The 72,089-nt window shown below is 43.3% G+C and overlaps 2 protein-coding genes and 1 pseudogene across 2 annotated transcripts; all 3 read right to left on the reverse strand.

Moving 5' to 3' along the window:
* Window positions 1-6,502: 6,502 nt before the first annotated feature.
* Window positions 6,503-26,889, reverse strand: CIBAR1 (CBY1 interacting BAR domain containing 1). Its single transcript, XM_073550494.1, has 9 exons — window positions 26,712-26,889; window positions 22,493-22,727; window positions 21,216-21,284; window positions 20,108-20,209; window positions 17,119-17,124; window positions 16,265-16,369; window positions 15,065-15,178; window positions 14,741-14,845; window positions 6,503-10,307 (listed from the first exon to the last, which is right to left on the reverse strand). Exons 1-9 carry the CDS (start codon window positions 26,738-26,740, stop codon window positions 10,203-10,205), a joined length of 870 nt encoding a protein of 289 aa, XP_073406595.1. The 5' UTR covers window positions 26,741-26,889; the 3' UTR covers window positions 6,503-10,202.
* Window positions 26,890-56,622: 29,733 nt separating this feature from the next.
* Window positions 56,623-58,101, reverse strand: LOC141053060 (uncharacterized). Its single transcript, XM_073550384.1, has 2 exons — window positions 57,936-58,101; window positions 56,623-57,824 (listed from the first exon to the last, which is right to left on the reverse strand). The coding sequence occupies exons 1-2, from the start codon at window positions 58,025-58,027 to the stop codon at window positions 56,759-56,761; spliced, it is 1,158 nt and encodes a 385-aa protein (XP_073406485.1). The 5' UTR covers window positions 58,028-58,101; the 3' UTR covers window positions 56,623-56,758.
* Window positions 58,102-66,866: 8,765 nt separating this feature from the next.
* LOC141053146 (atlastin-3 pseudogene) lies at window positions 66,867-68,632 on the reverse strand (annotated as a pseudogene).
* Window positions 68,633-72,089: the final 3,457 nt, after the last annotated feature.

Consider the following 72,089-nt stretch of genomic DNA (forward strand, 5'->3'; position numbering starts at 1 on the left):
AACTAGACATAGCATCCACACAGCTGGCATTTGGGAGAAAGGTACTCCATGCAGTAGTCCCGCCCTAGGACCAATATTCTTTGGTACTACTCCAATGTGCTGTCAGGTGGTGACCTGTAAAACGGTAATTAGACCTACCGGTAATTGTGTTTCCAGGAATCCATCCTGACAGCACTGTTAGATCCCTCCCGATAATACTTTTCATACAACTGTGATGTAACATGTGTATGGAGAAAGTTGGATTAAATAAAATCTGTTTGCATCCATCCAGAGGTGTTACTTTGTGAAATCACTGAGGGATGGGAAGGGGAGGATCCTTTTAAACTCTCGTGGTTTCCTGTCCCACTACGGATGAGAAGGACGTCCTCCAATGTGCTGTCAGGATGGATTCCTGGAAACACAATTACCGGTAGGTCTAATTACCGTTTTTCGCTACCTCATATTCCACATTACCTTCAACCAATACAGGGTCAGGAAGTACAACCATAGGAACTACTGGCTCATCATATCTCTTCAACAGCGACTTATGAAACACGTTATGGATCTTAAACATAACAGGAAGAGACAATCGAAAAGAAACCGGATTAAGAATCTCCAAAATCTTGTAAGGTCCAATAAATCTTGGCTTGAACTTTGGAGAAGCCACCTTCATAGAGATATTCTTTGATGACAACAAAACCATATCCCCCACTTTAAACCGGGGACCATTGGTCCTATGCCGGTTAGAAAACCACTGGGCCTTTTCCTGGGAGAGAGACAACTTATCCACTACTTGGTCCCAAATCTGCTGCATTCTCTCAACCACAGTGTCAACACCTGGGCAGGCTGAAGATTCCATTTGCCCTGAAGAAAATCGAGAATGAAACCCAAAGTTACAGAAAAAGGGCGACATCAAGGTGGCAGAACTAGCTCTATTATTTAAAGAGAATTCGGCCAAGGGCAAAAATGAAACCCAATCATCCTGATCAGCAGATATAAAACATCTCAAATAGGACTCCAAAGTCTGGTGTTCTCTCCGTCTGCCCATTGGTCTGAGGGTGAAACGCAGAGGAGAAGGACAACTGAATTCCCAGCTTTGAACAAAAGGCTTTCCAGAATCTGGAAACAAACTGAACTCCTCTGTCCGATACAATGTTCTCAGGAATCCCATGCAACCGAACCACCTGTTGTAAAAACAGGGGTACCAATTCTGAGGAAGATGGCAACTTTGGGAGTTGGTACAAGATGGACCATCTTAGAGAATCTATCACAAATCACCCAGATAAGTCATTCTCTGAGAGACAGGAAGATCAGAAATAAAATCCATTGAAATATGGGTCCATGGCTTCTTAGGCACCGGCAAGGGCATCAACAACCCACTAGAGCAAGAACAGGGTTTAGACCGGGAACAAGTCCCACAGGACTGCACAAAATTCCTGACATCACGAGATAAAAAGGCCACCAAAAAGACCGACTCACCAAATCTCTGGTACCAAAAATACCTGGATGACCAGCCAATGCGGAGCAATGAACTTCAGACATCACTCTCTTCCTCCACTGGTCAGGAACATACAATTTTCCCATAGGACAACGCTCAGATTTGTCCTCCTGGAATTCTTCCAGAGCACGTCTCAAATCTGGCGAGAAGGCAGAAAGAACTACCCCCTCACCTAGGATGGTAGTAGGCTTGGTCACAATAGGAGAATCAGCAAAGAAACTCCTAGAAACGGCGACTGCCTTAAAATTCTTAATGCCTGGAAGAAAGGAGACCACAAAATCAAAACGCGTAAAAAACAAGGCCCACCTAGCCTGTCTAGGATTCAAGCGTTTGGCCGACTCAAGGTAAATCAAATTCTTGTGGTCAGTGAGGACCACAACTTGATGTCTAGCTCCCTCCAACCAATGTCTCCACTCCTCAAATGCCCATTTCATGGCTAACAATTCCCGATTCCCCACATCATAGTTGCCTTCAGATGGGGAGAAATTTTGGGAAAAGAAGGCACAGGGATTCATTTTAGACGTCATCGGATCTTTTTGGGACAAAACAGCTCCTGCACCAATCTCTGAAGCGTCTACCTCCACCTGAAAAGGAAGTGAGACATCAGGTTACCGCAAAACCGGAGCAGAAGTGAACCTCCGCTTCAGCTCCTGAAAGGCCGAAACAGCCTCAGAAGACCAATTCAGCACATCAGCACCCTTCTTAGTTAAATCAGTCAGTGGTTTAGCAATACCAGAAAAATTAGCTATAAATTTACGATAAAAATTAGCAAAACCCAAAAACTTCTGGAGAGCCTTCAAAGAAGTGGGCTGAACCCAATCATAAATGGCCTGTACCTTGGCCGGGTCCATTTCAATAATTGACGGAGACAAAATAAATCCCAAAAATGAAATCCTCTGTACACCAAAAAGGCACTTCGATCCCTTAACATACAAGGAATTCTCCCTCAAAATCCGGAACACAGTCCGAACATGTTCCACATGAGAATCCCAATCCCTGGAAAAGATCAAAATTTCATCCAGATAGATGATCAAAAACTTATCCACAAAGTCCGGGAAAATATCATTCATGAAGGATTGGAAGACAGAAGGGGCATTAGTGAGCCCAAAAGGCATCACCAGGTACTCAAAATGTCCCTCCGGAGTATTAAACACCGTCTTCCATTTATCCCCATGCTTGATGCGAATAAGGTTATACGCGCCCCTGAGGTCAAGCTTAGTAAACCAGCAAGCACCTTTAACTCTGAAGAATAAATCAGAAATCAGGGGTAACGGATACTGAAATTTAACCGTAATTTTGTTGAGGGAACGATAGTCAATACAAGGCCTTAATGAACCATCTTTCTTGGACACGAAAAAAACCCCAGCACCTAAGGGCGAAGAGGATGGTCTAATATGACCCTTCTCCAACGACTCCTTAATATGAGATCGCATAGCCTCGTGTTCGGGTACAGATAAATTGAAAAGTCGACCCTTGGGAAATTTACACCCAGGTCTCAACTCAATTGCACAGTCATAACTCCTATGAGGAGGCAAAGACACAGTCTTGCTCTCACTAAATGTATCATAAATGATCAGAGTAACTAACTAAATAAGCCTAAAGAAAGAAAGGGAAAATCTAAACTGCCCAAGAGCAGACCCCAAAGCAATAGACAGCCCCCAACATGTATTGTCGGTGAAACAAGATGAAAACACACACACAGATAGAAAGATAGGCTGAGCAAACGATGGGGCCCTTGCTAACTAGAAAGGACAGGAAAGAAAAGCTGCTGTCTGCAATCACGCAAAAAACCCTGCCAAAAAAAATGTCCAACACGTCTGATAGAAAAAGGCCCTGAAGTCGCTAGACTTCAAATTGCTATATCAGCACTCAGGTATATTCTGAAGACAGAGCAAAAGAGATCAACTGATCAGAGACAAAAAGGGGATTCAGCCCAGTCCCAGCCAGGGCTGGCTGTACACAAAAACTAAGTAAACCAGACAAAAACTCATATGAACAATAGCAGAGAAAACTTAGCTTTAGGAAGGCAGGAACCAAACTGAAAACCAGGAGCCACAGTCAGGAAAAATCACCAGCAAGAAACTAGGGAGTTGGCTGCCTTAAATCCAATCAGAAAAAACAAAGATGAAAGCGCACATAGATCAGCTTCATTACCTCCCTTCACCAACAGAGGGAGTTCAGATAGAGAACTCACTACTCCTCTGTCAGCACAGCCAGCTCCATGACCCTCGCCAGAAGCAAACCCGAAAATGAGCTCACAACAGGGGTGCATTAAAAGAGGTCTGGATACACATGATGAGAGCATTATACTGCCTCTGTACAAATCTCTGGTTAGACCGTACATGGAGTACTGTGTACAGTTTTGGGCACCGGTGCTCAGGAAGGATATAATGGAACTAGAGCAGGTACAAAGGAGGGCAACAAAATTAATAAAGGATGGGGCAACTACAATACCCAGAGATATTAGCAAAATTAGGATTATTTAGTCTAGAAAAAAAGATGACTGAGGGGCGATCTAATAACCATGTATAAGTATAAAAGGGGAAAATACAAATATCGCTCCGAGGATCTGTTTATACCAAGGAAGGTGACGGTCACAAGGGGGCATTCTCTGCGTCTGGAGGAGAGAAGGTTTTTCCACCAACATAGAAGAGGATTCTTTACTGATAGGGCAGTGAGAATATGGAATTCCTTGCCTGAGGAGGTGGTGATTGCAAACTCAGTGGAGGGGTTTAAGGGAGGCCTGGATGTCTTCCTGGAGTTTACAATATTGTATCTTACAGTGATTAGGTTCTTTAGAAGAACATAGAGCTGTGGATTTATTCTGATGGAATATAGGCTTAACTGGATGGGCAAATATCTTTTTTCGGCCTTGCTAACTATGTTACTATGATCCCAAGCACACCGCCAGGGCAACGAAGGAGTGGCTTTGTAAGAAGCATATGAAGGTCTAGCCAGACCCAGATCTCAACCCCATAGAAAACCTTTGGAGGGATTTGAAAGTCTGTGTTGCCCAGCGACAGGCCCAAAACATCACTGCTCTAGAGGAGATCTGCATGGAGAAATGGGCCAACATACCACCAACAGTGTGTGCCAACCTTGTGAAGACTTACAGAAAACATTTGACCTCTGTCATTGCAAACAAAGGATATATAACAAAATATTGAGATGAACGTTTGTTAATGACCAAATACTTATTTTCCACCATAATTTGCAAAATAAACCTTGCCAAATCAGACAAGGTGATTCTCTGGATGTTTTCTCATTTTGACTCTCATAGATGTGGTCTACCTATGACGTCAATTACAGGCCTCTCTCATCTTTTTAAGTGGGAGAACTTGCACAATTGGTGGCCGACTAAATATTTTTTTCTCCACTGTATACCGCTATTCTCAGATACTGCTGGTCTCTGATTGATGGGGACATGGTAGTATGCGTCCTTCAAATCTAAGACACTCATAGCAGCCTGGGAACAAGATATTTATTGCCAATTTTATTGGCTCCATCTTGAACTGTCTGTAGACCTTCAGAAACTTGTTGAGACTTTGCAAGTTGATAATAGTCCTGAAGGACTGGCCATGTTTCCTTATCAGAAACCGGGGGAATAATATCCCTTCCCCTGCTGCTGAACTGGCCTAACACTTCGGCTTCTAGGGCCTGTTGCTCTTTCAGAACCCTGGGGGATGAGATTTTGAAGCTGTGCCTGGGAGTGGACCTGAACTCCAGTTTTAGTCCTGTTTTTATTATATTCAGGATCCAGGTATTGGCCGAGATTTCTTCCCAGGCAGGTTGGAAGTGGGACAACCTTCCTCCTACCTGGGGAAACCTGTCACTTAGAAGGTTTTCAGCTCTCTGCCGAGGGCCCCCCAAACATGAAACCTGTTTCTTGATTTCTTCTTCCAATTGCCTTGTTGCCTAAGGGGTTTGTTCCTGTTATACTTCCTCCTACAAAAGGAACTCTTGTATTAAGGAAGAGACACATTAGCTTTCCCAATCTTATTCGCCGATTTATTTAGAATATCATCCAGAACCTGGCTGAAAAGATATTTCCCTTCACATGGGACTAAACATAGTCTGGCCTAGGACTGAGCATCCCCTGGCCAGCTTTTCAGCCACAGAGCCCTGCAGGCCGCATTTGATAGATTTGCTGACCTAGCTGCCTACCTGATGGAATCTCCCATGACATCAGCCAGGAAGGTAGCTGCTCCTTGCATCAGTGTAAGGTCTGCCAAGATCTTCTCCCAAGGGGTGTTGTTCTTAAGTTGGTCCTCAAGCTGCTGTAGCCACACCATCATAGGCGTGGCAGTGCAGGTTGCCACTATTGTCGGTTTTAACAACCCTGCTGATGACTCCCATGTGTTTCAGAAAAACCTCTGCCTTCTTGTCCATGAGGTCCTTAAGAGTCCCTAGGTCTTCAAAGGGCAATGTAGATTTATTTACTAACTTTGCTACCGCCACATCAATTTTAGGAGTTTTCTCCCATATACTCTTTCAGGTTCCCACAAGGACAGGAAACCAAACTGATGCGAAGGAGAGGTACTGCCTTTTTATTCAGTAGGTTTCCTGTCCTTGATGGGCAGATACCCTCTCTCAGGTGGTGCCGTCATCGGAGAAGGGGAAAATCTGAACTTTTTTTTCCACGGTGACGGGTACAAGCCTTTAGGGGTTATGCAGCAGTGATAGGAAGACACTGGCTCTATAACACAGCCAGCGCCTGAGCCTACTCCATTAAACCAAACTTGCACCATGATGGATATGTATTCGTCATAGAATATGAAGATGCTAAAATCTGCAACTTGTCAATTTATGTTGCGGATTTCACAATTTATGGCGTATTTAATTTCCCAAGGCATGGCTTTTAAGTTCTCTCACTCTAACATGCCAGGCTTGTCACTCTCCACAAGGAGAAATGTTACCCCCTTAAAGCTCAAAGGACAAAAACAAATGTCTGCAGATCTCTAAACAGCAATAAATAATGCACAGTAACATTATAACCTTCTAATATAGAAACAGACATCTTCTGAGTGATTGTATAAAATATTTTAATTTTATTTTCCAATACATATTCACAAAAAATAAAAACAAACCACAGAACATACATTAAATCCATAGATATTACGGCTGGGCTCTGTGCGGCTCGCCAATATTAACACTTATAACAATACACCTTGGAAATAGAATTGAGGATTACAAAGCAAGGTGTTGTCTTATTATAGAGATATAAAAGCGTAGTAAGTGTGTACAGTAAATCTTACAAAACACTGTTCTGTTCAATATGTCCTCATGGACTATACAAGTGCAATGGCTGGATGAAAGAGTCATTAGTGAGTGAAGGTTAAAGGACTGTAGGCATCCCACGTCTGAGATTATGGAGATTAGCGTTCAGTCCGCTCACAGCCACAATCCTCGGGTCAGTGGCCCTTCTTACCATGTAGAAAATGTGACCCAATACTGGCCCTACAGCCGGGAACATTCACTAGTCATGACTTGGCTCTTGATAGAATTTTCTTTCTTACAGGAAACCGTTTCCAACGGAGGGATGACTGGATTCTCTGTCACTTCCTCAGCATATCCTCAGCATAAGTAGATCACTAAATGTTAATTCCGGATGTGCCGACATGTAATTGTTAAAGGTTTTTTCCATGGTCTTATGTCTAGGATACGTATACCTTTATGATCGGTGGTTGGCCGACATCCAGTAGAATGCACAATTTAATTCCATTTACTAAAATAGGCTCTGTACTTTTTGCCAGTGCAAAAAGTTACAATATTGTGCAGAAAACAGTCAGACCGGCTACATAGATGAGCGAGCGTTAGCAGAATCGGCAGTGCCTGCTAACGGTTTCTGATGCCTCTTAAGATTGTAAAATATATATATATATATATATATATACACACACACACACTAACAAGTCCCTTTGCATTGGTCCGGAGCCCTTAAAAAGGGACCTGGCAGCAAAAAAAAAAAAAAAATTTATTTATGGTATTCATTTTTATTCCCTGATATGTTCTCATCTGTGGGGGGGGTGACAGGTTCCCTTTAAAAGAATTTACCACTCTATGTGGATCTCATCTCAGAATTTTTCCTTTTGGCAACAATTAGAAATTCATAATGAGAATACTCAGTTGCACAGTCTGTTCCTACTTACACGGTGACACTTACTGAACGGTTGAGGTAATAGATTTAAGGCACAAGAGGACACCTGACTAAGCAGATAAGTCATACCGAGGTTTGATGGAGGTCACCGATTTATCATATGGTGGAATTCTTTTTTTAGTTAGGCCTGTGACTAGCAGCTACCTTGATAAATCAGTGCACAGTCCTATGCAAATAATGGGTTAAAGGTTTTTTTTTTAGGCTGGGGCTACATGGCGACTGCGACACGTCATGTGGCCAAACTTTGCTCCGCAATATAAGTCGCATTGTGATTAGTGATGATTGCAAGTGCTCGTTACTCCAGTTTGCCTAGGGTGCTTGGGTGTGCACCGATCATCATGGGTGCTCGAGTACCCGTGGTTGCATGTTTCACGACACGTAGCCACAAAACATGCAGGGGTTGCCTGACATACACTGGCAATCTCCACATGTTGTGTCCAACCTACAGCCGTAGGGACTCAAACATGTCACTCGAGCACCCGTGATGCTCGGTGCAAACCTGAGTAACGAGCACTGGCGCTCATCACTAGTTTTAATCCCAAAAGTGCTCCAAATGCAGCCAGCAAGTCGCTGTAAATACAACAGGCTTATCGCAGTCCCCACGGGGGTCGCAATGTGACCCCTTCACTTGAGTAGCTATGAAGCAGTGACACGCAGAAAACGTTGCCTGTGTGATGGGATGCGGCTAAAGTCGCCGTGCAGCCCCTGCCTTATGCAGATAATTATAGAGAACTTCTAGTCTGAAGCAATCCAGCTTAAATCAATAGTCAAACGTTCAGACGTCCGTGGGTCATGCATGTGGTCTGTATGGGGCTAGATCATGTACCCATTATAGTCTATGGGGCTGTTCACATGTCCGTGTTTTACAGACCAAACAGCTCACAAAAAGTAACGGAGACACGTCTGCTCCGTCTGTTTTATCCGAATATTGGTTCAAAAATTACCCATACAAGTCAGAGTCTGTGAAAATCACAGACTGCACACGGATGACATCCACATACTGACTGTGATTAGTAAAGGAAAAGCTTTGTATTCCCCCCCCTCGCCATCAGTGAATACTAACCAAACACTGATGAAACTCATTGCTAAAAAACTGATGACCATGTTTTTAAGTACGAGAAAAATCACAAAGGGCTGATTGAGGCCTCACTTGGTGGAAACTGATGGAGATGAAAAACCCCTTGAAGCATCTTTGTAATATATTTTGGACCACATTTTTAAAGATCTCGGCTGGTTCTGAGTGCATCGAAACGCGGTTATAGCTCACAAACGTGGGAGCAAGTCCAGCAGCTGTGTGACCAGGACTGGGTTAGTAGTGGTTGTCCATCTCTTAGGATATGGTCACATCATGTGGAGGCACCTATTTAACATATATTCTGAGACCTACGCATCAAATAGAAGCCATTAAATGGCGCTAATAAACATAGGATCCAACTGTAAAAAAAGTTATACATATAGCATAATATTCAATAGAACAGACCAAAAAAAATAAAGTCTGTTGCGTGATGCTTGACCATGCCCTCTCCAACTAACCCTTGTCCACTTTTTTAGGAAAGAGCTGAAGGCAGAAGGAAAAATATTTGCAACATTTGTACTCCAGAAAAGCACAGGCATTAAAGGGGTTATCTGGGACTATTTAATCTTAATTCTTATGGGAATAAGAACTAACAGGCAAATAGTTGCTAATTGGCTGCCTGTTCTGCACAGAGATGATCACTGCCGACTCACAGACCACTCCTGCCAGCGATACTGCTGCTTGTCACCTAGACAGAGACGTTGCTTCTCTTCTGCTCTGTTGATGGGACGTGACGGCCAGTGTCATGCTGACTGACAGCAGACTCCCCGCTGCTTAAATGAGGGATGCCGGCAGTCAATTAGCATGACGTCAGCAGTCATGTCCTGTCGACAGCAGTCCAGAAGAGCTGCCCTGTTATCGTGAGGCAGCAGAATTGCTGGCAAAAGAGATTTGTGATTGCTCCGAGCTGGCACCAGGCAGCACAGTCAGGTAGTTAGCAATTACCTGCCTGTCAGTTCTTTAATAAATTCGCCAGCAAGCAGAGATCTTCAAAACTGTTCGGGATTAAATCACAAAGTACATTAGAAAGTTGCATGCATACTGGACATTCGAGATAAGAAAATAGATTAGCAGGACCCTGGACCAGCGGTCATATTGATAGTGCTGTACCAGAGCATTGTGTCCGGCCTCCTACCTGCCCGAATCCCTTGCACCTCTTCTGAAAAGTAGGCCTGGTGTGACATCATGTATGAAAGCTGTACAAAGTTTGTGTAAAAAAATTAATAAAAAAATATATATATTTTATTACACAAATCTCGCACAGCTTTTTTAGATAAGGGAACCACACATTTAAATATAAGGCAGTATTTGACAAATCCCCTGAGCATCCAATCACAATTCCATAAGTAAAACGCCCAGAAGACATCAGTGCCGACGATGGAATTTATCCAAAAATCAAATCACATCTCGATAGGTTGCTCTTCTATCTATAGATGATGCCGTACTCTGGAAAGGCTCGTGTTCCCCAAGAGATCAATGCAGAATGTGAGAAGTTAGTTGTAGCCTTCTGTTGATTCATCGTCATCCTCATCATCAAGGTCATTCTCGTCTTCTTCCTCCTCTTCCGGCTTCTTTATTTGTCGGCTCCCGGCAGTTTGCTGAGAATGTAAGAAACATCAGGCTCAATACATAAATAATAATAATTCATTATTTTTTCCACCGGCAATTGTAGTAAAGCACCACAGTAATCAGGCAGACACATATATATACCAGGATGACAGTATATAATATACCAGAGAATAAATAAAGATAGACGATGATGAAAACTACGGGCATATCAGCAGGACTTAAAAGTTCCCTTTCCCAGGGACGGTCTGGTTTCTGCGTTTCACGCATAGTGATTGGGCAGAGCGTTCCTGAAATGCACCGCCTGATCGCTAGGACTTTGCTCTCTTTATTCTATTGCATTCGTCCTTAGATAAGTGCGGAGAGGAAACTAATCATCAGTGTTCCCTGGATCCTACGCAGGTGAGAAGCCAATTGGACGCTAGTTTTGATCTATTAACCCTTCAGTGCACGTGCCAGGAAATCTTAAAATTAATACTTTCAATGTCTGACATTAATCTTTTCCGTGTCCTACACCAACCTATTTCAGCCATAAGCTTAGGCTCATTTTTATTAAGCTTTTATCTGAGGTATATGACATTTGGGGTATATTTCTAGATGTGAACTGAGTAGATTGAGCAAGGCCACGTATGTCTGGTCGGCGGGTGTCATTTCCTGAAACAACGGGAAGTAGGAGTTTAAAATTGACCCAAAGGCCAGTGGCAAAATGTCAAGGGATCTAATTTATATTTTTAGGGCTCGTTCACACTTGCTTATAAAATCAGATAAGGGCAAAACGATAAGAAAAAAAAACCTGAGTGCCTCTGGACCAATGATATTTAATGAGGCAGTGCAGATCTGCGTAAACTGTTGTTTAGTAAAAAAAAAAAAAAAAAAACAAAACAAAAAAAAACAAAAACAAAAAAACAACGGATTGTACACGGATGATAAGTGAGAAAAAAAAAATTAGTCCTACTCTCCTGGATGATATAGATTGTAAAATGGGAAAAATATTGTCAAAAAAAAAAAAAAAAAAACAAACAACCTTTAACCCCTTAGTGACAGAGCCAATTTAGTACTTAATGACCGGGCCAATTTTTACAATTCTGACCAGTTTCACTATGAAGTTATAACTCTGGAACGCTTCAGCGTATCCCACTGATTCTGAGAATGTTTTTTCGTGACATATTGTACTTCATGGTAGTGGTAAAATTTCTTCAATATGACTTGCGTTTATTTATGAAAAAAAAAAAAAAAAAAAAAAAATGAAAATTTGGCAACAATTTAGAAGATTTTTGCAATTTTCAAACTTATTTTTTTGTATCCTTAAATCAGAGATATGTCACACAAAATAGTTAATAAATAACATTTCCCACATGTCTACTTTAAATCTGCACAATTTTGGAAACATTTTTTGTTAGGGAGTTATAAGGGTTAAAAGTTGACCAGCGATTTCTCTTTTTTCCAACAAAATTTACAAAACCATTTTTTTTTAGGGACCACCTCACATTTGAAGTGAGTTTGGGGGGGGCAATTCAATATAAACAGAAAATACCCAAAAGGGACACCATTCTAAAAACTGCACCCCTCAATGTGCTTAAAACCACATTCAAGAAGTGCATTAACCTTTCAGGTGCTTCACGAGAACTAAAGCAATGTGGAAGGAGAAAATGAACATTTTACTTTTTTCACAAAAAATTTACTTTGGAACCAATTTTTTAATTTCACAAAAGGTATCAGGATAAAATGGACCAAAATTTGTTGTACAATTTCTCCTGAGTACGCCAATACCCCGTATGTGGGGAAAAGCCACTGTTTAAGTGCCTGGGAGGGCTCAGAAGGGAGGGAGCACCATTTGACTTTTTGAATGCAAAATTGGCTGGAATCAATGGTGGCCCCATGTCACATTTGGGGAGCCCCTGATGTACCTAAACAGTGGAACCCCCCCCCCCAATTCTAACTCCAACCCCAACACACCCCTACCCCTAATCCCAACCCAAACCATAACCCTAACCACAACCCTAACCCCAACACACCCCTAACGCTTGCCCAACCCTAACTTTAGCCCTAACTCCAACCCAAACTTTAGCCCAAGTCTAACACTAATGGAAAAATGGAAATAAATACTGGGTACGGAAAGTATTCAGACCCCTTTAATTTTTCACTCTGTTTCATTGCAGCCATTTGGTGAATTCAAAAAAGTTCATTTTTTCTCATTAATGTACACTCTGCACCCCATCTTGGCTGAAAAAAAACAAATGTAGAAATTTTTGCAACTTTATTAAAAAAGAAAAACTGAAATATCACATGGTCGTAAGTATTCAGACCCTTTGCTCAGACACTCATATTTAAGTCAGATGCTGTCCCTTTCCTTGTGGTCCTCCTTGAGATGGTTCTACTCCTTCATTGGAGTCCAGCTGTGTTTAATTAAACTGATAGGACTTGATTTGGAAACCCACACACCTGTCTATATAAGACCTCACAGCTCACAGTGCTTGTCAGACCAAATGAGAATCATGAGGTCAAAGGAACTGGCCAAGGAGCTCAGAGACAGAATTGTGGCAAGGCACACATCTGGCCAAGGTACAAAAGAATTTCTGCAGTACTCAAGGTTCCTAAGAACACAGTGGCCTCCATAATCCTTAAGTGGAAGAAGTTTGGGACCACCAGAAGTCTTCCTAGACCTGGCCATCCAGCCAAGCTGAGCAATCGTGGGAGAAGAGCCTTGGTGAGAGAGGTAAAGAAGAACCCCAAGATCACTGTGGCTGAGCTCCACAGATGCAGTAGGGAGAAGGAAGAAAGTTCCACAAAGTCAACTATCATTGCAGCCTTCCACCAGTCAGGCCTTTATGGCAGAGTGGCCCAATGTAAGCCTCTCCTCAGTCCAAGACATATGAAAACCTGCAGAGAGTATGCTAAATAACACATGAAGGACTCCCAGACTATGAGAAATAAGAATCTCTGGTTTGATGAGACGAAGATAGAACTTTTTTGGTGATAATTCTAAGCGGTATGTGTGGAAAAAACCAGGCACTGCTCATCACCTGCTCAATACAATCCCAATAGTGAAACATGGTGGTGGCAGCATCATGCTACGGGGGTGTTTTTCAGCCACAGGGACAGGATGACTGGTTGAAATTGAAGGAAACATGAATGCGGCCAAGTACAGAGATATCCTGGATGAAAACCTCTTCCAGAGTGCTCTGGATCTCAGACTTGGCCGTAGGTTCACCTTCCAACAAGACAATGACCCTAAGTACACAGCTAAAGTAGGAAAGGAGTGGCTTCAGAACAACTCTGTGACCATTCTTGACTGGCCCAGCCAGAGCCCTGACCTAAACCCAATTGAGCATCTCTGGAGAGACCTGAAAATGGCTGTCCACCAACGATCACCTTCCAACCTGACGGAACTGGAGAGGATCTGCAAGGAAGATTGGCAGAGGATCCCCAAATCCAGGTGTGAAAAACTTGTTGCATCATTCCCAAGAAGACTCATGGCTGTACTAGCGCAAAAGGTGCTTCTACTCACTACTGAGCAAAGGGTCTGAATACTTATGACCATGTGATATTTCAGTTTTTCTTTTTGCAAAAATTTCTACAATTCTGTTTTTCTTCAGCCAAGATGGGGTGCAGAGTGTACATTAATGAAAAAAAATGAACTTTTTTGAATTTACCAAATGACTGCAATGAAACAAAGTGAAAAATTTAAAGGGGTCTGAATACTTTCCATACTCACTGTATATCTTTTTTATTTTATTATTTTTACCTAACTAGAGGGGTGATAAGGGACGTTTGATTTATTATTTTTTCTTTATCACTGTGACAGGGTCTATCACAGTGATCAAAATGAACCAATAGGAATTAATGTCCTATTGTTGCTGGCCAGCAGATCTCGGCGGGCGCTCTGCACATGTGCCCGCCTTTTTCTCCTGGAAGAAGATGCTGGCGGCCCGGAAGACTTCATGGGGTGTTGCAGGGACGCCAGAGGTCCCGGGGGGGGGGGGGGGGAGGATATCGGGGACTCTATTCTTCTCTCCTCTGCTGTGCGATCACATCAGAGGAGAGAAGTTAAATGGGGGAAAAATAAAATAAAATAAAAAAAAATAAAAATATCGGACTTTTTTTTGCGGTCGCCGTTATAACAGCGATCGCAACACTTGGGTCGGTAAAAAAAAAAAAAAAAAAAAAAAAAAATACTATTCATGTTCTCTGGGGTCTCAACTACCCCTGGTAGCAGAGATCCCGGAGAAATTCCTACTCTGGAGGGGCTATACCTTTATTCCTCAGCGCCGTTAAAAGGCGTATCGTCGGTCATTAAGGGGTTAAACTGAAGAACCGGATTTAAACAATAGATCATTTCCAGATGACATTTCCTCTAAAAAGTATGTCCACCTTCACAACCCCATTTTCCATTAATCCTTGCCTACTTTCTTGTTCACCTACATTCAGTAAAGGACAGATGGAAGCAATAACATGGAAATCTTACTGATAAAGACAACGACGTCCTCTTTGATGTTCCCGTCCTGGAATTGGCACGCACTATGTCTAAGCGAGACTGCAAATCTGATGGATGAAGGGAACTTCTGAAGACCTAATGAATAGTGGGAATAAAAAAAAAAAAAAAGTACAAATTTTGGCCACTTTTGACCTGGGGACAGGTCCTCTTTAAAGCTATTCAAGAAATAAAAGGGTCTTTGTGGATGATACAGGAGTCTATTAGATATTTAAAGAAAATATATATACAAAATATGTTGCAAATTTTATGCCAGAATACAACCGCCCCCCGCGTGTCCCGATCCCTGCTCCTTACCTCTAGATCTTCCTCCTCATCAATATGCTGGATATGCTGGAAGGCAGCCGACAATACCTCTACAGCCTTCCCGTGAAACAACATCTCGATTGTTACAAAGTCACTGAAAATTTTCTAAGTGGAGAATATATATATATATATATATATAAAAAAAAAAAAAAGAATTGGTTAACGCTCGGGGGTTCATATAACAAGTACTTTATGCTTCGCACCATTTGCAGTACCGCTATAGACGACACATGGGAGAGGATCGTTTCACTTGGAGCAGCTTAGTTTACGAATAAGCACCCACAACAGGCATCTATCTACACCGTCAGAGGCACTATTACTAATGGCATATCTCAGTGGAACATGAAGAGTTTAAGGGGTAGTCCCATCTCCAAGATCCTATCCCAATATGTAGTGGGTGTAATAATATTAGAAAATACCTCCAATTAGAAATTTAGTATAGTTCTTCTGATTAGCTATGTCGCTTACCCCATGCACAGGACATTGCACTAGCTTAGTGGTTGTAACCATGGATATCTAACAACTAGCTGTCACTACATGAGTGGTCATAAGCTACTGCAATGCCCTGCACATGGGGTAAGAGACATCGCTAATAAGAATTATACTACATTTATAATTGGTGGAATTTGCTAATATTATTACTATTACATCTACTACATATTGGGATAGGATCTTGGAGATGGGGATTCCCATTTAAACTACGGTTGCTAAGATCTCTCACTCTCCGGCCTCCAGAGAATGGGGATGTATACTGTCACCACTACATAATTACATGTGGGAAGAGTGTTTTGAGCCTCTGGCCATCAGTCAGCTGCTCTCGTGCAATCAGCACTGTTGGGAGGGTAGCTCACGAGTCATGAGTTGCTGCAAAAGTAGGAGGAGTGATCAGTTGGGTCAAGTGCTGAAGAGGGTGATGACTCATGCAGGGACAAGAGACTTCCTGTTTCTACATAGAGCAGAGAAAAGAGGAAATTTACAGGGTAGAAAGGCAAAATGAGCAATTGTAAGCACACAGTGATGTATAATATGATGACTGCAGTATATTAAGAGGGAAAAGCTTTGATGGGAGGAAGAAGGCGTCTTTCAGTGGGGGCGTCATCCAGAGCCTCATTTTCCAGATGGGTGGGGAGCAGCTCTTAATGCTGTGGCATTACACATGAGACCACCTTGAGGATTTGACACTTGACTTACTTTTATATCTTTGATCTTCTGTTTTTCAAAATTGTCAATGGTTTCCTCCAGCTGGCGACTTATTCTAGCTGCATCCATCGTCGCTCGCTGTAGTTCCGTTTCAGCCTTAAACACAGACATTCGAGCGGTTCATAATCCTCCATCGCTATAGAACGGCCCCCTGATATTACACTGCTGTGGGTACAAGCGTGGTACCCCAGATATGGCCCCTTTAGAAAGCAGATTGACAGGGGTGCGAATAACTGGACCCTCAATGATCTGAGGAAAAGCCCTGTAAATCTCATGGAGTCCTTGTCCTCCGATACCCTAAAAGGGTAAACTCTTACTGACTACTATCACTCTCTCCATAAGCAGGAATGACGGGCGTGAGACTTCCCTGCACCCTGTGAGGACCAGCGCTATGCCTTACACACAGCAGTAAGGGTCGTCTGTTAATAATATTCTCTGCAATATGAAACGCGAGTGATCTGAAGCCCAGGCGTACTAGACAACCTAAAGGGGACGTCCAGTTAAAAAAAAAAAAAAAGACTTCTACTATCCAGTGCTCCGATCTCCAGGCATCAGCACAGTCCTGGGTCCCAGTACTTTCCTGACCCAAGTTTGACGTCGGCCCATGATTCACGCTGTGTGTAGGGGGCTGACTGCTCTTTATCAATAGCTAAGCCAGACCCCTTCTCTGTCTGTGCATCGGCTGTGACGAGGGGGAGGGGGGGGGGAGGGGGGGGGGGGGGGAACGACTCGGATATTGGAATGGGCAGTCAGATTTTAGGGTAAAACTGTGGTTGTTCACGCGCAAGATCTGAAAAGCTGTCCGTCCTGTCCCAGAGATTTCACGACGTTGATGCAGTTTATACCTGGGACTTGGATCTGGTCAAGGAAAAAGCAAATTACTTTCATGCCTAGATTTTGTCACACTACGAATCAATGGGGCGGATGTTCTGCACTAGGGTGTCTGCCACCTTTTAAGCTGCCACTGTTATAGCCTTAACCCCTTACTGTTACAGCCAAATCTTTATTTTAGCTTTTTGTTTTCGTCATTATCTTCCAACTTTTTATTTTTGTGTGAAAATAGTTGACTGAGGCCTTCACTACTCCGCACCCAGCATGAGACATACATGTACGTCACATCTGGAAGCGTTAGAGGTTTTCCCATCTCCAAAATCTTTTCCAGATATGTTGTAGGTATAATAAAAATACTAGCAAATTTAGTACAGTTCTTCTGATTCGCTATTTTGATCACCCCAAGTGCAGGGCATTGCAGGAGATTAGGTATCCATGGTTAGGTATCCATGGTTACGACCACTCATATAGAGACAGTTCGTGGTCGTAACCATAGATTTCTAAGCTACTGCATTGCCCTGCACATGGGGTGATCGACATAGCGAATCAGAAGAACTATACTACATTACTAATTTAAGGTATTTAGTAATATGATTAATTATTATTAACCTACTACATATTGGGATAGCATCTTGGAGATGGAAATATCCCTTTAAAACCAACTGGAGGTAAATATCACAAAAGTTATATGGCTGGGTTGGAAATTGTGAGTGAAGTGCAGCTAAATGTAAGCATTAGCCTGCTTTTTGACGCAGTTGCGTCACACGATGCCAGAAAGGCCATACGGCTGGATTTCATTCTGCTGATGTGACACTATTTATGGCAACCTGACCATAGCCTTTAGTAAACCTATGGGAACATAGAGGTAGACCAGGCCAAAAAGCCCACCATATTAAGGAATTGCTATTTGTGGTACGTGGACATGATGGATTTTTCAGATGGATTCAGCCCAGAATCCTCCTGAAAAAGCAACGCAAAACCACCTCATAAAATGACCATAGTGCACCATGTTCACAGAAAGCTGCCAGTCAGATGTGGGCGGGGTTATACACAGCTCAGCATTCAGAGCTCTGCTACATCTACAGCAGAGAAAACAGGGATTCTATCAAAACTGCACCAAGCAGCCCAGTAAGTTATGCATCGCTGGAATCAGGCTCTTTTGCCCCTACATCATGCTCCTCTCGGATTACATAGCAAAAACCTGTTGACCGATTCCCTTTAATCCGCTAAGTGTATCAATTCCTTCATCGCAGTTTTAACGTGATCAGGCACTGGAAAATCCGGCCCTGATCATGTTCCTTGGAATCTCAGTTACCAGCCAACTCTGACTCTGGAAAATCTCCGGGGTCTCGGCTACCGGGGTTAGCCGAGACCCCCGAGAACATGATCAGGGTCGGATTTTCCTGTGCCTGATCACATGTTGGCCGTTATTCACTGATCACAAAAATGATTTCTTCCTCTTCTGACATGTCAGAGGAAAGAAAAAAAAAAAAAAAGATGCCCCCGGAGACCCCCTGACACCTCCGCCATGCCAGGGCCCTCCTGATCGTCCCGAGGTCATCTTCCTGAAGGAGAAAAAAAATAAATAAATAATTGGCGGGCGTGCCGGCCGGCCCCAATAGGAAGTTTTTCCTAATGGTTTCTTTTGATCACTATGATAGGGTCTATCACAGTGATCAAAAGAAAAAAATAGTAAATCAAATCCCCCTTTGTCACCCCCTTAGTTAAAAAATATAAAACCTTTTTTTATTCTCTCTATTCTTTGCAGTTAGGGTTAGATTTGTTTTTTTTTAAATTTTTTTCAAAAGTAAAAAAAACAAAAAAAACCCCACAACATGACGGCTAGAGTTGAACGCAAGTGCTCGCTACTCATGTTTGCATCGGTGCTCAGGTATGCACAGAGTATTGCGGATCCCGCATGTCTCTTTTTGGGTGTCTAACAGCTGCAAAACATGTCACTAGAGGTCCCGCGATATTCAGTGCATCCCAGAGCATGCGATGCAAACAGGAGCAGCTGAACGTCTTTGTGCTCAACACTAACGACGACATACTCAACATGACGACCTAATGTTATTGAATTCTTTGTGATACCTGTGGGTTCAAATTGCTCACTATACCCTGGGATAAAATCCTTGGGGGGGGTGTTAAGTTTCCAAAATGGGGTCAATTGTGGGGGGTTTCCACAGTTTAGGCACGTCAGGGGCTCTCCAAACGCAAAATGGCGTCTGCTCTCGATTCAAGACAATTTTGCGTTCAAAAAGTCTCCTTCCTTTCTGAGCCCTGCCGTGCGCCCAAACAGTAGATTTCCCCCACAAATAAGGTATTGTTGTATTCAGCAGAATTTGCACAACAAATTTTGGGGTCCATTTTCGCCTGTTACCTTTGTGATATTAAAGTTTGGGTCAAAAGTAAATTTTTGGTGAAAAAAAATGTTTTTTTTTTTCCACATTGTTTCAGTTCCTGTGAAGCACCTGAAGGGTTAATAAACTTCTTGACTGAGGTTTTGAGCACCTTGAGGGGTGCAGTTTTTTTTTTGGTGTCACATTTGGGTATTTTCTGCCATACAGACCTCTCAAACTCCCTTCAAATGTGAGGTGGTCCCTAAAAAAAATGGTTTTGTAAATGTTGTTGTAAAAAATGAGAAATTGCTGGGCAACTTTTAACCCTTATAAGGTCCTAATAAATAAAAATTATGCTTAAAAAATTGTGCGGATGTAAATATAGACATGTGGGAAATGTTATTTATGAACTTTTTTTTGGGCGATATGACTCTCTAGTTTAGGCTCTTAAGAATTAAAAGTTTGAAAATTGTGACATTTTTCAAAATTTTTCGCCAAATTTCCGTTTTCTTCACAAATAAACGCAAGTTATGTAGAAGAAATGTTACCACTATCGTGAAGTAGGAAAAAACTATTTCAGAATCACTGAGATACGTTGAAGCGTTCCAGAGCTGTAAACTCATGCAGTTTATATCATGAAATACATAAATGGAAAGAAGGATACGATGATTTGCCGATCTGATGGGTTTCTCTGACGAGTTCTCTCTAGCTGCGCCATCTGCTTCGCTTCTCTGTTCCTGGCACTTAAAGTTACTTTCAGATCTTCCTTTAAAAAAAAAAAAAAAAAAGTTTTCTTAACACAAGCTCACCTAAGCATCTCTCACTATGGACATGAAGCTTTGATTGTACCAAGGGGGCCGATTTGAATCTTTGCTTGTTTTCCTTGTCTAGAATTTTTTTTTTCCATTGTATTTTTTAGTCCCCCTATGGAACGTGAACCTGCAATTTCCTGATCACCTGTATCGTAGACTGCAATATATGGTGAAAATCATAGCCTCCTATGAAGCCCAACCTATGCCTCGGCTTCACAGATGTACCAGATAGCTGAATGAGGACTTTCAGAAGTCGGGTAGTGTGAGAGGTTAGCAGCACCCGAACAGACGGCTCAGTTTAAATACAGTCAGAGATGGATAGCGGCATTAAAGGTTTGTCCATTACCTGGACAACCTCTTCTCAATCCCCATATTCTCCCCCAGTAAAATATTAACACCTATACTCCCTTATGCTGCCGTTCCTGGTTTGTTGGTGGTTCTCCCGGGGCTCACATGACTTTGTTACGTCATGCAATCGCTGTGGCCAATCTGCGCTGGCTTCACTCTCCTCTCCTTTAGACAAATCACACCATCCGGAGGACGTGAGAGGACAGCATCAACTTCCACTTCGTCTGGATCTCAATTACAAATGTCAATGTTACAGTTATGTCACGAAAGCCCAGGGAGAGCCAGTGCCAACACCGCTAGAACAGCACCGCCACCATAGAGGAGTATAAGTGTTAGTATTTTACCGAGGTGACACTGATTAAGAAAAGGTTGTCCCGAGTAGTGGGCAATCCCTTTAAGCCAGCGACTGGAGCAGGCTCAGATTGCTGCTGTTAGAGGCTGATGCCGGCTGTATAACACATGCAGCACCTACCCTGCTGTGTGGAGCGTGCTCTGCTGAGCTCATTCCACACACCCACACCGTGACATTATAGTAAACCATGTGGTGGGAAGTTGATGATGTCCACTCATCCACCCACACGTATACACTGAAGATACAATGGACATACTCACCCTTTTGTGCTTGATTATCGCTCCGTAGCTTTTCAGAGGTTCAATTACTTTGGCTTCAAGTCTTTCCACCTGACAAGAGAATTCATATCTTCAGTGAACGAGGACCTTTATTGTCACCACGAGCCCTTGTACTGTATTCGGAGTGCAGATGTTCTGCAGCATCAGTTACCAACCATTCCCGCCATTACACAATCTCCATATACAATCATGAAAGCACGAGCCTATGGGATGTATTCTCTGTATCGCTGAGGTTAAAGCAGTCTCCTCCACCCATGATTTAGGGCCCAGCAACATGTCTATTTTAGGTCAGTGGTGCAGAACCTGGAGCCCAGGTCCCTTGTGGCCCACAGTGCTATTCTGGTCAGAAATGTTCTTCTCTCTGTCTGTTCACATGTATTTCCTTGTTACACAGGAATGACACATAGAAATGGGCAGGAGCAGGCAAGTACCAGCTGTACAGAATGTGGCCATCTCTGGGACCCCCATATATAAGAAGGATGGACCCCCGTGTGGCAGTGGCACTCCAGTTAGCAGTAGAGGAGGTGGAGAGGTGACCACTCGTGTTGCCACCTACATTCTAGTTTTATGGTAGTGAAACAATCGGCTGTTACCAAACTCCTAAACTGCAACGGAGAGAACCGAATCCAGGCATGGTCTTTTGAATCGAGGTAGAAAGGCAAAATTTTTCTGAAAATCTGGAGTCTTGGAAGAAAACAGCACCCATCAGACACAGCATATACTTTCAGTATGACAAAAATGTCTTAAGCCCCCATACAAGTTACACTAGTGTCAGTCGGAGCTGCCGATATCGAAAGGTTCTAATGTGTAAGAATCCAACATGACAGACTTTAGACTCCGAGATAAGCTACCGCCAGAGATCTCTGCTAGCAGCTCTCTAGAGTGCTCCTGTTTATCGAAGAGACGGTCTAGATAGATGCCATCTGAATGACAAGTTGAATCATCAAATGGCTGACAGCCATCTAAGGTGTATAAGGGCCTTTAGATTATGACCCTATAAAAAGTCTATCCTACAAATATTACGTATCATCTATTCATTGGTAGGTGATAAGTGTCTGATCATGAGATCAGAGTTCCTTTGTCACCCATTTCAATGGAAAGGTGCTGCACGTATGCTTTGCTACTCCATTCATTACTAGTAGAGCTGCAGTGTGTAGACCCTACCTGCTGGGGACAATACCAACAGTGGCTAGAAGTGTTACATGATATTGAACACCCTGCGTAAGAAATAGTCACAGTTCTTGACGATACCTCCATACCTCTGCCTGGCGATAATCCTGAAGTTTGGCAAGTTCATCAGCAAAACCCTTCAGTCCATGTTTCAGATTTGGGGTTTCGGTGTCGGCGTATGCATTGACTTCTCTTACCAGCAGATCAGCTTTGTCCCGCAGCCTGGCAGTTTTACGGACATACCCGGCATAGATTTGGCACAGCTCTCCAAAGTGCTTTTCCACATTACCAACGGTTTCTTGGATCTGTCTGGTCTGATTGTCTCTAGAGTAAGAAATAACAGGAAAGTGTCAGGAGTGCTACTGGGGAAATGCTGGATTGTAATAAATATTAAAAAAATTAAATATTGTTATGATAGTCAGAAACTTTCCTTTATGACCGGACAAATCACTTACATTTCTATAAGGCCAATTATCAAGTAAAGGAAAAGTCTGGGAATCAAAAAACAAAGGCCTTCTCCTTTGTGCGATGTCACACTGCTGCAATGCAGGTAAAAGCAAGCTCCACTAGATGGCAATAGAGTGGAGGGAGGACTGCACACAGCAAGAGCAGACCTGCAGCGCAGCAGCGAGGCCACCACCAGGTGGCAGCAGAATAGTCAAACAAGCCAGGTCGATATTAGCAGGACGAATCAGGGTACACAGAGTCAGCTACACATGCCGTAGGCAGAAAGTATAAGTGACACCGCCTGCAGGATGCAGTGGAGAGAAATAGCCAACCTGACGCCAGAACGAGGCAGAGAAAAGTCAACCCTTGACATGATCAGACCGGGAAAGAGAGACAGGATACAAAACCCAGCCTGAATCATGACAAGTGCCACGAGCTGGCGGAACATCAATGTCTTTCAGAAATCTGGAATCATCTCTAACATTCTGCAACATCCTTGACTAGATGCAAAGGGTCTCCATACATATACAAAACCCTAAAGCTGGCCTTACAAATAATACAATCATCTGCCTAACGAGCAGATTTCCAAAGGATCAGCAGTATGGGAAGAAACCAAAGACAAATGGTGGAGAAACTCAAGATTTCAACATGCTAGATTCTATCTTCTCAAGTGATAAAAGCCACTCAAATCAGTCAAAAACACAGGGCAAAAACAGTTTTTCCTGCCAAGAGATGCAGAAAAGTTTGCATCCATTTGCTCAATGTGTGCTATACCTTACTGTTTCTGCCAGCTCTGTTTCTATATACACAGCATTTACGGTAATAAGTCTATATATCATTGTCACAGCAGCCAAGTGAAAGAGCAGCTCGGCCTAATGGCAGAAGACCAAAGGGCTGTTGAGTTGGAGTTGAAGTTGGTTTTGGTAAAGTCAAAACTGGACTGGTCATAGCTTTAGATGATTTGAACCAACCCATTATAGAAGTTTTCACCAATCCAAAGGACAGATGATAACTTGTGGCTCAGAGGGGATCCGGCCCCTATCAAACAAGTACAGTACATTTGTGAAACTGATTATTATTTATGAAAGAGCCGAGTGTGGAAAAGAAGAGATCTCGGGAGTTTGGCTCACTGACTCCAGAGTCGTGGTAGACCCATCATAGCCCAATGTAACCACATCCGTAAGGTGTAATTGAGAAAAGTGGTGGTGCTGCACAAAGCCATTATCGGCCCCCTCCTACAGCTGGTCTAATGACGCCACGCTGTCGTGCTGCCAGCCTCATCACTGAAGAGCAGACAGGGAACCATGCCAAGCGGGGGCCTCTGATAAAAAGGGATTTGCTCTGTTTTATTCAGGAGAAAAATTGGCAGCTTCATTTCCATCCAGTTGACAATGTGGTAGCTGATAATATATATGGTACAAAGGCACATTGGTGGCTTCATTTACATTCAGGGGGCACCGTAGCCAGTTAGATATATTTGGGGGCACAATGTAGGGAAGTCTTTATATAGGAATTATCTAGAGGCATACATGTTTATCTGTGACAGTCATTCTCAGGCGTGCAGTATGTTGGTCTTCTGTAATTATAGATCCAAATATTTCAGGACATCAAACTGTGCATGGACAAGTCGTAGTAGTCATCATGAACGTCTGGGGCAGACCGGGTGAGGGAAGGAGGCGGAAATAACAATAATGAATAAAAGATAAAACAGCAGCTCCCAGTATACTATTGTTAGGATATTATGGGTGGAGTAAAATCACAAACTTATATGGAAGGTCTGTGCCAAACCGGGGGTTGGGGCCACTCCTCTCCTGTATTGAACCCTTAAGTACACCTCTATAGTGCCCATCTTTTATTGTGTTTATCGTCTTCCCTTATTATGTACAGTGGCTTATGAAAGTGTTCACCTCCCCTTGGCTTTTTCTTGTTTTTGCTAACTCACTTTTTTTCTTTTTGAGGTCGTGTGTCAGTTCCGGTAAAGAACATGCCTAAAACTGAACATTTGGTTTTCTTTTTATTGTGCAGTAGTGAAGTAAACAACAAATAGGACAAAATAATGGAAAACTTCAGTGTGCAAAACTATTCACCCCCTAAAGTCAGTACTTTGTAGAGCCTCCTTTTGCTGCAATTACAGCTGCAGGTCGCTTTGGATAAGTCTCTATGAGCTTTCCACATCTTGCCGCTCTGATTTTTGCCCATTCCTCAAGGCAAAACAGCTCCAGCTCCTTCAGGTTAAATGGTTTCCTCTGATGAACAGCAATCTTCAAGTCTGACCACAGATTCCCAATTGGATTTAGGTCTGGGCTTTGACTAGGCCACTCCAAAACATTTACACGTTTCCCCTTAAACCACTCGAGTGTTGCTTTAGCAGTATGGGTCATTGTCTTGTTGGAAGGTGAACGTCCGTCCCAGTCTCAAATCACTGACAGACAAACAGGTTTTACTCAAGAATATCCTTGCGTTTGGCACCATCCATCTTCCCCTTGACTCAGACCATTTTCCTTGTTCCTGCTACCGAAAAACATCCGATGCTTCCACTACCATATTTCACTGTGTTGATGGTTTTCTTGGGGGTGATAAGCTGTGTTTATGTGGCGCCAGACATAGGCGTCTTCCATGGTGGCCAAAAGGTTCAATTTTGAGTTCATCTGTCCACACCAGCTTCCACCATACATGTCTTTTAGCAAACGCAAGATGAGCCTTACAATTTGTGTAAGTAAAGGGTTTTTTCTTCCAACTCTTCCATAAAGGCCACCTTTATGGACAGATACTTCAGGGTTACCTTTGGTCTCTGTGCTGCCTCTCTGATTAATGCCCTCCTTGCCTGGGCTGAGGGTTTTGGTGGGTGGTCCTCTCTTGGCAGGTTTGTTAGGGTACCATGTTCTTTCCATTTGAGGATAATGGGTTTTATGGTGCTCCATAGCATCGTCAGAGATTGGGATTTTTTTCCCCATAACCCAACCCTGACTTGTACTTCTCAACAACTTTGTCACTGACATGTTTGGAGATCTCTTTGGTCTTCATGGTCTTGTTTGGCTAGCGGTGCCCCTTTCTGGACTCCTTAACAATGACCATAGGACGTCATGAGCGGGTGTCAGTTCCCACACCATGACGTGCTATGTCCGTCATGCATTTAAACTGTCACTGCATGTAAACCGGCAGTGACAGTTTGGTGCGACAGCTCAGTGACAGCTGAGTGGAATGGGAAGAGGTACGGGGACCCATGCCATAGGTGCCCGCACTCAGGACGCTGCGAGCATGATCATGCAGGAGGTGCTGAAATATCACTGCTGCTAGTGGTGGCGCTCCTGCTGTGACAGCCAGGGACGATGGATACCCTGCCCCCTGACTGTTTAACCCCCTAAATGCTGCGGTCGAGACCACAGCATCTAGGTGACAGGGAGAAGCGCCCGATTGTTGCCATGGTGATCAGAGGTTGTCGTGACGATGATTAATTTGTGCCAGAGCTGTATGACGTCACCATGATGACGTCAGTGGGTCCCTGTTACACATGATGTCACCATGCTGCTGCTGAGTCCTGGCCCCATGACGTCCCCGCAGTTTTCTGTCGGCAGCCCCCATGGGGCGGGGATGCGTCACCCACTAGGGTCAGGTATACCCCCCAGGACAGGCTGGGGCAGAGCGCACTGCTCAGGCCCCATCATTAGTGGGTGACTTTTGGCTCAGCAGCAGACACCTCCCCCCATTACCTACAGGCACCCACCCTCTGATAGAGATGCACACCGTACACTCGCCCCCTCTCCATCCTCATACACACCTTGGCTGCAGGAACATGGCGGCGGGTGCCGGTCTCCAGAAGCGTTCCTTCTCCCCCTGCCCCCAGCCCCGCACACTCCTCACCTAGCCCTGGCCTCTGGAGTCTGGCTCATGATGACGATGATGCAGGCGCGTCCTCCAGGATGGCAGCTCTAGCTCCGCCTTTACTCCTCTCGGTCACCAGGGGGCGCCGTCGTCATGGTTTCTGCTTGACGCTTCCAGAGGTACACGATCACGTGACGGAGACGCAGTCCGCGCGCTGTCGCTGGCTGAGGGGCGTGGCGAGCGCTGAGTGACGTGCGCAGCTGCCTGTCCTTATCGCTGAGATGCCAACAGGGGGCGCTCCCGGCAGGCCGTGCACTGCACAGTACTCGGGGCTGCGGCCCCTTCTTGTGAGGCTGCGCTCAGTGCGCTGACAACCTGCAGATTATGGCGCTGCAGATGTGGCCGGGTTGTCAGTGCTGTGATCCCCAGGGAGGCGCCGCACAGCTACAACCGACACAACTCCCCACAGCTCCTGTTATAGCAACGGCCGCAGGAGTCTGCACGCGTGACCGCAGCCGCCCAACGACTGATGCTGTGCCTGCACCTAGCACCCTGCATCCTGCACCCTGTATCCGGCATCCTGCACCCGGTACCTAGCATCCTGCATCCTGCACCCGGCACCCTGCACCCGTCATCCTGCGCCCGGCACCTAGCATCCGGCACCTAGCACCCTGCACCCGGCATCCTGCGCCCGGCACCCAGCATCCTGCACCCGGCACCTAGCATCCGGCACCTAGCACCCTGCACCTATCACCCTGCATCCTGCGCCCGGCACCTAGCATCCTGCATCCGGCACCTAGCATCCTGCACCCGGCACCTAGCATCCGGCATCCGGCACCCTGCACCCTTCATCCTGCGCCCGGCACCTAGCATCCTGCACCCGGCACCTAGCACCCTGCACCCGGCACCTAGCACCCTGCACCCGGCACCTAGCATCCTGCACCCGGCACCTAGCATCCTGCACCCGGCACCTAGCATCCTGCACCCGGCACCTAGCATCCGGCATCCGGCACCTAGCATCCTGCACCCGGCACCTAGCACCCTGCACCTAGCACCCTGCACCCGGCATCCTGCGCCCGGCACCTAGCATCCTGCATCCGGCACCTAGCATCCTGCATCCGGCACCTAGCATCCTGCATCCGGCACCTAGCATCCTGCACCCGACACCCTGCATCCTGCACATAGCACCCTGCACCTAGCATCCTGCACCCTGTATCCGGCACCTAGCATCCTGCGCCCGGCACCTAGCACCCTGTATCCTGCACCCGGCATCCTGCGCCTGGCACCTAGCACCCTGCATCCTGCACCCGACACCTAGCACCCTGCATCCTGCACTCGGCACCCTGCATCCTGCACATAGCACCCTGCACCTAGCATCCTGCACCCTGTATCCGGCACCTAGCATCCTGCGCCCGGCACCTAGCACCCTGTATCCTGCACCCGGCATCCTGCGCCTAGCACCCTGCACCCGGCACCTAGCACCCTGCACCTAGCATCCTGCACCTAGCACCCTGCATCCTGCACCCTGCGCAAAGCCAGCCATCTCTCCCTCTCTCCTCCTCTGAAAGTGCAGCATCAGGGAGAAAATGAACTTTATTTCTCCCAGGAGCTGCCAGCTTTCAGTCCATAGAGGCCCAGTTTACGTCATGGGTCACTATTCTGTGAATAATTGCTCTAAGCACCCCTCCCCCCCCACAATATTGACTGCCGGCCAGCTCTGCAGTGAGTGCATCATTTTTCTGCCAATATGGCCATGTGAGGGCTTATTTTTTGCAGGACGAGCTGTCCTTTTGAACAACACCATTGGTTTTACCATGTTGTGTACTGGAAAATGGGGGAAAAAAATCCAACTGCGGTGAAATTACAAAAAAAAAAGTGCAATTCCACACTTTTTTTTTAACCATATTCACTAAATGCTAAAACTGACCGGCCATTATAATTCTCCAGGTCATTACGAGTTTGCAGACACCAAACATGTCTAGGTTGTTTTTTATTTAAGTGGTGAAAAAAATTACAAACTTTGGTTAAAAAAAAAAAGGCGCCATTTTTCAAGACCCGTAGCGTCTCCATTTTTCACGATTTGGGGATGGGTGAGGGCTTATTTTTTTGCGCGCCATGCTGACGTTTTTATTGATAGGTTATGTGCACACGTTGCGGATTCTGCTGCGGATTGTTCCGTGTGGATTTTGCTAAATCCGAAGGTAAAATGACCTGTGTTTTACCTGCGCATTTAGTGCAGATTTCCACCTGAGTGAAGTTGGCACCCCATGTTCTCAAAAGATGAATAAAAATACACCATTTGTTTGTGCTGCGTTTGTGCTGGTTTGTGCCGCAAAAATGAACGTTTGCACCGCTTTGGTTTCCGAGATATTGTTTGCTTCTGCAGTTTCTTCTACGGACCAGGTAAGAACATCTGTGGACTGCTGGTGCCCTATTTACATTCTGCCACTACCAGCTGTAACCCTAGGGCCCCCACCCTAGTCAGGTTGGAGACAGGAGTGAGACTAGGGAGATGGTGGTCGGGTGGATCGCCCTTGCGGGTGTGAAGTCTGACGGTCTAGTTAGGGTTGCAGCGTAGGGAATCTAGATCGGCGGGGGCACCAGTGGTCCGCACCTGGTCTCAACGTTATTAAATTATTGTATATATTTTCTGTTGTGGTTTCTCAGCCAGAGGTGTGTCTGACTTTTCAGCTGCAGTCTTATTGGTTATTTTTGTCACGTGAGTGTTGGCTGTCCTCTCCTTGCTGACGTCACCTTGCAGGGAGGGTTTTAGGACCCAATGGCTCCCATAGTTCCATCTGGGCCTGCTGAGGGGTTTTGTTTCTTTTTTTTATATTACCCAGCAGGCCTAACACATTGTTTAGCCAAATTACGTTGCACTATAAAAAGAATTCCAGGGAAAAAAAAGATTGTGATTACTTTTGACGTTGGCCAGTTTATGTAAAGTGACTGTCATCTTCTATGAAAATCTTTGCATAAATATGCAATGACCGTAGACATCACCACTTTGTGTGTGATGGCTTTGGATTGCAGTGTGAATATGGCTGGGTTAACATTACATTTGGGCATACTGGGCATACGCTCCATTCATTTCTATGATCTGGCTGGGGTCCGCAAGTGACCCTAGTTGGCTCATTTTTGCTCCATATGTGGTTTTCTTGCTGGACTCAAAACCGTGGTAGACCATGATTTTGTGTCTGGCTCAAAACAAAAGTATTGTTATTTTAATATAGCTGTCCAACTAAACAGGACCTTCAGAGCTTAATAAATCTTTGCAAATCAAACACAGATAAAAATGGAATTACCAATAACAGATGAAACTTTGTAGACAGCAGAACTGTTTAAAGAACCATGAAACGGTTTAATCATAATGGGAAATCCACATTAACAAAATGTTAACAGAATAAAAAAATATTGGTAAGGCATATTTTAGGTTATTTTAAACATACACTTTAAGCACCAAAACAACCTTAGAGGAAAGCATTACTAACACTTTGTTTGGTGCCAGGATACTTTTAAACTTTCCACAACAATCTTGGAGCCTGTGACTTGCCGCGGGACTCATGATGAGACAGATTCTCCACATATTCACGCCTCCTTTGTAAATATTACAACATGGGGTTGTATCTTGGTCTTTGCAGAGGCTGTTGTAACAAAGTCACACAGGTCATCATATTTCTCCCAGCCATTAAATTTTCTTCTACAATAGGCAACATAATGACCAAGAGACATATTGCCAGTTCCTGGAATGAAGGCAACAACCCCTCGTAGCACAAATGAATGACTGTCCAGATGTATGTTCACAGGTATTTCGGACAGTGTATACTGTGTTTCTGCACTTATTTCAATACAAAGTACTTGTCCAGTGGTGCAGCTGTGCGTGACCGAACCACTGCAAAGGAATTTCAATGAAGATGCATCCTGAATTTTCAAGCCATCTGGACACTCTTGAGGTGACTTTAATGGCTTTAGACATTTTGAAACATTTAGGTGTAGCCCATCTTCCAATGCTAGCTGAAGTTTACTAAGTCCATTAGTTTCTAAAATATGTATATTGATTGGCAGAAGAGGGATTGCTCTTGAATTAGCTATATTTCTATTGCAGTACACAGAAGAACACTGTGTTTTAATTATTACACTTGGTACCTGTCTCATTGTCATTGAGATTATGTGTGCAACATTACATTCAGCATTGACCTGCCTCACACCTGACTTCAGCTGAACATATTCAAATATTCCAGACAGTATTTTAGCCCTCATTGCATAAACTTCCTTTCCAACTCCCTTTGTCACAATTGTCTGCACCAATTCAAAAATTTCAACGGTGTTTTCTTTGATGACATAATTGCAAAATAATCCACTGTCCCAGAATGCACAACAAAGACACTGGCAAAATGAATCAAATGCACAGGTATTAATGATACTTATAAGCTTTTTGTTTACTTGTATTGGTTTTTTAGCTAGATGGTTACCATTTTTCAAAATGCTCACCTTTTTTTTTCGGTTAAATTTTGTGTCCATGTGCAGCAACTCGGAACATGGGGTTAGGTAGGACAATCTCTTTTTTGGAGGAATACTGAGACCTTTCCAATTTTCAACAGGCTGCTCCTGCAAGCTACTTTCATCACCCAATTTTATGTGAACTTGTGAATCCTCCTCACAGTTGCTGTTTTTTTGCCCATTCTCTTGGCTCATATTTTCACTGCTTTCGGTTTTCTTTATGGGAGCTGAGGAAAGTCTCATTTTGCCTTCCATAAATTCAAGGTGACGAATTACAAATCGGTCGGTTCTAATAGGGAGACATTCATGTTTAAAGAGTCCATTTTTTATGTTCTTAAATTCAGCCTCAACATTTGCAGAACTTGCTGTCATGTTCACACTTTTAAAGTGTGGAACCATTATGGCTGTCCAAAGTGGAAGGTAACATGCCATTCTTAAAAGATTTGGAACAAGTTCTGGAAGGAAATGTAAATTGTCTCGGTCACCATGATTTGCTGCAAGCATCTTACTCCTTTCACAAATTTCTGTTGCCCATATTTTCAGGTCTGTTTGGCATGGTTGAATTGGCTCATCCTCTTGTTCTTTCATCTCTACTCCATAGTCATCTTCAGTGACAGTGGGTAAAACACGTCCCTCTGCAATCCGTCTCTTCAGTTGAACTTTGCTAGTCTCTGATAAAACTGGTGTGCCTCTGTCATCATTCCCTTCTGATTCACTAAAAGCAACAACTGAAATTGAATGAATGAGTTCTCTTGCATCATCAAGTGATGTAGACTGTAGAAGTTGTGCCATTGCTCTGAGATAGAATTCCCTTACTCTGTTTCCAGCTTGCCTCAGACATTCCCATCGGCTAATAAGCTTGATACAGTGCGCAACATCAATTCTAATAAAGCATGGTGGTAGTTTTGATGCAACATTCCTGGTCAACACTCCAAAACACTGATTTATATATGTCTTCAAGTCGGGGTAAGGAGTGAAAGCCTTAACTAGAGCTCCAAGCAAAGCGAGGGAGAAATCACAAACTGCTTCCTTTGGAACAGTAGCACCTGCTTGTTTCCATTCAGTCAGCCATTGTGCTATAGAATTAACAGTATGGCTCTCAGAAAGCATCTGCACTACTGGGATATGATCTCCACTCGAACACAAAACCCCTTGGTACAAAAAGATGTGTGCAGAAATGCCAACAGGTCTTTTTAGTTTTCTCACTACTGAACCTGTTGCATCAAAACTTACATAGGAACCCAAGTTCTTTGACTTTATTTGGTAGACTTGCATCTGAGACTGGGTCCAGTAATGGCAAAAAAATTTATCTAGACCAATGTTGTGTATGCTTCCAGTCTGAGGAACACTGTATTTCAGGAGATGTAATGAAAGAATTGGGTCCTTGTGCATTAACTCTCTTTCGCCAATCTCTTGCTTGGCTTTTCTTAACGTTGCTAGATTTGGTAGATGGCTAGGCTCAGGGTCACCAACATCCATAACTTTATAAGCCTCAGCTGCTCGCCATACATGTGCTTGTTTTCGTCCTTCCCAGAGTTCTTTTGACAACCTTTTTCTTAAATCTCCTGATAATTTACATTTTGATTTTCCTGTGTGGAGACTGTCATCAATATTGCAGATCATACACTTAAGCACTACTGGCTTAGCAATCTCTGGTATTTCTTCAACTTTTATGGATAGTTGTGCATCACACTCTGTGCAGCACCCTGTTATATCTATGTAGTTAGATACAACATTTGGATAAACCTTTGCCCTCCTGAATTTAAGTGTGCACGATGACTTGATATTTTTCCAGATATCCTCATTCACTATGTGAGTCCATGTACCAGGTTTTAAGATTGTGTATTCTCTTTTATCAGCATACATAGATTTGTCATTGTAAATTACTTTTTCAGGCCAAATTTTGATCCAGCTCTGAAAAGAAAGACTGAACTCAAACTGAATGTCATAGCACTGAACTGATGAATGACTCTCTGTTCCTTCTGAGCTCTCACTGTTGGAAGGTTGTTTTGGGATATTTGTAACATCTTTGTACAGACCAAGGGCTTCCCATACATTGTGCCGATTTGTCTTTACAAACGTGTAAAGGTTTTTTGGTGACATTTTGTTATTTAATTTTTGACACAAGTCTACCCATACTTTTTCTGAGGGGAATGCTATTGCCTGTCCTGTATTAATTTTTTCATGTGAAGAACAGATGACATTTATAATGTCATCATAGTCACAGGCTGGCTTCCTGGGCATCTGATCAAAACAAAACATGTTTTTATTAGTTTTACATGCAGTGTATTATATGGAAAATAATTGATTACATAATTTTTAATAGTTAAGATACAGTGGTCCCTCAACATACAATGGTAATTAGTTCCAGGTGAATCATCGTATGTTAAAACCATACTGGAGCAGCAGGTGATGCTGCATTCAACAGAGTCCTTCATATGTTGAAATGATCGTATGTTGGGGCCATTGTATGTGTTGAGGGATCACTGTACTGAGATTAAATAATCCTATTCTTAGCATGCTCACTTCTCTCTACTTTTACAGATGAAAAGTGTATTGTGTATCTCTGCCTCTCCCATAGTAATAAATGGTGGGGGCGTGCCTGCCACAGCAAAGCCCTGTGGTTGGCAGTCACTCTGCACAGGGCGGTGATTGCTCCATGCAGGGGAGCACTGAGGGCCACTGCAGGAGATTGCAGGGGGTCCCAGTGGTCAGTACCAACCCCCCCCCCCGGGGGGTGGGATAGGGGATAAGTTTTGCAGCAGAGTACTCTTTTAATGGGTTAAAGCATTACTGTAATTACAAACAACTTGATGTGTTGGAGAACTACAACCCCCAGCATACCCGGACAGCCTTTGACTGTCCGGTCATGCTGGGAGTTGTAGTTTTGCAACACCTGCAGGCACCCTGCTTGGGAAACACTGTTGTAGACAGATAAAAGTACAACTCCATGATTGAACTAAAGTTTCTTTGCTCAGGTAATAGCTTTGCAGAAATCTACCAAGACAGTTTAGCACATTTTCAGTTCAAATAAGTAAGTACACTTGATTTACCCTGGGAGTCTCTCAGCTAGTAGTCAAATTGTTAGGCCTTTCCCCAAGTTACAGTGTGTGGGGGAGAGGCATCACAAGCAGGAAATCGAAATGAAGTATGGGGTCTAGTAAGGAACAATTTATACATTTTTTTATTATAAAATTGCTATGGCTAGCCGGTGTTTTTCATTTCTTTTTATCTCCCTTTATCCATATATCAGTTACAGTGATTTGAGGCACAAACTCAGTGCGAGATACAGCACAAACGAATGATGTATTTATTTATTTTTAAAATTTGAGAACATGGGGTGGAAAGTGGGTGGAGTTACAGCAAATTGAGCGCACAATATCTCGTAAACCAAAGCGGCACAAACGTTAATAAACCAAAGCGGCACAAACGTTTTTTTTTGCAGCGCAAACCAGCACAAACGCAGCACAAACGAATGGTGTATTCATTTTTAAAATTTAAGAACATGGGGTGGAAAGTGGGCGGAGCTTCATAAAAATATAACGCGCAATATCTCTGGAACCAAAGCGGCGCAAACGTTCATTTTTGCGGCACAAACGCAGCACAAACAAATGGTGTATTTTTATTCGTCTTTTGCGAACATGGGGTGCCAACTTCACACAAGTCAGATTTCCTGCGGATTTTGTGCGGACTTCCCCTGCGTTTTGGCACCTGCGGATTTCTATAATAGAGCAGGTGTAAAAACGCAGCAGATTCCTCACAAAGAAGTGACATGCTGCGAATCCGCAGCAGAATCCGCAATGTGTGCACATACCCTTACGATCTTTTGATCGCCCGTTATTGCATTTTAATGCAGTTTAGCAGCGACCAATAAAAAGTAATTCTGGCGTTTTGAATTTTTTTCTCGTTACGCCGTTTGACTGTTTTATCGGGTTAATTCTTTTTTATATTGATAGGGCGATTCTGAACACGGCGATACCAAATATGTGTATGTTTGATTTTTTTTTTCTTTCATAATTTTATTTTGAATGGAGTGAAGGGGGTGATTTGAACTTTTTATATTTTTTTAATATTTTTAAAAATTTTTATTTTTTACTTTTTTGCAAGCTTCAATAGTTTCCATGGGAGACTACAAGCTGCCATAACCCATTCGGCTCTTCTACATACAGGTGATGATCAGATCGCCTGTATGCAGCCGAAATGCTCACTGGTGGTCGGGAGGCGCTTATAGCAATCCGGCTATGACAACCATAGGGGTCTGCTGGAGACCTCTGGTTGTCATGCCAACCCATCAAGACCCACGATCATGTGACGAGTCATCAATGGGCAGGATTACCGGTGTGTCTCTGGTATGCCCGAGTTAAATGCTGCTGTAAGAGATTGACAGAGAGATTTAACAAGTTGACAGACGTGGGTGGATCGCGATTCCACCTGTGGCTGTTAGAGGCACATGTCAGCTGTTCAAAAAAGTATGTATAAATCGCATACTTGTGATCACATGACCGCCGTGTCCCATTGCCCGCGCAAGAGAATCCTCACAATGTGCAGTCGCACAGAGTCACTGCAGACTTGCAGATTAAGACCGGACAACCCCTTTAAAAGTGTGCATACTACTCTTACTGCAGCCTCCGTCCCATTCACTCCTACATAAGATCACCCCTGTGCAAGAACAGTATATGGGCCCTTTGCAGTCAAATAGCTCATCATAATGCACCCCCCTTAAATGTTTTGGAGGTGGCAGAGGGCCCCCTTACATCTCTTGCCAGCACTAAGCAATTTACATGTACTTTTATGAAACTTTGCCAATAAGCCTCTATGCTCATCTGTGCTCCTAAAGGAGAAAAAGACCCCAAAAGCTAGAAGTATAAATAAAGTAAACCATTTGTAGGGACAAAAAACCTGTCTGTGGTCTCCAGTTGCACATGTACTAAACACTAATGTATCTAATGTACTGTATACCTGTTGTGACAAAGGGGAGCCCCATGGGAGCTTTGTGCGGCCATCATTTCGCTGACGTCATAATAAGTAGTAATAGAGCTCATTGTGATATAATGGTTTGCCTACACAATATAATAACGCACCAACATTCATCTAAGAGGGTTTATTTATTAATGCCAGCTCCGCTTTGTTATGTTGCAATGCCACTGATTATAATGGATCCCAATGAGTCCAGATAAATAAAACTATACTGACATTTTCCAAACCCTCATTGTGCGAAATAGCGAAATAATACGCTGCCACCATTACTTTCACCGAGTGCAGTTAAGTAGTTTGGACGTCCGCTGAAAAGCCCTCCGTTATTAAAATAAGGCTTAGAAATGGTGTGATTATCTCATGCTCTATAGCCTTACACATAAAAGAGCTGTACTTCATGTGCCGGGCTTTGATGTGGGCTGAATTGTCATTGAGCCGGTCCGCTGATAGTCTTTAATGAAGCCAGTGGTGACCAATCTACGTTGTATTTTTACATACACTGGAAATGGGTGCCGGAAACCTCACTTATGGTACATTAGGGTGAATACGCCAGAGCAATTGAGAAATGCATAGGTATTTAGGGATGAAAAAAAAATGGAAATGAATGTAGTCGATCTCAATTGGCGAATTGCTTTTCTTTCTTTTTTTTGCCAATCAAATCTTGTATTCTAGCAACACTTCTTACACGATAGTGGCTTCTGTTATTGGCATCATTGAGTCTTTTGTACTTTGTAGAATAGAACATAAAAAGCTTTTACAGCAGCAATTTCTAAATTCATGAACATTTTACTTAAAGGGTTATTCCCTAAAAATGAATTTATCTACTATCCATAGAATAGGGGATATCTTGCTGATCACTGGGGGTCTGACCATGGGAAAACCCTGTGATCCTGAGGGTGAGGCTCTGGAACCTGACAATGTGCTGAACGGGGCGTAGGTGTGCAAACATGCTTGGCATCTGCGGCATTATTGTCTATTGGACTGCCGAATATAGTCCTTGGCTATCTCTGTCAGCCCCATAGACAATGAATGGAAAGGAGGCAGCACATGCGCACCACTACTCCATTTATGTAAAGAGCCCCTTTCTCGGGATCTAAGAGCCCCTTTTTTGGGGTCTAAGAGCCCCTTTCTCGCAATCTAAAAGGCCCTTTCTCGTGATCTAAGATCCCCTTTTTTTGTGTTCTAAGTACCTTTTTTGCAGGATCTAAGAGTCCCTTTTTCAGGAACTAAGGGCCCCTTTCTCGGGATCTAAGTACCTTTTTCTCAGGATCTAAGAGTCCCTTTTTCACGATCTGAGGGCCCCTTTCTCATGATCTAAGAGCCTTTTTTTGGGATTACTTGGGGGTCCAAAGATTTCACAAAATTAACTGATAAGACTCGATGAGTTTAGTATTAAAGTAGTTGTTTCATCAGAACCACTTTCAAAATGGTGCCTCAGAGGAATAAACTTGTCGCCTTGGGTTCGGCTTTAGCTTAAAGGGGTTGTCCACTACTAGGACAACCTCTTCTCATTCCCCATGTTTGGCCCCTATAAAATAAAAACACCTATACTCCCCTACCGTGCTGGCACCATTCCAGCGGTGTCACCCTCGCGGTCCCACGGCTCTTGTCCAGTTGTTATGACACATGAGCCTGGCGCCCAATCAGCGCTGGCATCACAGTCTTCGCTGTGACTGTTCTCTCACTTTCTCTTGATGTTCGCTTTGTCTGAAGTCGGAGACAGTTATGTCAGAGGTGATTGGGTGCCGGGCTCACATTTCATAACATCCACATGAGAGGCCAGGGAATGCAAATGCGACACTGCAGGAATGGCATTGGCACGGGAGGTGGGCATAAGTGTTTTATTTTATTTGCGCCACACGTGGGGAATGAGAAGGGGTTGTCCGAGTAGTGGAAACTCATTTAAGAGACCCTATTCTCCTGATGGATGAGGCCTCCAGAGATGTCTACTCAGGGCACCATCAGTACCGGCCAGTCCCTGCTCCCCAGCTGCTGCCACTTACTCACCTGTGTGTGGCTAATCATATACACTCACTGGCCACTTTATTAGGTACACCATGCTAGTAACGGGTTGGACCCCCTTTTGCCTTCAGAACTGCCTCAATTCTTCGTGGCAGAGATTCAACAAGGTGCTGGAAGCATTCCTCAGAGATTTTGGACCATATTGACATGATGGCATCACACAGTTGGCGCAGATTTGTCGGCTGCACATCCCTGATGCGAATCTCCCGTTCCACCACATCCCAAAGATGCTCTATTGGATTGAGATCTGGTGACTGAGGAGGCCATTTGAGTACAGTGAACTCATTGTCATGTTCAAGAAACCAATCTGAGATGATTCGAGCTTTATGACATGGCGCATTATCCTGCTGAAAGTAGCCATCAGATGCCTGTTCTTAGCTGAGAGGAGTGGTACCCAGTGTGGTCTTCTGCTGCTGTAGCCCATCTGCCTCAAAGTTCGACGCACTGTGCGTTCAGAGATGCTCTTCTGCCTACCTTGGTTGTAACGGGTGGCAATTTGAGTCACTGTTGCCTTTCTATCAGCTCGAACCAGTATGCCCATTCTCCTCTGACCTCTGGCATCAACAAGGCATTTCCGGCCACAGAACTGCCGCTCACTGGATTTTTTTTCTTTTTCGGACCATTCTCTGTAAACCCTAGAGATGGTTGTGCGTGAAAATCCCAGTAGATCAGCAGTTTCTGAAATACTCAGACCAGCCCTTCTGGCACCAACAATCATGCCACGTTCAAAGGCACTCAAATCACCTTTCTTCCCCATACTGATGCTCGGTTTGAACTGCAGGAGATTGTCTTGACCATGTCTACATGCCTAAATGCACTGAGTTGCCGCCATGTGATTGGCTGATTAGAAATTAAGTCTTAACACACAGTTGGACAGGTGTACCTAATAAAGTGGCCAGTGAGTGTATAGTTAACCTGTCAGGCGAGCTTTTTTTTGACCAAATGATTGGGGGGGTGCACCAAATGTCATTACGGGCTGCATGTGGCCCCCGGGCTACTGGTTGTGCACCCCTGCATGTCTTGGTAGATGACTCTTTAGCAGCCTTGCTATGGACAAGTGTGGCAAGTGGACAGATGAGCAGTCATAATGCCACACAGACTAATGACGATGCAGCGCAGAAAAGTGGCCCAGGCAGTGGAGGCTGTATAAACCGGACTAGGTGACTTCTGGAAGTACTGAGGTATAGGACAGCAGCTGGAGGAATGGAGGCTCCAGAAGCTAGAGACTCATCATAAGAAAACTATTGTAGCAGAGTCAGGACAAAGGAGCATCATAGTAGCTGAGTAAGCCAGGAGACTCACTGTAGAGATGGAGAAGAGTTGTTACAGAGCACAGTGACATAGTGAATCACATAACCTACTGGTGGTGATGCAGCAGAGCCCAGCAGTATAGCATAGCTAAAGATCCTCAAATGATTCACTTGTGGTGTTACAGCAGAGCCCAGAGTTATAGTCAAGCTGAGTATGTCACAAGTCACACTTGTGGAAATGCAGAGGAGACCTGCAACAAGGCAGAGATATATCTGTCAGGAGGCACACTTCTGGTAGCAGAGCCTAGCAATGTAGTAGGGCTGTGTACCGTATTTCAGGAAGAACACTTGTTGCACTTTAGCAGAGCCCAGCTGCACAGCAGAGCTGGCACACTAATGGAACATTGGCAAGACGCAGCAAGATAACAAAGCCGAGTTTGTCAGGAGGCAGCGGAAGATAATGAAAGTAGTGGATGACAACTTTTTGATTACTCGGGCAAAATTCCACCTCCTTATAATAATCCACTTGGCTTATAATATCTAAGGTCATGATATAGGAGGAAAGCATCTGATTCAAAGAGAAGCGTCGGCACCTGGAGCGGCATACGGTGCCTGGGGAGGAATCCAGGCAAGGGGAGTAACACTGCTAGAAATAACAAGTGCAAACTTGCTTATTTTCTCCCATTCACTGTTGGAAATTTTATATATCCCTATGATCAGTGTTTTCATTATCTAGTTGCTGTTCTTGGACTTTTCTATAATTTCCTGTACAAGAAAACAGAAATGTGGGGTCATGTCTGCTGAGCCCCTATATTAGTAAGTAGTTGAACAGCAACTTTTATAGAATTAATGAAACGGTTCATCTCACGCCATCCACCAGCAGTATAAGGTGGCGCTCCCGAGCCCTAATGTTACATCTGATGGCATACCCTCTATGGAGGGCAGGTGAGTAACTACTACAGGTGCAGGGGTTGCTATCGCACCCAGCCCTGGAGCCTAAGCGGCCCAAAGTCCCTTTGGCCTATATGAAAAGATCAATACTAATAAAGACTTGCAATAATTGGGGTCCCATTTAGAGCTTTGCATTGAGGCCCATAGTTACAACACTGACGGAGGGTCATTTATATTTGCGTACCCACCATCCCTCCCTGGGGCCGGGACCGAGGTGCAACTGCTACTTTTACATCTTCTATGCCTTTTTACAGGGAAAACTAGAAGAAAAAAGCTATATAAAAGAGCATCTCTTGTTTTCATAGTGTGCTTCATGCGTCATATAGCTAGTATGTAATACTACATCTTCCCTGAAGGGGGCGCAATTTCCTCAGTAATGTCAGCTGTTCCTTAGAACTTTAAAAGTTTTTTTGGAGACTTTTTCCTGAACAACCCATGATTGTGGCAATTCAAGAATCCAGATGGGTGCAAATCAAATCTCATATTGCTGCTTTATGTATCTATCAACAGAAAACTACGACCATCTGCAATTTCAATAAGTGAAGTATCTTGAAGTTCCCTAAGATGCATTTTGTAGGAAAATAATGATCTTGCATTTGGTCTCTATTTTGAGAGGGTTGGAAAACCCCTTTAATTCAAGATCCTTAATTTCCTAGAACATACATTCACATTAGCAGAACATAGACAAGTTATTACATTGTTCCACTTCATTTGGCGAAGTAATTATATGATACATTTATGGTAATGAGCATCTGTCATCAGACAGGATTCTCTATTTAAGGGCATATATAAGCTGGAATCTAGCAAAGTGCATGCTCCTGGATCCATCATCCAAAGAATAAGCCCTCCTTACTGACTAAGGGGGATATCTGAAGACTTTTTTGGCAACTTAGATTCATTTAGTTTTTATAAAAGGTTCCATTCTCTGACATGATGTCCTGCACTGACCACAATTATGGCTCCAGAATGTGCTGTACATGGTGCTCTACATGACATGGTGCTCTAAGGGCTCATACTTGTGAGAGACTCGCACGATTCTCTTGCATGAAAACCTGGCACTGCCGCCGACACTCGGACCGGAGCATGCGGCTACATGTAATTCTATGCAGCTCCACGCTCCGGTCCGAAGGCCAGCGGCAGTACCGGGTTTTCATGCGAGAGACTCACACGAGAATTGTGCTTTATCGCAAGTAAGTATGAGGCCTTATAGTGCTCTAATGGTGCTGTACATGGTGCTCTATTAGTGCTATACATGGTGTGCCAATAGTGCTATACATGGTGCTGTACATGGTGTTCTACATGATGTTGTACGTGGTGTTCTACATGGTGCCGTACATGGTGCTCTACATGGTGCCGTACAGGGTGCTCTACATAGTGCTGTACATGGTGCTATACATGGTGCAATACAGGATGCTCTACATGGTGTTGTACATGGTGCTCTACATGGTGTTCTACATGGTGCTCTACATGGTGCTATACATGGTGCTGTACATTGTGTTCTACGTGATGCTGTACATGGTGCTGTACATGGTGTTCTACATGGTGCTTTACATGGTGCCGTACAGGGTGCTCTACATGGTGCTGTACATCGTGCTGTACATGATGCTGTATATGACATGATGCTCTACATGGTGTTGTACATGGCACTCTATATGGTGCTCTACATGGTGCTGTACATGGTGTTCTACATGGTGCTGTACATGGCGCTCTATATGGTGCTCTATATGGTGCTGTACATGGCGCTCTACATGGTGCTATGCATGGTGCTGTACATGGTGCTCTACATGGTGCTGTACATGATGCTCTACATGGTGCTGTACATGGTGCTCTACATGGTGCTCTACAATGTGCTCTAATGGTGCTCTACATGGTGCTATAATGGTGCTATACATGGTGCTCTACATGGTGCTGTACATGGTGCTCTACATGGTGCTCTACAATGTGCTCTAATGGTGCTCTACATGGTGCTATAATGGTGCTATACATGGTGCTCTACATAGTGCTGTACATGGTGCTCTACATGGTGCTCTACATGGTGCTGTACATGGCACTCTACATGGTGCTCTAATGGTGCTGTACATGGTGCTCTAATGGTGCGATACATGGTGGTGTACATGACAAACGTTAGGGCCCTCTTTGCTCTTTTCAAGATAGATTCAGCTCCGATTATTAGGACATGTACAGCGCATTTATGTCATATGCGCAGAACAAGCCATACGTGTACAGTATATGACATGACAAAAAGGGCAAGATGGAAATATCTTTAGAATTTTAAAAAACGGGTAGATTGCTGTATAAAGCCTTACAAATGCTCCACAAATACACAGGTGAAGTTCACAAAATTAGACTATCATCAAAAAGTTAATTGATTTCAGTTCTTCAATGCAAAAAGTGAAACTCATATAGAGTCATTACAGAGTGATCTATTTCATTTGTTTATTTCTATTAATGTTGATGATTATGGCTTACAGCCAATAAAAACCCAAAAGTCATTATCTCAGTAAATTAGAATACTTTATAACATCAACTTGAAAAACTGATTTTAAAATCTGAAATGTTGGCCTACTGAAATGTATGTTCAAAAATGCACTCAATACTTGGTCGGGGCTCCTTTTGCATCAATTACTGCATCAATGCGGCGTGGCATGGAGGCGATCAGCCTGTGGCACTGCTGAGGGGTTATGGAAGCCCAGGTTGCTTTGATAGCAGCCTTCAACTGGTCTGCATTGTTGGGTCTGGTGTCTCTCATCTTCCTTTTGACAATACCCCATACATTCCCTATGGGGTTAAGGTCAGGCCAAGCACAGTGATACTGTTGTTTGTAAACCAGGTATTGGTACTTTTGGCAGTGTGGACAGGTGCCAAGTCCTGCTGGAGAATGAAATTTCCATCTCTAAAAAGCTTGTTGGCAGAGGGAAGCATGAAGTGCTCTATTATTTCCTGGTAGACGGCTGCGCTGATTTTGTTCTTGAAAAAACACAGTGGACCTACACCAGCAGATGACATGGCTCCCCAAACCGTCACTGATTGTGGAAACTTCACACTAGACCTCAAGCAGCTTGGATTGTGTGCCTCCCCACTCTTCTTCCAGACTCTTGGACCTTGATTTCCAAGGTCTACACCATGTTTCAAATTATTATGCAAATTGGTTTTAAGTGTCATAGCATTTTTTTTTGTTTAGTCAATGAAACCCGTTGATGGTATTGTGTCTCAGGGTTCTTTGGATCACTGAAATCAATCTCAGATACCTGTGATAATTCGTTTGCCATGTGAGCCCAATGAAAGGATAACTGGATGTTCCACACTATTGAGCAGGCCAGAGTTTTCAAGTAACATAGGAAAGAAAAAGGATCTCTCTGCTGCCAAAAAGCATCAAATAGTGCAATGCCTTGGTCAAGGGATGAAAACATTAGATATTGCCCGAAAACTTAAGCGTGATCATCGTACTGTTAAGAGATTTGTGGTTGATTCTGAGCACAGACATGTTTGTGCTGATAAAGGTAGAATGAGGAAGGTTCCTGCCAGGCAAGTTCATTGGATTAAGAGAGCAGCTGCTAAAAAGCTACTACAAACCAGCAAACAGATATTTGAAGCTGCTAGTGCCTCTGGAGTCCCTCGAACCTCAAGGTGTAGGATCCTTCAAAGGGTTGCTGTGGTGCATAAACCTACTCTTCGGCCACCCCTAAACAGTGTTCACAAGCAGAAACTGTTGCAGTGGGCCCAGACATACATGACGACTAATTTTCGAACGGTCTTGTTTACTGATGAGTGTCGCGCAACCCTGGATAGTCCAGATGGATGGAGTATTGGATTGTTGGTGGATGACCACCATGTCCCAACAAGGCTGCGACATCAGCAAGGAGGTGGTGGAGTCATGTTTTGGGCCAGAATCATGGAGAAATAGCTGATAGGGCCCTTTAAGGTTCCTGAAGGAGTGAAAATGACCTCTGCAAAGTATATAGAGTTTCTGGCTGACAACTTTCTTCCATGGTATAAAAAGCAGAAACGTGCCTTCAGGAGCAAAATCATCTTCATGCATGACAATGCACCATCTCATGCTGCAAAGAATACCTCTGAGTCATTGGCTGCTATGGGCATAAAAGGAGATAAACTCATGGTGTGGCCACCATCTTCCCCTGACCTCAACCCTATGGAGAACCTTTGGAGTATCATCAAGCAAAAGATCTATTAGGGTGGGAGGCAGTTCACATCAAAACAGCAGCCCTGGGAGGCTATTCTGACTTCATGCAAAGAAATACAAGCAGAAACTCTCCAGAAACTCACAAGTTCAATGGATGCAAGAATTGTGAAGGTGATATCAAAGAAGGGTTCCTATGTTAACATGCAACTTGGCCTGTTAGGATGTTTTGGAGTTAAATAGCTTTTTTTGTTCAGTGAATGTGACCTCCTAATGCTGCAAATTCCACAAATGAGCATTTTCAGTTCTTTAAAACATATCAAATGTTTAGAAATTCTACTATGCCTAATAATTTGGAACAGTGCAATTTGAGTTTTTATTCATTTTGGACATTATACTGTTATCATTGGGAGGTTTCTTCAATAAAATTCGATGTATACTCTAACGGGTGATGACCTTTATAAGACTGACTGCCATGTGCCCCGACCACTTAGGCTGGTTTCACATTAGCGTTTTTTAGCGCAGCGCATCGTGCGCGTCCTTGCGCATGCGTCATGTGCACCTATGTTTAACATGGCGTGCGCATGGTCTAGCATTTGCACACGTTCGTATGCGTTTTTGTGTGCATGCGTTCTTTTGTAGCGTGCGCCTAGGCGCACCCGACACAACCTGTTGCATTTTTGGTTCCGTCCAATGGCGTAAAAAAACCTGCATGCTTGCACACGGAATGCGACAAAATAACGCATTACAGTCTATGGGAACGCAGGCGTGCGCTTGGACATGCGTTTTAAGAGTCAACATGGCTAGAAACTGGTTAAAACGCATGCGCCTAAAACACGCAAACGCATGCAAAACACATGATGCATTTGTTAATTTTCCTTTCTTATTTACCCTTCTAATATTGTTTAAAACCACCAATAATTCACTGATAATCCCTGTCAGGTTGCATACTACAGTATGCCTGCGTCCCGCTCCATAGCTCACTTAATTAGTACCAGTGCTCTCCCAGTTTGACCCTCCACTGTCACCAAATCACAGGTGGAACAGAAAACACTAATTATCGCTATGCCACTGGGTCATACTCAATTCAAGTAGGTTGCAATGTGAGAAACAGCCTGAAGACAAGTGTGGCTCTGTTTTATACTTGAACTGTACAGTCCTGGCAAACTAGTTTTAAAGCCCACTTCGGTCACTGGACAGTGCTGCACCTTTGTTGCGGATGATATAGGGCAGCAATACAGCAGTCCTGTTTGCTGCTACTCAGTGGGGAGCAGTGGGGTTAATTCCTGGTTGTTTAGGCCATGTGCACACGATGCAGATTTACAGCGTTTCCGCAGCGGATTTTACCGCGCAGAAACGTTGCATATCCGCATTGTGATGTACAGTACCTTTAAAATGAATGAAAAAAAAAAAAACGCTGTGCAGACGCTGCGGATTTTTCCGCGCGGTTTTCCTGCGGTACAAAATCCGCAGCATGTTACTTCTTTTGTGCGGTTTTCTATCTCCCCTGTTACCAAATCCGCAGGGGGAAGACCGCAATGGAAAACCGCACAAAAACTGCATGAAAACCGCGTGAAAAATGGAAGAAATCCGCAGGAAAAATGCAGGTCATTTGACCTGCGGTTTTCTTCCATTCTGCACGGAAAAATCCGCAGGGCTCAAAACTCCGTCTGCACTCAGCCTTAGACTTCTGTGAACCTTAGCCAGGGCTGTTTTCTATTTAAACTCCTGAACCTCTGATTCCCACTGCCAGTTACACGTTTATCTTCTCTGGTTCACTCCTGTGTTCTTAGCTCCTGCTTTGCTTGTTTCCATCTCTGTAGTCTGAATGTGGCCTGATTCCTGACGATTCTTTTGCCTTTTATTTTTTTTTAGCCACAATTTCTGGCCTTCTGACTCAGTAGACTTTTGATACTTCTATTGATCACCTGGCACAAGCAAGCACTGAAGGCATAGCTCTTATCTTCTGGGAATCCAGTTGGATGTGGATGTGTGCAGTATATATACACTGCTCAAAAAAATAAAGGGAACACAAACAACAGAATATAACTCCAAGTAAATCAAACTTCTGTGAAATCAAACTGTCCACTTAGGAAGCAACACTGATTGACAATCAATTTCACATGCTGCTGTGCAAATGGAATAGACAACAGATGGAAATTATTGGCAATTATCAAGACACCCTCAATAAAGGAGTGTTACCAATGCTTTCTGGCTGATGTTTTGGTCACTTTTGAATGTTGGTTGTGCTTTCACACTCGTGGTAGCATGAGATGGACTCTACAACCCACACAAGTGGCTCAGGTAGTGCAGCTCATCCAGGATGGCACATCACTGCGAGCTGTGGTAAGAAAGTTTGCTTTGTCTGTCAGTGTAGTGTCCAGAGGCTGTAGGCACTACTAGGAGACAGACCAGTACACCAGGAGGCATGGAGGGGGCTATAGGAGGGCAACAACCCAGCAGCAGGACCGCTACCTCAGTCTTTATGCAAGGAGGAACACTGCCAAAGCCCTGCAAAATGACCTCCAGTAGGCCACAAATATGCATGTGTCTGCACAAACGGTTGGAAACCGACTCCATGAGGATGGTCCGAGTGCCCAACATCCACAGATGGGGGTTGTGCTCACAGCCCAACACCGTGCAGGATGCTTGGCATTTGCCACAGAACACGAGGATTGGCAAACTCGCCACTGGCGCCCTGTGCTCTTCACAGATGAAAGCAGGTTTACACTGAGCACATGTAACAGACGGGTCAGTAATGGTGTGGGGTGACATTTCTTTGGAGGGCCGCCCAGCCCTTCATGTGCTCGCCAGAGGTAGCCTGACTGTCATTAGGTACCGAGATGAGATCCTGAGACCCCTTGTGAGACCATATGCTGGTGCGGCTGGTCCTGGGTTCCTCCTAATGCAGGACAATGCCAGACCTCATGTGGCTGGAGTGTGTCAGCAGTTCCTGCAAGATGAAGGCATTGAAGCTATGGGCTGGCCCGCCCATTCCCCAGACCTGAATCCGATTGAACACATCTGGGACATCATGTCTCGCTCCATCCACCAATGCCACGTTGCACCACAGACTGTCCAGGAATTGGTGGATGCTTTAGTCCAGGTCTGGGAGGAGATCCCTCATGACAACATCTGCCGACTCATCAGGAGCATGCCCAGGTGTTGTAGGGAGGTCATACAGGCACGTGGAGGCCACACACACTACTGAGCATCATTTCCTTGTCTTGAGGCATTTCCTCTGAAGTTGGATCAGCCTGTAACTTGATTTTCCACTTTGATTTTGAGTATCATTCCAAATCCGGACCTCCATGGGATATTAATTTGGATTTACATTTATCATTTTTATGTTTTCCTGTTCTCAACGTATGCCACTATGTAATGAATAAAGATTTACAGCTGCAATATTTCATTTAGTAATATCTATGATGAGGTATCTTAGTGTTCCCTTTATTTATTTGAGCAGTGCATATATATATACAGTATATACAGTATATATATATATATAGTTAAAAAGTTAAAAGTTATACAACTTTCTGTACAAATTTGTCACAGATGTCTCTGCTTGCTGTCTTTCAATAGTAAAATTGATTAGTTCCAAGTCAGTAATAATATGTCATGTCCTGGTCATGAGACAGACACACTGAGTTGTGTCTTGTAATAATCATCACATGAGCAGAAGAGATTTTACCCTCTGAAGGTAAGTTATACATCGAGAGCAATGAGAGATCTTGAAGAACTGATGCAGAAAGTATGTAGGAAAATGTTATAACTTTTCATTATTCAAGAGATATCCTATTTATTTGCTAAAAGCTGGAGAATTTGGGATCTGCATGTTACACTTTATTTGGAGGCCACTAGATGGCAGCAAGAGATAACACTATGTTAATCCATATAACACCCGGCTCCCTGTAATTTTATCATCTGCAGTCCGTTATATTAAATAGTATGCGTCTGTATAATTCAGAATATATTGTTTTCTTCTGATTTTGTTTTCCTTTCTGGTCTTATACTAGATAATTCCCTTTCAGAGTATTTTGCATTAATAACTGATTCACTGTTTGTCTGAAAACAAAATAATTCTAATCTATAATAGATGAAGCGAATTTAAAATGACTCTGTTTTCTTTTTTTTTTTTATTTTAAATTACAATTTTAATTGATTTCAAATTATTGCTCATTTTGGGCCATTTATCTAAATATAAAATTGTTTGTATTTAATATTTATTTCAGCGACATATTTTAACGCCGAGGAATTTATTATAAGATGTATGAAGATATTAAACTCATTTACAATGCAAATTATGCATCTGATTATAGCAAAAGCCGCCTGACGTTTGCATGAGACGCATTGGGTCTGCTTGCTGAAGTGTGTGACATTTCCACATGCAGAAAAAAAAAGAGAGGCTAGATTTTAAAGGGGAAGTGGGAATAAAATTCAGCCGGTGTAGACGCGTACAGATGTGGAGGCATACGCTCACTCTTTTAACTCTTTGATCCATTCATAGCGGAGAATGAAAATTGGGTTTGTTAAAGCCAAATTTAGCACATGGAAAGCGAAATGTAAAAAAAATCTTACACAATTTCTCATGAAAAACTGATGGCAGTATTAATTGCAGTTCTACACTGCTGAGCATTTGTATATTCTGTCATTATTAATGTTTTTTTAATTGTTATCCCAATCTAGTAGCCATTTCCGATGCAACTTCCACATTCCAGCACCAAGTCATTATTTGGTTAAATATTCACTGCTGACTTTATTTATATCTTTATTGGAGATCAGGTTTATTTTTTAGACCACTTTCCTAATTACCTAAATGGACACAGTTAAGGGAACTTGTAACTTGCTCACCAAAATTAAGTTACATACCTTGTAAAAATCCCTGAGCTCCCCTGCTTCTGCCACTTTTTTCCATTTTGCTCTACATTGCTCGATTGCAGAGATATTCACATTTTTTGCCTTTGAAGTGCAATATGTGAAATCTTTGCTTGTAGTTCAACTGAATTTTCTTTTGGGGGCATGCACTTTCACCTTGTAAAAATGTCTGAACTCGCCTGCTTCTGCCTCTTTTTTCCATTTTTCGCTATGTTGCTCGATTGCTGAGATATTCACATTTGTTGCTTTTGAAGTGCAATATGTGAAATCTTTGCTTACAGTTCAACTGAATTTTCTTTCAGGGGGCATGGACTTTCACCTTGTAAAAGTGTCTGAACTCCCCTGCTTCTGCTGTTTTTTTCAGTTTTGCTCTACACTGCTTGATTGCAGAGATATTCACACATGTTGCTTTTGAAGTGCAATATGTGAAATCTTTGCTTGTAGTTCAACTGAATTTTATTTTGGGGGGCATGCACTTTCACCACTCCGTCTCAGAGGGGTATGCGATTTGCATACTTTTGTCGCTTGCCAACTAGAGTCTCAGCCACTTTGCTCAATGCTCTTTCTAGTCTGCAAATTACTGCAAGAGTGCAAATCGCATACATACGATAACATGACAACTGGTTAAATGGCAAGCGGAAGTCAAATCCTATAGGCGTCTACGCTACATGCTGTTCAGATTTGGCAAGCAGCAGTGCTTGACGAAAAATTACCCAGGGCAGGCTCGGACTGGCCCATAGGGGTACAGGGGAATCCCCGGTGGGCCCCTGTTCAAATCAGGGCCCCCAACCTTACTGTATGGGCAATAATAATAATAATCTTTATTTTTATATAGAGCTAACATATTCTGCAGCGCTTTACAGTTTGCACACATTATCATCACTGTCCCCGATGGGGCTCACAATCTAAATTCCCTATCAGTATGTCTTTGGAATGTGAGAGGAAACCGGAGTACCTGGAGGAAACCCACGCAAACACGGGGAGAACATACAAACTCCTCGCAGATGTCTTTGGTGGGATTTGAACCCAGGACCCCAGCGCTGCAATGCTATCCACTGAGCCACTGTGCTGCCCATACTAGTACTCAGGTACTAGCCATAATTCACTCTTTTCAGAAAAAAGCAGCATCTCATCATTCATTAACCAAATTATCCAGTTTATTATTATATAGAGATATGGGTAAATTTGTTAACCAGGGTGATGTAATATTTGTATACAGGTGAAAAGTGGGCACCCAAAGTCAATGTTACTGGTGGGCCCTTGGCACCCCAGTCCGACACTGACCCAGGGGTGTACAACCCTTTTAACAAATAAGACTACGTCGAGACCTGTCCGTAATCAAATATCATCTGCATATACAGTAGTGGTCATCCCGCCATACTGATCATTAACCAAAACCACTGTACTTGGATGGATATATATATATGTCCATGTTGTACAGGTACTCACCAGTGATGTTCTCACTGATTATAGTCATTCATTTTTCCCTTTCCTTTGCATTCAGTCCAGATCGCCATAACCACCTCTTACATCCACAACACGTCCCTGCAAAATGTAGCACATAGACATCTTTGGCTTACTGTTTTTCCAATGCCCTTCTCCCATTCCACCACCTCTATACACACCATATAGTGGTATAACCAGTATGAAGCCCCCACACTGCATTCCCTTATTTGCAGTATGATGGTTTCCAAGGTACATTCTCACATACACAGTATGATTTCCACCACAACCACCTATGCACAGTACGATGCACCATAGCTTCCCTATATACAGTATGATACCCCATAGCACCCATATGTACAGTATGATACTCCATAAACCCCTATATACAGTATAATGCCTCATATAAACAGTATGTTGACCTCATAGCCCCATATACACAGTATGATGCCCAATAGCACCTCCATAAACAGGTTGATAACTCATAGAATCATTATACACAGTATAATACCCCCATAACCCTCTATACACAGTATAATAGTTCGCCTTCTATAAACAGTATGGGACCCCATAATCCCCCGTACACAGTTTGGTGCCCCATAGCACCCTTATGTAAAGCTTGATGTCCCATATAATCCCTATACACAGTATAATACACCCATAGTCCGCCTATACACAGTGTGATGGCTCATAGCCCCGTAAGTGTAGCAATTGATGCAGCTCACTGCTGGACAGGCCCATCTGAAAATTGCAATAATTGCCCAATGGCCAGTCCGGCCCTGCTATGCACACAGAATTATCTATTACAGATCATTCATTCTGCCTGTGAAACCAGGCTGGCTGCTGCAAACAGTCTATTAAAGGAGTGCCGACCAGAAAGAATGTTGCCAGTTGTCAGTCTGTTATCCCTTTCTCGACATTTGTAATACATGTACGTCATGATCAGGAAGGACTTCCCGACCAATGCAGTACATGTATGTCATAGAGATCGTCCACCCACAGGGGGCTGTGCACCGGGAATCACCGCTGGGTGTCAACTGATACTGACAGCTGACACCCGGCTCTCAGTGCCTGCACCGCTCCCAGCACTTTAACCCCTAAATGCTGTGGTCAGTGAGATCACAGCATTTAGAGAGCAGGCAGAGGGAAGAACGCTCCTCTGACCTTAGATCGGAGACCCCACGATGTCATTGCAGGGTCCCGATCGTTGCCATGGTGACCTGATTACAAAATTTTATTTTTTTTGCCAACTTTCCTTTTCTTTCACAAAAGAAATGCAAGTCACATCCAAGCAACTTTTACCACTATCATGAAGTACAATGTGTCATGAGAAAACATTCTCAGAATCACCGGGATCCGTTGAAGCGTCCCAGAGTTATTACCTCTTAAAGTGACAGTCGTCAGAATTTGGCCCCGGTCGTGAAGGCTTGGGGTGAAGGGGTTAAAACTGTCCATCACATAGTGCGAATGTACCTTAAGTTTTGGGGAGGCATAATGTAACAAGAAGAACTAGGGGTTAATAGTCAGTACTAGTAAAGAGAAGAAAAGCCAAATATTGTAATACTGGATCAGCAATCTTACACATTAAAATATGTATAAATTTGTATATTAAACTAAAATATGCAATCAACAAAGTTGACTGTAGGAATTTATCGTATTACGAAAATATTATAATAAAATAATTTAATGGAAATGATATGAAATTGTGTGATCGCGACTGGAAAGCACCTGGATTCAGATGAATACATCATCCAAGCTTTCAATAATCCACCTGGTCTCCAGGCTCAGTGTAGACACGTATGCAGCTTCTAATGGGAAATGACTGTTTAATGTGCTTGTCAATCAGAAAAGGATCAAGTGCTGAAATAATCTTAATATGTTTTATTAGGAAATATTGATGTCATTAAAGGGAATGCTTTAGAGCTTCCTCTATTTGCAAGAGGACCCAAAACTAAGACACATTCCTTTGGATACCATATTAATGTAATACCACCATTCTCCTATAGTGGCCACCCGTGGAAAAGTAATAGTTACTATCCACTGGGGGTCCGATCTCTGGGACCCCCAGAAATCCTGAGAAAGGGCTCTGCTGATTTTGCATTCGTTCCAAGGAGCTTTCCATTATGCCTTCGTACAGTGAAGGAAATAAGTATTTGATCCCTTGCGGATTTTGTAAGTTTGCCCACTGGCAAAGACATGAACAGTCTATAATTTTAATGGTAGGTTAATTTTAACATTGAGAGATAGAATATCAAAAATAAAATCCAGAAAATCACATTGTATAAATTATATACATTTATTTGCATTTTGCAGTGAGCAATAAGTATTTGATCCCTCTGGCAAACAAGAAAATTCTTGATGGCAAAACCCTTGTTGGCAAGCACAGCAGTCAGACGTTTTTTGTAGTTAATGATTAGGTTTGCGCACATGTCAGGAGGAATTTTGCAAGGGATCAAATAATTACTTCCTTCACTGTATATCATGTAGTATTACATTTTTTACATCACAACTGCAAGATTATTATTTTGTTTTTACCACTGAGAGCAAACTTTTTACATGTATACAGCTGTTTTTCTTTTTTCTGTTTAACCCCCCTTTAATGACCAGGCCATTTTTCACATTTGGCTTTAGTTTTTTTCATCTCTGCCTGGTTTATTTTTCTGTCAACAGGTTTTCATGAGGGCGTTATTTTTGTACTTGTAGATTTCATGGGCAATAATTAAAGAGAACCTGTCATTTGACTCTTGCTGACCAAACCACGGGCAGCATGAATCAGAGCCTGGTTGCACAATTGATGTCAGGTATGTTTCTCTCTGAAATACTGCAGAGTTTCAGAGAAAATTAGTTTAAAGATCCAGTGACCATAGGCAGAGACGAGACTAGTCCAGCACCACCCCTGGATGACCTTTCCCAGCACCACTAGAAGTGATTGACAGGTCTCTTGCATAGCGAGTAATTTAATGCTGGAAAGGATGTGGGCTCACTGCCAGAGCCAACATCAAAGGGGGAGACACGACATGCGCAGTACTACTACAGCGCATGTTGCGAAAGGGTTAACGGAGTCCAAGAAATCTTACAGGGGGATATACATCACTCTTGAATTGCTAAAATATTGGGGCGCGATCACAGAGCCATCAAAAGTTTTGTTGCAAATGGTCAACAGTGCCCCAAAAAAACATGAAGAAAATGCGAAAAAACGGCGCACAATAACTGCAAACGATTTGAGAGGAATCAAAATCTGAAGCCATTATCCTCCAGTGCTGCCATATTCCAGAACTGCAGCCTCGCTGGAGGCCCAGAAGTGTAAGGTGTTCAGTGCTCAGACACGGCCGAGGTACGGAAGGATGAAACAACCACCACTGAACCAGACACAGAAGGTGAAATATCAAGACTGGGCCAGTGTTAGGAATTGTGGTTCTGTGCACCCACCTGGGAATGGTTCAGGTCCGGTGTGACACTGTTCCAGTCAGAAGCGCCTCCATTGTCCTGACCCCGAAGGTGGAGGTACCACACTCGCAGGGAAACTGTTCCAATCTCTTGGAGCATTGCGTTCTGGAGTATTTGGATGTGTGGGGATGTGTGACACCATATCTCCCACGGATTTTATTGCCCAAGGAAAGATTTAGGGATGATTGGAAGGTATCAGGCGGGCTATTTAACTCTGCTCCCTGCTCAGGCCTTTTCTCTTTTTTGCAGTTCTTATGTTCTTTGGAGGTGAGTGGTGCTGGAAATATTGGTAGCTATCTTTTCATGGTTTTCCTTAGGGTTCTTTCCCGGTCTCTTTGTGCTACTCTTCCAGGGATTCTTGCAGAGGTGCCCACCTGGTTCAGGACTAGGCACTGGCCGCGTCACCAGTTGCCAGCTGCCAGGCAACAGTGGGCCTGGCTAGGGCTCTACCACAGTCCCCTTTCCACCTCTGGCAGCTGGTGAAGAGTATTCCCGGCCCTCAAGGGCAAGCCTATCTGGGCAGCTTGTGCCAAGTGTGTCTGTGGCTGCATCTTTGCTGGTTTGGTGCCGTTCTTACTGGGTCTTTCTAGCGCATAACAGCCAAGAAATATCTGAGGACAGATTTTTCAAAGTTTTCATGGACTGATGAGATGAGAGAGACTCTTGACGGGCCAGAAGGATGGGTCTGTGACTGAATCTGTAATAGGCAGAGACCTCCACTTCCACTCAAACACCAGTAAGGTGGAGGTGGGTACTGCTTTAGGTTGGTATTATTAAAGATGAGCTAGTTGGACCTTTTCGGTTTGAAGATGGACTCAAAATAAACTCCAAACCTACTGCTAGTTTTAGGAGACAGTTTTTATTATCTAGAACAGGGCTCCGTCACAGCATTGAAGTCTCCATTGCTCGGCTGCCAGTAAAGACCTTAAAGATGAAAGACTAATGACGCGGCCCCTTCCTCACTGGTCCTAAACCCTATTGAGAATTTGTGGGACCTAACAGGCAATCCCTGCATGTGTTGCGGCTGTCGAACTGCCGCGAGACAAACAGCCGCAGGGACTAGAGCATTTTTTCGAGCACACTGAGCATACTCGATTAGGACACGAGTATGCTCAGATAACACCTTTCCAGGGGCGCTCGCTCATCACTAGCTATGATCAGACAGGATCTAACCCATAAGCTGATATCCAGCTGTCAGGGCGAAAGGTAGAAGTCTTGAATAATAAAGCACAACACTGGAAAAATTGAGACTTTACATAAATTTGATGTATTCGTCAATAAAAGTTTCAAAACTTATAAAATGCCAAGAATTGTATTTCAGTAACCAAGGAAACATCCAACTAAAAGATCTAAAAACACTGAAGCATTAAACTGTAAAAAACAAAATTTGCATCAGTCGCAAAATTTTGGCCCGCGTCTGTACATTTAGATATCATCTTCCAGAGCAATACTGCAATGTAGTTGGTGCCTGTTATGTAGATGGAGACTGATTTCTGAGGTAAGGAGAGTTTTCAATTCTAAGGCTACTTTCACACATCAGGTTTTCGGCGTCAGGCGCGATCCGGCGTCGTGCCGGAATGCCGGATCCGGCAAATGTTTTGTAAAACCTGAAGTGCCGGATCCGGTTTTCTGCCGGATCCGTCTTGTTCTTGACAGACAAAACCGGATCCGTCTCATCCGGTTCATCCGTTTTTCTATCCGTTTTTCTATCCGTTTTTCAAGGATTACGCCGGATCCGGTTTTTAAAATTGACCCTTGTGGCCTTCCGAACGGGATTAGCTACTGGAAAACTAGATATAGCATGTTCCTACAGCCCTTCTTTGACAGGTTGTAGAGAAGAAAGTGCAGGTTGGAGAGAAGAGCAAGTTACTGGCGAAGATGGATGTTGTCATTGGAAATATTACCACTAGAAGTTCTGTGACGGTTTCAGGGACAATTTTCCACTATACTTTATGTCACCTCAAGGCAGAGTACACTGGGATGACAGAGTGTGAAAGATTTGTGCCCTAAACTTGTGTACCTTCTGGACCAACAGTATATACCTTTGCCAACCAAAGTTGGCTATCTTGTCATGGTCTTACTATTTTTACCTTTAGGCCACAGGTGTGTACCTGGTTGTGTTTTATGCAAAGTATTTCACCTTTTAACAAAAGTTGTGTACATTGGTAGGAAATCACCAACAATAAACACAACTTTTTAGGTGAAATACTTTGCTTCAAACACAACCAGGAACACAACTGTGGCAAAAAGCTAAAATTTACCCACAGTTATATACCTGGTTTTGAATACCTTTTTACCTTTGAAATACCCTGTATTTAACCTTTTTTTAAAACATAGTTCGCCGCAGAAAGAAATGACAGACAACCATTGTGAAACGATAATTTAACTTTTATTTAAATTTTTTTTTTTTATGTTTTTAAAGTGCAAAAAACTTTTTTAATAAAGGTTTTAAACCCAATGGGCATTTTTATTACACAAAAAAAAAATTACAAATCTGTGTACTGTGGGGTGGAAATACTGCTGGAGGGGCTGCGGGACACTTCGACACTGGGTGTGTGGAGAGAGGACTGGGATCGTGGTGGGGAAGGAACAGTTAGAGGTGAAGGTGTGGAAAAAGCTACAGAATGGGTGGACATGTGGGAGGCAGAAGAGGTGGTGGGCGGTGGAGTGGAGGGTTGGGCAGGGACTGTAGGAGCAGATGATGTTGATGGAAAGTTGTATGGGGAAGGAGTTTGGTACGGGGAAGGAGTTTGGTACGGGGAAGGAGTTTGGTACGGGGCAGGTTGCTGGAAGTGGGGAGATGTCTGGTACTGGTGAGGTTGCTGGTATGTAATAGGAGGGGGAGGATGGAAAGTGGCTGGAGGGGGTGCAGATGTAATAGGAGGGGGAGGATGGAAAGTGGCTGGAGGGGGTGCAGATGTAATAGGAGGGGGAGGATGGAAAGTGGCTGGAGGGGGTGCAGGTGGAGGAACTACAGTGGTGGGAGGTGGAGGTTGGGAGGTAACCTGCTGTAGAGCACCGTGGCACGAATGCATTACATGCATCTGCTGGGTAGGAGATAGTGTTGCCATGCGCTCCACAACAGACCTGAAAAAGGTGTGGTTTGGCGAAGATCTTGCTTCTGAATGCATGGTTTGCAGAAGTGTCTTCACCTCCAGAATGCTGGAGTTGATCTGCTGAAAGCCTGCGGAGATTTGCTCTGACAAGACTTTGAGACAGTTCTGGAAAGATGCATTCAGATGCAAGAACTCTTGCGCATAACTCTTTTCCTGACCCCTCTGCCGCTGCCGCCCAGTACCCGCAGGTGTACTAGAGGTGGCAGGGGCAGAAGGGTGGGGTAAAGGGAAAGCGATCTCCTCACCAGCAGCTTCATGTAATGTAGGCGGCCACGATGCTCCTGTGCTGGTGGATGGGACAGATGGGTCGAATGTGTGGGAAGGCTGGGAAGGTGCAGATGTACCGGGGCGGTCGAAGTGTCCCTCGGTGCCGGTCTCCTCAGGGATCGCCTCAGAAGGGTCCAATCGTGCAGGCTCCCGAGTGCTGCTCACCGTGCTGTGGAATAAAGAGAAAAAAAAACAATTAAAATACTGACATGGTATGGCCCTGGCTGAAAAAAAAAAGTTACATCTAACATTTTTTTCACATGTGGTGTGTAATATTTACCTTCTGGTGAGCATTGTTTCCCGGAGGAACGACAGGGCTTGTGCGTACTTGTACTTGCTCCTGCGTCCTCCAGATCCACTCGGGGCCCGCATCTCTTTATTGAACTCCTTCTTGAAACGATCCCTCACAGACCGCCACCGATTCACAATTCTGTTCCCTGAAACGAGAAAGGAGTGGTTAGTATACAACATCAGTGTTTCACAAACTCCAGTCCTCATGGTCCCCAGGGGTCATGTTTTCAGGATTTCCATAGTAAATAGAAATCCTGAACACATGATCCGTGGGGACCACGAGGACTGGAGTTCGGGAAACACTGGTTTACATCAAGCAACCGGTACTGTATATACTTACGCTCTTTAATCTGGGCCCGAGCTTCGAGGTCCTCCCAGCGGCCCACAAGGAGAGAACAGATTTCCTCCCAGAGTCGTCGGGTAACGATAAGGTCAGCGTGGCGGCGGTCAGCCATATTCCAGAGCGGCTCCCTTTCTCTGACGAGATCGATGAGGTGGTCCACATCGAGTCCTCCATCCTCACCGTCAGAGTCGGGAGCACGCTGTGAAGGCTGTTAAAGAAAAAGACAAAAATAACATAATTAGCCTCCACAAAAGAAATGAAATAAAAAGTGCAAAAAAACAAAGCAAAAATATTTATACTTACACGCTGGTGACCGCCGCGTTGCTGTCGCCGACGACCCTGGGAGGCACTGCGAGGACCTCTTGGCCGAGCACCAGATTGGGAAGACTAGAGAAGAAAACAAAAAATGTTATGTCTTTGGATGTAGGCATTTGTTTGCTGTGTGTGGTCTGCAGAACATTGTTTTCTATGTGTTGTGTGTAGTGTGATGTTGTGTTTCTGCGTTTGATGCAAAAAACTTACCAATTGTGAGCCCACTCCAGGTGTCTGTCCACCCCTTCCTTCTTCTTCTGGGAGCTCCTCTTCATCTTGTGATTCCTGTTTTGAAATAAAAGGCAATGAATAGACATATATTACAGAGATGATGGATTTTGGAAATAAAAACTTACCGTCAAACGCTGACGATGCGAGGGAGGGCTCCCAGGAGAAGATGTGCTGTCCTGTTGATGGCCAGACTCCATGGCTGTGGGTATTGCTGCTGCCAGTGATGCCATTTCTGCTGCTGCTGCTGCTGCATCTCTTTGGCGGCTGTTGAATAAAGAGAAACAAAGGGCCAATGAATATCTTGATATTCCATGGCCCTAGTTTGGAGGAATGGGGGATTTGATAATTACCGTCTCTCATCTGCTGCTGGCCTCCCCTCCTCAGCATGTTCTATTTGCTGCTCCATTTGGGGTGGTGGTGGTGCTGATGGTGCTGCAGTGGTCTCCTGCCTTCTGCTTCGCTTGGTTGCTTTCTTGGGTGGCATGTTGGGTGTGGCTGTGGGTCCCACTGTCTTGCTTTTATATATGTCTTGTGGGCAGAGCTACTGAGCATGCTCAGACCAAAAAACCGGATCCGGCTTTCGCCGGATCCGGCGCATTGCGGCGCTCATAGACTTTCATTGTGTGAAAAAGCCGGACGCGCCGGATCCGGCGTGTCCGGCTTTTTCGCCGGAGACAAAAAACGTTACAGTAGACGTTTTTTCCAGACGCCGGATCGCGACACATTGCGACACATTGCCGGATCCGGCGAAAACCGGATGAAACGCATGGCCATCCGGCGCGATCCGGCGCAAATGCAAGTCAATGGGGGGGAAACCGGATCCGGCATTGCATTTCGCCGGATCCGGTTTCTGTCAAAAGCGCCGGATCGCGCCTGACGGCGAAAACCTGATGTGTGAAAGAGGCCTTAGATAGATTGGGTTAACAGAAGCTAAGATGGAGAACTAAGGTTCTTGTGACTGGAAAACCAAACCACTGGTGTTTTTGTAAGTAAACATATATTCCCTTAAAAAGTTCTATCTCTTGCCATAAATATGTATTCTTTTACCTGGTCCAAGTGACTCTTTCTTCCTAAATATGGCTTTGTTTTACTGTTTTTCTTTTCTTGTATCCCTCCATATCTTTTCAATTTATTTTTGTTAGCCAAGGAGTTGTAGTCAAATATACTATGAGGTTGTTTTCATGAAGAAGAGAAGATGGGATCATATCTCAGGAATGGAGCCCCCTGATGAAGCCTGTCAATGCGAAACATGTCAGGGAGGTTTTGAACAAATCTTGAATTAGCTTTAGTTCTTGTAATCATAATATCTCTTAAACTGGGTTCTTTTATCCTTTGGAAAATCTCATGTTGCCAGTTTGGCACATGGGTAGCCATTTATTTGATTGGCCACAATACAATGCTATTGGGAAAATCTATAGCCAAATGTGCCTTCATAAAGCAACCATGGTAATATCAGTATAGAGAGCCCTAATGTAATAAGTGAGTAATATCTCTGACAGTAAAACACCTTTAAATATTCAATTTTGGAGGGTGCAGCTTTTACATAATCGAAATGACTTGATCCTTAGTGATTCAGGCACTGAAGATCATCGCACCCTATTACCATTCATGATTTACCAACATGACATCTTTAAACCGATAGGGTTTGTCATTGAAAGAGATATTTACATTGTATAAATTCATGAGAATGACATAAACATGTAAATGGCGTCCGGTAGAGTGAAGCAGCTGCGCTGCTTTATTCAGGAAAAAAAAAAAAAGATTGTGTTGGCTTTTGATAACTTGTCCTTGTATAATTGAAATTTGATTTTTTTTTTATCAAGATCCGCAGACTTCATATGAAACAATACTGTACTAGTCTTCTTTTCATGTGCCATTGTGTATTGCCTAAGATAGCACAAATACATCAGGTGCCTATTCACAATCAATCTGGGTTCCATTCTCTACAATCTCTGCATATATTGTAGAAGTGAATACATTTAGCAGAGCTCCACACTGTACGTCCTCTATCTATAGCAAGTATTAGAGGATCTGAGGATCATGGTTATAGGACAAGCACACAAGCAATGAAAAAACTACTTTATAAATATTTATTGACTAGCTTGGCCCGTGTGAAATTTTCGCACATTGGTCGTCGGGGGCGCAGGCAAATTCAGAAAAAGCAAGCTGCTCAAATGTAAATGCATTTCATGAGCTGATGAACACAGACAGGTATTTATATATGTACGGTAGATTGGTAATACAATAAATTGGTTTGATAAGTAGAGGCCAAAAAATGTCTTCCACCTGCAGGTCATTGTGTCTTTCTGCCAGTTTATGAAAATGAATGTTTAAACTGTATTTAGTGATAAAATCGTGAATGTGTGGTTTGTTTGGCTGTTTTCTTGCTGAAGGGAGCAAGTTTACCTTTCAAATGGTGTATCATGTATGTGTGTGTGGAGCAGCTTTGTGGTAGTGTGCTTTGGGGTACTGTGGTGCCACCTGCAGGTCATTTTTCCTTACTGCAGGTTTATGAAAATTAATGTTTAAACTGTATTTTGTGATCAAATGGTAGATGTTTGATTTGTTTGGCTATTTTCTTGCTGAAGGGACAAGTTTACCTTTCAAATCGTGCATCATTTGTGTGTGTGGGTGCAGTATGAATGGGGATACAAAGGAATCACCGAAAAACAGTGTTTAGAAATAGTAGAATAGATACATTAGACAGATGCCTGGATTGCTTGTGCTCTTCCTCCGCGTTCATATACATTCGGATCTATAGTTGATTACAATATGATACTGAAGTCACATTATATTATATATTTGTCCTAGCTTATTAAGGAATTGGGTAAATGAAATGCATCTGCTGTAATATTTCCAATCTGGATTTGTGACAATCCGTATCGGTCTGCACAGGACAGGAGGTGACTGAATTTGGATCTTTGCTGAACTGCATGCATGATGGATCTGAACCTGGTAAAATGAAAAACAGGGTATTATTTTTAATAACACAGTAATATTTTCTTTATACGTGAATAGAGATTGTTTTACCTGTTGGTAACCAGGTGGGATCACCTGTTTTGTTTGGGAGCTGTTATAGCAGCCTGCTGACTGCTGTGGGACAGTCTCTCGTTATCTCTGCCAAAATCTGATATTTTTTTTGACCAGTCAAGAAATGAAGTGACATATAGAGAGTGGCCATTTATAGAATACAACATAGGTGACACAAGTCCACCAGAGTTAAAGCTGTTGCTTTTTAATGGCCCAAAGATTCAGTAGAGGAAAACTTGCTCAAGAGTATTTTACTTGCAAGAAAAGTGCAATTTCGTCTAGTGAATGGTTTCTGCTTTTTTGTGGATCTCCGATCTGGCTAAAATAATACTTATTCCAGAGAGGACATCTGAAAAAAGCACATTCTGCTCTATGGTAAACTAAGTAACTTAACCCCTTTAACCCCAAGGGTGGTTTGCACGTTCATGACCGGGCCAATTTTTACAATTCTGACCACTGTCTCTTTATGAGGTAATAACTCTGGAACGCTTCCATGGATCCCCGTGATTCTGACAATGTTTTCTTGTGACATATTGTACTTCATGTTAGTGGTAAAATATCATTCATATAACTTGCGTTTATTTGTGAAAAAAATGGAAATTTGGCGAAAATTTTTAAAATTTTGCAATTATCCAACTTTCAATTTTTATGCCCTTAAATCACAGAGATATGGCACACAAAAAAATTAATAAATAACATTTCTCACATGTTTACTTTACATCAGCACAATTTTGGAACCAAAATTTTTTTGTTAGGAAGTCATAAGGGTTAAAAGTTGACCAGCGATTTCTCATTTTTACAACACCATTTTATTTTTACGGACCACATCACATTTGAAGTCACTTTGAGGGGTCTATATGATAGAAAATACCCAAAAGTGACACCATTCTAAAAACTGCACCCCTCAAGGTTCTCAAAACCACATTCAAGAAGTTTATTAACCCTTCAGGTTCTTCACAGGAATTTTTTGAATGTTTAAAAAAAAAAGAACATTTAACTTTTTTTCAGAAAAAAAATACTTCAGGTCCAATTTTTTTTATTTTACCAAGGGTAACAGGAGAAATTGGAGTATGCTGATACCTGATATGTGGGGGGAACCACTGTTTCGGCGCATGGCAGAGCTCAGAAGGGAAGGTGCGCCGTTTTACTTTTTCAATGCAAAATTGGCTGGAATTCAGATCGGACGCCATGTCACATTTGGTGAGCCCCTGATGTGCCTAAACAATGGAAACCCCCCACAAGTGACCCCATTTTAGAAACTAGACCCCCCTAGGAACTTATCTAGATATGTGGCGAGAACGTACAGCCGTACAATTAAAAAATTATATTTTTTCCACAAAAATGATCTTTTCACCCTCAATTTTTAATTTTCCAAGGGTAAAATGACCCCAAAAGTTATTGTACAATTTGTCCTGAGTACGCTGATACCCAATATGTGGGTGTAAACAACTATTTGGGCGCATGGCAGAGCTCGGAAGGGAAGCAGCGCCATTTGACTTTTTTGGCTGGAATCAGGATCGGACGCCATGCCACGTTTGGAAAGCCCCTGATGTGCCAAAACAGTGGAAACCCCCCACAAATGACACCATTTTGGAAACTAGACCCCCCAAGGAACTTATCTAGATGTGTGGTGAGCACTTTGAACCCCCAAGGGCTTCACAGAAGTTTATAACGCCCGGGCGTGAAAATAAAAAATATTTTTTCCACAAACATGATCTTTTAGTCCACAATTTTTTTATTTTCCCAAGGGTAACAGGAGAAATTGTACCCCAAAAGTTGTTGTCCAATTTGTCCTGAGTACACTGATACCCCATATGTGGGAGAAAACTACTGTATGGGCACATGTCGGGACTTGGAAGGGAAGTAGTGATGTTTTGGAATGCAGATTTTGATGGAATGGTCTGGGGGTGTCATGTCACGTTTGGAGAGCCTCTGATGTGCCTAAACTGTTGAAACCCCCCACAAGTGACCCCATTTTGGAAACTAGACCCCCCAAGGAACTTATCTAGATGTGTGGTGAGCACTTTGAACACCCCGGTGCTTCACAGAAGTTTATAATGCCCTGGCGTGAAAATAAAAAAATCATATATTTTTTTCCACAAAAATGATATTTTTGCCCCCAATTTTTTATTTTCCCAAGGGTAACAGGAGAAATTGGACCCCAAAAGTTGTTTTGCAATTTGTCCTGAGTAGGCTGATACCCCATATGTGGGGGTAAAACACTGTTTGGGTGCATGGCAGAGCTTGGAGGGGAAGGAGCACCATTAGGAGCACCATTTAACTTTTTCAATGCAGAATTGGCTGGAATTGAGATCAGACGTCATGTTGCGTTTGGAGAGCACCTTATGTGCCTAAACATTGTAAACCCCCCAATTCTAACTCCAACCCTAACCCCAACACACCCCTAACCCTAATCTCAGCCTTAACCCTAGCCCTAGCGCTAACCCTAGCCCTAACTCTAACCCTAGCCCTAACCCTAATGGGAAAATGAAAATAAATACATTTTTTTTCTTTTATTATTTTTCCCTAACTAAGGGGGTGATAACGGGGGGTTTGATTTACTATTTATGGCGGTTTTTATGCTTGGCAGCTGTCACATGCTAAAAGACGCTTTTTATTGTAAAGATAGTTTTTGCATCACCACATTTTGAGAGCTATAATTTTTCCATATTTTGACCCACCAAGTCCTGTGAGGTCTTATTTTTTGCGGGATGAGTTGACGTTTTTATTGGTACAATTTTTGGGCATGTGACATTTTTTGATCGCTTTTTATTCCGATTTTTGGGACGCAGAATGAACAAAAAACAGCATTTCATGAATTTCTTTTGGGGGGTGCGTTTACACCGTTCCGCGTGTGGTAAAATTGATAACGCGGGTTTATTCTTCGGATCAGTATGATTACAGTGATACCTCATTTATGTCTTTTTTATGTTTTGGTGCTTTTATGCAATGAAAACAATTTTATATAAAAAAGAATTATTTTTGCATCGCTTTTTTCTGCGAGCTATAGCTTTTTTTTTTGTTACAATCGCTTTTATTAAAAATAAAGAAAGGATAGAAAAAGCAGCAGAAATAAGAAAACTTGGTCCAGAATATTTTTTTGTGCTTTGGAATTTAGCTTTTTACCTTCCAGAATCTTTAACTTTGGATGGGAGAGGGCACGTCGAGTCTGGCAAAGTCTGTTGTAAACTAGCATTCATTATACAATATCTTCTGCAAAATCACATACATATATATACAGATATAAGCATGTATAGACATGTATCAGGCCCAAGTATTACATACATAACCATGAATACCCCCATACTATATCCTTTAAGTTATAGACAAAACTTTAGATTGCACACAGAAATGATAGGAATGACTGTGTAAAAGCGCAAGAAACCATATATGAATATGTTTTATTAAACTTTAGCGCTTCATTGAAAACATGTAACATAAGGCACCAATACAAGTGCTGTGCACGGTTTGCATGAAATCTAGACACTGGGGTCATATTGTAGGAATTGTATGCAGGAGTCGGACCAGGGCTAGTTTAAGACTATTTTGCAATACTAGTCAGAGGAGAGTTGCTTAACTTGACAAGGAAATTGAAAGGAACCCGTTTAGAAATTCATAACATTTTTCAGAGCAAAAAAACATAACTCGTGAAATGTGGGCTCATGAAGGGTTACTGGTGATGGAAGGGAAGAAAGATAAAGCTAACTTGACAGGATCAAAGCTCTAAATTTACCCCATATGCCCCTGCGTTGTGTGTTCCCCCTTATCAGTAAAAGAAAGACTAAATCCCCCCCATACTTATTAGACGAATGTTGGCCAATATTGACGGGTTCGGCCAGCACTCTAATGTGTATGGAGGCGATGGCGACCGGGCATGTCTGATTTCAGACTGACGATCACATTGTTCTTTATCGGAGATAACCCGCCTGCAGAGAAGTTTGTTGGGGTCTTTCTCATAGAGAACAAAGCAGCGCTTAACTCAGCGAACCCTCCTGTGTATGGGAAAGCCGGCCAAGTTGACCGTCGACCGAAAGACCAGTAAGATCATCGTTCAGCCGACACCTGTCTAATGTATATGAGAGGCTTAAGACTCTCATATGCAGTATATGGCTAAGCAATATATGAAGGACTACCCCACAAACTATATTGGTATGCATTGGAACAGGTTGTTTTTTTTAATTTTTATTTTAAGGAACTAAAGTAACAAACCTCCTTTTATTGGCAAGTCCATTGGACACACAGACGTGTCTGGCAACAGTTCCGCGTTACACGTATATGTATAATTTATATATCTAATACTCTTTTTATGCTCTACAACCTCTACAGACTATAAGGCACTTTACAAGATGCTAATAAGGCCCCTTTAACAAAGCAGAAATAGCAATATAAACCAAGGGGGTGACAAAAGAGCAGCTACCCAACTAAACTAAGTAACCATCTACCTAAACCCAATAAAATATGAATATATAGAATATTGTTCATAGGTATCACACAATGATGATAGAAATGCAAGTGTTTGGACACTTTGAGTCCAAAGAGGTTGTCTAAAAATTAGAAAACCATGGCTTTTTGCTTTCAAAACAACATCGCCACACCTGTCGATAGGTTGTGTGTGGTACTGCAATTCAACCCCAGTCTATGCCAATAGAGCAGAGCTGCAATAGCAGACAATCCTTGTACAGGTGAGGTGGAGAGATGTTTTTCTATTCCTGGGCAAACCCTTTAATATGGACAGTCCAGTCTTATCTGCAGCTCATCAACTCTATCTTTATTACTATAGTTATCTTTATTACTATAGTCAGCATGACAGGGTAACATAAAGGACATACTGGACTCTGTTTTTAAGTGCGGGGTATAAGATACAAAACACTGTGCGTCCCCAAACTTGTCACTAAATGAAATGGGAATGTGGTCTACCCATATTCAGTAGGGAATGTATGGACAAGTTTAATGGTGAAAGCTGGAAAGAGTATAGAGAAGGCACCACGATCATATATTCTTAGGTGGCACTGCTGGAATGGCTGTGTTTCAGGATAGTGACTTGTGCTGGAGGCAGGAAAGACGCGACTTCACTCCACTCTGCCGTCACTTTTGTTTCTTCCGCTCCGGTGCCGCGCCGACCGCCGGTTCTGTAAAGCGACGAGTAGAGTTGCCCAAGTGGTTTGTGGCCTGATCCAGCACATAATCGGCACTGGAGTCTATGACTTTCCCAATGTCTCTGTACTGTCCTGAATACTTGATGTAGCCCCAAGTCAGGAGTGCAATGAGAATCAATCCCATTCCACAGTTTAATAACTGGGCTATCACTCCTAACCCCACAAAGCCGGTGATCCCGGAGGCCATGTATAATGCTGCCACCAAGGCCAGCAGCACCGCTGGGGTCCGAAAAGCAGTGAAGATGTTCTTGCTTTCGTTGTGTTTGCAGAAAGCAGTGTACATGTCCTCGAGGTTCTCCTCCAGCTCTTCTCTGTACTGTCGGCTAAATTCCACTCCTCCCATTTTCTTTGCACGGTCAAAAGAAGACAGTGCCTCGTCTTTGCAAACAGTGTCCCGATCCCGCAGGACATCGGGAGACACATATGGCTTCTCTCTTCCACAAATTTTCTCCATACTGCTGTTGTATAAATCCTTAGCCGAGGCCACGGCAGCCAGGTTATTGGCTTCTGCAGTTGCCTGCAGCATGGATTTGGGATGGGGTAAATCTTCGCCTTGATAAATCTTTATGTAAGCCTTAAAATACTCCAGAAGTCCTCTGCAGGTGACTTTTGCACCATTGATCTCTTTTTCCATCAGGCTTTGGGGGTCAAGAACAAGAGGAACCAGTTCAATGAGCTGTTCGGTGAACTCCGGAGCAATGTCTTTCAGGCGGCCATCAAATTGAGGACTAGTTGCGACCTTGAGTCCAGGGTGTGGAAGAAGGAAACAGTTGACATTGGTGAAGCAAGAGTGAATGTGCTTACATACATTCTGGATCTCTTCATGCTGATGCTCCTTTACCCGTAATCTCTTTTCTAGAAACTTATCACCTCCCTCAGCTCCATATGGATACTCATAGGGAAAGCTCCAATCGTGAACCAAAAACATCAAAGTCTGAAATGGCTTCAAGAAGATTTCATCCATAGCCAAATGCCCATATTCAGTAAAGAGCTGGAGCTGTTGGAGGTAGTCCTCTTGTATGTTCTGGGACAAGTTGTAAATCTGAATAGAGCTCGTCATCGTACTCAGAGCAAAAATGGTAGCACAGTCCTTCACTGTGGACTGACTGTCAAATGCGCCCTGTGTGTCCATCAGGACCACCGCAACCTCTTTGCCGTCCGGTTTCTGCATGGTGAACACCTCACTCCAGATTTGGATATCAGTGGTGTCGGGTTCAGAGCCCCCTTTCCAAGAAAATCCAGTAAGGGGTTCATCTTCCATCCCCAGCCAGTTCCTGGCATCACCAGCTTTCTGGCTATACACGTATCTCAGCATAAAGTCGAGCAGGAAAGATTTCCCTTTTCGGAATGCACCGGCCACGGAAACAACGACAACATCCAAATCCCGAATATGGTCCTGGAGCAGCACAGAGGCGAGACCCTCCTCATCCAGCTGGAAGGAGTGATCATCCTTTTGCACTATCACTACCTGGACAGGACCAGGAGTTGACGGGGCCATGTCTGATGCTGTCCGGGAGCTCTGCAACGCAACGGGAGAAGCGCAAGGAGGGGCAGGACGAAATATTCTATGGGCTTTCGGGAATAGTAGTCCCGCAACGGCTAGTTCCCTTAGTAACGCTCCGAGCTATAACTTTTTTATTTGTTCACTGATGACGCTGCATGGCAGCTCGTTTTTTGCGGGAAAAGATGACGTTTTCAGCGGTACCATGGTTATTTATATCCGTCTTTTTGATCGCGCGTTATTGCACTTTTTGTTCGGCGGTATGATGATAAAGCATTGTTTTTTGCTTTGTTTTTAATTTTTAATTTTTAAGGGGTTCGCTAAAGGGGTTAACTAATGGGACAGTTTTATAGGGCGGGTTGTTACGGACACAGCGATACTAAATATGTGTACTTTTATTGTTTTGTTTTTTTTATTTCCAAAAAATGAATTTATTAGGGAATTTTTTTTTATTTAGCGTTTTTTTATAAATTATTTTTACACTTTTTTTAACTTTATTACATTGTCCCGGGGGGGGGCATCACTGTCATGTGTTAGATCGCTGATCTGACACTTCACACAGCGCTGTGTCAGATTAGCTCTCTGCAGGCACTGAGGAAGCCACCTCCCTGCAGGCCCCCGAAGGTCCCCGCAGCCATATTGGATACGGGGACCTGCAGGGAAGGAGGCCCCCAGAGCAGTGCAGCCAGGGGTTAACGTGCCGGGGCGGTCCGTGACCGCCCCTGACACATAGTGCTGGATGTCAGCTGTGATAATCAGCTGACACCCGGCCGCGATCAGCGGCGCCTCCCACTGGACTGCCGCTGATCACGATGAAGTATTATCCCGACCTGGTCATAGGGGCCCAGGTACCGTGGACGGGATAGTACGTCAGATGTCAGAAAGGGCATAAAAGGAACGTGTCATCAGAGAATGACCTATTGTTTAAATTTTTTTGTGTGCATTTTTTGTACATTTTCCAATTTATTGTTGCTGTTATCATATGTCCAGCAAGAAGTAGGAGTCTAATATTAGGTCAGTAGCCAGTATGGAAATGGCAATATTTTATATTTTTTTTTATATATAGTTTGTAATATGAAAAATAATTGAAGACTACATATAATAGAAAATATTAAAATCTCTGAAGCCCCTAATGAGAGGGGCATTCACGCCCCTAAGATGCCTTTAAATAGACTGGTAAAATGGGAATAAAGAAGTAGAAATTTAGTTATAGTTAGGATGTGACCATCTTAATTAAGATGCAGACAGCTCCTTTTTGAAGTTAAGGACCCCTGTGAGAATGTCTATTGTGCATAGACAGAGGTTTATAGATTGGACAGGTAATTAAGACAGGAAACGTCTTTTTAGAGAGGTAGGTAACAAAAGGGTACTTGTGTTTACACATAGATTGAAAAGTGGAAAAGGCTTTTGTCCCCAGAAAATTCATCCTGAATTGAAATCACACTTTCGTTCTCTCAGGGGAAATCTTATACATTTACCATAGACTTTGTGTCACAGGTGGAATTTTGAATATTGGGGCTTGTATAGATCCGATATTGATGTGACATACATTTTCAGCTTCAGGGCTCATCGGGGTAGAATATGCATGTTTTCTTATAACTGTAACACCTGCTTATAAGTGGGAGAAATTCAGTGTGGAAGCTTGTTGATGATTAATAAAACTTAGCTTTTAATTTAGACATAAAAATATCCTCCAAAGAAACTAGTTGGCAATATGACAGTGCAATAAGGAGGTCTTAGACCTATGCGTTTTGAAAAAGAGTCTTAATCATGGTTGATCATCTCTGTGATCGGTGTAGTAAGTTTCTTTTATTAATCCTGTTTTATTTTATGTAATTGTATATGCTGTATTGTTTTACCCACTTTATAAAATCTTTTGTATATTTTTTGATAAACACTGCATATTGTTCTGGATTAAATATAAAATGTAATAGTTCTGTTGCTTTTGTTCTGTAAACCGCACCCCGAAGCCATAAGCTACCAGAACCAATCTCGCAGTCAGCCTGTATACAAAATAATGACTGGAGGTGGCAGCGAGTAAGTTCGGGGTTGTCGTGGAGTTTGCAGTGACAGAGTCGGGGGTATACACATATATTCCATGCATTGTGATTGGAGGTGTATATACCATATGCTCACTATTAGTATCCTGATAATCGGTCTATTAGACAAAACAGCATAGAGCCTTCTTCGTTAATCATCGATCAATCACGGGAGGCAGCAGAGAACTGTTTTGCTCCAAAGATAAGAACGGGTGGGTTCAAGTTATGACCCCCCTGGCTGCAATCTTTGACAATATTTATATTTTTTAAATGTAGAAAAATACATTTAACATAAAAACCTGATTTAAACTGCCAATTTTTGATAACACATTTCCATTAACTTGTACCAAGCATAGAACAATATCAACATGTAAATCGATCTGGCAGTAGCAATCCCCAAAGTTTAGTTGTTATTGTGAAGGGCAACTGGTGACTGCACAATCATGAGCAGACAAATGTGGCATTATAGTGATAGTGTAACGGAAGCATTGTTCGTGGTCACCTAGTAGATGGCTGTCATGAATGGGCTTGATCCTAGCTACTCCATTTTCCAGGTCTAATGGTTGCCCTGGCCTTGACCCTTTAACCTGTATACAGGGATCTGAACTTAACAGGGACTCCTAGGCTGGGGCCATGGAGTTAGCTGCTGTTCAGTGGTGTGAGCTGGCGAGAAGAATGGTCAAGTAGCTGGGTCAGAACCAGGAGGTCAGTGCAAGGACTAAATTGTAAGGAAGGAGAGTAGTCAAAACACAAGCCAAAGTCAAAATCAGTTACGGCTACTGGGAATTAAAGCTGTTCACTCAAGCTAGTGAAATTATAACTGGCTATGGACAGTCTGCTTTCAGGAGCTTAAATAGATTGCAGCCCCACTCAGGCCAAATAAGAGGAAGCAAACCCTGCCAAAGGTTAACTCTTGATCTCCCATCATAAATTGAACAACAAGTCCCAGGGAATAGCGAAAGAGAATTGTCCCCCGCATCACCTGCAATAAGTGTTTGGCGCGCCTGTCGACAAAAGCAGAGACGGGAAGAGCAGGCTCCAATTAAAATGTCATAAAAAGTCATTTAAATAGTTTAAATGCTATCTGAGTGGCAGCAGTTCTTTTCAGTAGCTTGCTGGTATTGCTAATAGGGGGTCCTAGTAGGGTATGTAGATAATGTTTCACTCTTACAAATGACCATATTAAAAAATATGCCAATGTATAAATAATACTAGCGACATCATAATATCCTTTTGGGTCGCCCTCCCAGGGCCGTGGGGTACTCGGTACCGGGTCGGTATCAGTGGGATGTTTCACAGCAGTGATGACCCAGACCGTGGCCCTGGGCGCCCAAGTAATGGGGGAATTGAAATGGTGGAATGTAGTTAAATGAATAGTTTGTGATGCCACCTGTGGTGTTCGGCAAGTGAGGTGTTAGGCCGACGCATGCAGATCCTCTGGGACTGATGGTGTGTTGCAGTCAAAATGGTGAAGCTCCCCACAGGTGAAGCTGTAGTCCCAGGGCAGTGTAGATGTGGAATTAGAGGAGAG

The sequence above is a fragment of the Dendrobates tinctorius genome, unplaced genomic scaffold, assembly GCF_039654945.1.
Source record: "Dendrobates tinctorius isolate UK_male_01 unplaced genomic scaffold, ASM3965494v1 ptg000165l, whole genome shotgun sequence".
In the NCBI taxonomy this organism is placed as follows: domain Eukaryota; kingdom Metazoa; phylum Chordata; class Amphibia; order Anura; family Dendrobatidae; genus Dendrobates; species Dendrobates tinctorius.

Excerpts from the sequence above, each read along its gene's own strand:
- CIBAR1 (XM_073550494.1), bottom strand. The coding sequence starts at position 26,740 with ATGAGCCAGACTCCAGAGGCCAGGGCTAG. Across the intron at positions 21,285-22,492 it reads AGGATTATCGCCAGGCAGAG|GTGGAAAGACTTGAAGCCAA; the intron begins GTATGGAGGTAT and ends TTCTCTTGTCAG. Across the intron at positions 14,846-15,064 it reads ATGAGGAGGAAGATCTAGAG|GTCTTCAGAAGTTCCCTTCA; the intron begins GTAAGGAGCAGG and ends ACTATTCATTAG.
- LOC141053060 (XM_073550384.1), bottom strand. The coding sequence starts at position 58,027 with ATGCGGGCCCCGAGTGGATCTGGAGGACGCAGGAGCAAGTACAAGTAC. Across the intron at positions 57,825-57,935 it reads GAAACAATGCTCACCAGAAG|CACGGTGAGCAGCACTCGGG; the intron begins GTAAATATTACA and ends TTTATTCCACAG.